General features: G+C 48.2%; 1 protein-coding gene across 2 annotated transcripts; it reads left to right on the top strand.

The window, feature by feature from the left end:
- The first annotated feature begins 32,472 nt into the window (after positions 1–32,472).
- On the top strand, positions 32,473–66,714 carry LOC137421923 (keratinocyte-associated protein 3). Of its 2 annotated transcripts, none has more exons than XM_078773070.1 (6): positions 32,473–32,934; positions 37,676–37,860; positions 43,420–43,479; positions 62,821–63,021; positions 63,141–63,281; positions 63,596–66,714. In XM_078773070.1, exons 1-6 carry the CDS (start codon positions 32,919–32,921, stop codon positions 63,749–63,751), a joined length of 759 nt encoding a protein of 252 aa, XP_078629196.1. In that variant the 5' UTR covers positions 32,473–32,918; the 3' UTR covers positions 63,752–66,714. The 2 variants fall into 2 exon arrangements, with proteins under 2 accessions (XP_078629196.1, XP_067964611.2); XM_068108510.2 differs by lacking the exon at positions 32,473–32,934 and adding an exon at positions 33,218–33,556.
- Positions 66,715–72,089: the final 5,375 nt, after the last annotated feature.

The following is a 72,089-nucleotide window of genomic DNA, read 5'->3' as shown; positions in this document are numbered from 1 at the left end:
GCGAAAACGCAAGCCCCAGGAGACCATCGGGGAACTTGCTCATGATATTCGCCGCGCGGTCGGGATTGCACACACGGACATGGCAGCTAGTTCCCAGGAAAGCCTGGCGCTGGATCACTTTATTCAGGCCCTTCCGGATCTGGAGCTCCGGCAACAGCTCGCCATGTGGCGCCCGCAAACCATGAGTCAGGCGGCCGACGCTGCAGCCCGTTGGGAAGCAGCGAGGCCCCTGGCCCGGGGAGGCGAGCGCCACGCAGTGGCGGTGCGTCAGATGGGGCCCGTGATGGGGGGCGGCCCCCCAAGGGGGCCCGCCCCCGACGGGGGCCCTGACCTGGAGAGCATGGTCCAGAGGTTAGTGGATCGGCGCCTGGCGGGACCTGGACCATGGCAGGCGGCCCCAGCGGTGGCACCCGGTAGTCCCCGACAGAGTACCCCAATTCGGACATACAGGGGGGGGAATTTGGAATACCGGAGGCAAGCACCTTACCAGGTGAGGTGCTATAATTGTGCTCGGATGGGTCACCGTGCATGGGAGTGTCGAGCTCCGTGCCGGGACGTTTCCCGCCAACCGATGCCCTCAACTCCGCCCCGTATAGATCGGCCTAGCCGACCTCAGACACCCCCCCGCCAGGGCCCGGGAAACTAGAACGTGCCGGGCATGCAGGGCAGTGTTCGGCAGTAGGGGATGGGGAGAAGCCCTCGTTGACGCGACAGGTCATTCATTGTGGCCGAATTGGGACGGGTAGTTTGACAATTCGGTGCAAAATTGCCGGCGTGGGGGTAGACGCCGTGGTGGACACGGGAGCCAGCGCCACGATCATCAGCCCCGTGGTCCTTAATTCGAGTGCAGACGGCTGGGGTAAATCTCCAGCGTCTGGAAAATCATAGTTTGCAGTTGGCTACCGGGGCAACGGCTCCGATCATAGGGCGTGGTTTTGTGACCCTCAAGTTGGGATCGGTAAAGCAAGAGATAGAGGTTTGGGTGGCGGAGGTGTGCGACCCATGCTTAATAGGGTTGGATTTGTTGACTGCCAGCGGTTGTAAAATCGACTTGAGTCGGGGGATCCTGCGATGGGGAGTGGTTAAGCTACCATTGGAGGGGGTGAGCACGGCCGAGAGGGTGGAGCTGGAGGCTCCTGAGGCCGTGACCCTCCCTCCGGGGGCCGAGGCCATCGTGCCGGCCCGATGGTCAGCTCGCCCGACATGGCAGGAATCCTGCGGCCTGGTCGAACCGGTGGCAGCGCTATCCATACCTGGTTTAATCGTGGGCCGTACCCTTGTAAAAACGGACGGGCCGGTGGTGGCCGTCCGAGTAATTAATATTAGCACAGAACCACGCACTATAGTGAGGGGCACGAAGGTAGCTGGCTGCACCCCAGTTAGAGAAGTCGCGTCAGTGAGGGGCGAGAACGTCCAGCCGAGCCGGCCCCAGGGGGAGCCTTCAATAAGTTCTAGGAATTGGCCCGATCCCATTTGCGAGATGGTAAATCGTAGTAGTGTACAGTTGGGAGGTACCCAGAGGGAGGCCTTACACAAACTGGTTGGGTCCCATTTGGACCTCTTCTCCTTGTCCACCGAGGATATTGGACGTACGGGCCTGGTGAAACATCAGATCCACACCGGTGAGGCCCGGCCTATTCGTCAGGCCGCCCGACGGCTCCCTTGGAGCAAGAGGGCGGAAGCTGACGAGCAGGTTGAAAAAATGCTCGACGCAGGTGTGATCGAGCCCTCGGGAAGTCCTTGGATGTCACCTGTTGTGCTGGTCAAAAAGAAGGATGGGACCACGCGGTTCTGCGTGGACTATCGCCAGCTAAACAACGTGACACTCAAGGACTCATATCCCCTGCCAAGGATTGATGACACCCTCGATGCCGTTGCGGGCTCAAATTGGTTCTCAACTTTGGACCTCAAGAGTGGGTATTGGCAGGTGGAGATGGATAGGGCAGGGAAGGAGAAAACGGCATTTTCCACAGGTAAGGGACTGTATCAGTTTACTGTGATGCCGTTTGGTTTGTGTAACGCCCCCGCCACCTTTGAAAGATTGATGGAACATGTACTAGGCGGCATGCCATGGCAATCATGCCTGGTGTACCTGGATGACGTCCTAGTACATGCCAAAACGTTCCCCCAGGCAGTAGCTAATTTGGACCAGGTGTTCGGGTGCCTCAGACAGGCAGGGTTGAAGCTGAACCCGAGTAAGTGCACTTTGTTTGCAAGAGAGGTGGCCTATCTAGGTCACGTGATCGGCCGCGAGGGGGTAAAAACGGACCCAGACAAATTTAAACGGTAGAGGAGTGGCCCGCACCACGTACCATCAAGGAGGTGCGGGGATTTTTGGGACTCTGCTCCTACTACCGGCGCTTTGTGGCGAAATTTGCAGAGTTGGTCCGTCCCCTCCACCGGCTTACGGAGAAGGGGACGCGATTTAATTGGACACGGGAGTGCCACGAGGCCTTCCAAAAATTGAAGGGGTTTCTAACATCCGCACCCCTTCTAGCTTACCCCACTAGTGACGGGACATTTACCCTGGACACGGATGCGAGCCAGGAAGGATTGGGCGCAGTTTTGTCTCAGACACAGGAGGGTGTGGAGAGGGTGATTGGTTACTATAGTCGGGCCTTAAGTAGGCCCGAGCGAAATTATTGTGTCACTCGCAAAGAGTTATTGGCTATGCTGGCTGCCATGAACCATTTCCACCCGTACCTGTACGGGCGGAAATTTTTGGTTAGAACTGACCATTCCTCCTTGCAATGGCTCCTTCGGTTCAAGGAACCGGAGGGCCAAATTGCAAGGTGGTTGGAAAAGTTGCAGCAGTACGATTTTGATGTGGCCCATAGGGCCGGGAAGGCCCATGGTAATGCGGACGCACTCTCTCGGCGTCCTTGTCTGGGGGAAAACTGCAAATTTTGTGCGAGACACGAGGAGAGGGAGCAATTGGGCGATTCTGCCCCGATTCTCGTCGTCCGGGCAACCCGGGTGAGAGGGCCAATTTTGCCACTAACCGCGGATGAGGAATTTGGAGATTTGGCATGGAGCACGGCCCAGCAGGAGGATCCTGTCCTGGGGCCGGTGTTCAATTGGGTCAAATTGGGGCAAAGACCAAAGGGGGAAGAGGTCACCCCCCTCGGGGCGCAAACAAAGGCGTATTGGGCTCAGTGGCAGACCCTGGAATTGAAAGGCAACATCTTGTATCGCAAGTGGGTGGAGGTTCCCTCTGATAGAACTTCCTGGCTGGTGATAGTCCCTGACAAATTCAAGAACGTCATATTGCAACAGGTGCATGGTACCCGCTCCGACGGCCATTTGGGCAGGACAAAGACAATATCTTGGGTCCGCCGGAGGTTCTATTGGGTGAATATGGGGCGCGACATACAGGACTGGTGTCGGAGATGCGACGCCTGTTCTGCCAAAAAGGGACCAGCACGGAGGATGAGGGCCCCCCTTCAATTACATCAGGTGGGGGCCCCCCTTGAGCGGGTGGCTATGGATATTCTAGGACCGCTGCCCCGCACCCGCCAAGGTAATAAGTATATCCTCGTTGTAATGGACTATTTCACCAAGTGGCCGGAGGCCTATGCCCTCCCCAACCAAGAAGCAGGGGTGGTAGCACAGGCCTTCGTAGAAGGATTTGTATGTCGGCACGGGATTCCACAGGAGCTGCACACCGATCAGGGTCGAAATTTTGAAAGTCAATTGCTAAAAGATGTGTGCAGACTCCTGTCAATTCGGAAAACCAGGACCACGCCCTTGCGGCCACAATCTGACGGGATGGTGGAAAGGTTCAATCGAACATTGATCCAACAACTGGCATTGTTCACCACCACCCGTCAGGATGACTGGGACGAACATCTCCCGTACCTGTTGATGGCCTACCGAACTAGCCAGCACGGGGCCACCGCATGCAGTCCAGCGTTGCTTATGTATGGGCGGGAGTTACGGGCTCCCGCCGACTTGCTATGCGGTCCCGTGCCAGACACCACGGACACACCGCCGAGGGAGGGTTACGCACGTCACCTGGAGGAAGGCATGGAGCGGGTCCATGCCTTCGCCCGCCGCCAGCTCCATCTGGCGGGGGCCAAGATGAAGCGCAGGTACGACGACCGGAGCCAGGGGAGTCAATACGCTCCGGGGATGAAGATTTGGTTCTTTAATCCCCGGAGGCGGAAGGGAAGGTGCCCAAAACTCACCTCCCCCTGGCAAGGCCCAGGATTCGTCCTGTCGCAAATCTGTGACGTGGTCATTAAGATCAAAATGGGGCCACGGACCCCCCCTCGGATCGTCCATGCCGACCGGATAAGACCTTATGCCGGCGAGCAGGCGCCCTCATGGATCGCCTCGGCTCTAGATGCCGAGGCAGGACCCAGTACCTCTTGCGACGGGGGCTCGTAGCGTCAGAGGACTGGGGGGATGGTAGTGAGAGATGCCCCGCTGTGGTGGGATGGCAACGCTGTCATCCCTCACAGAAGTGGGGCAAATGCGCTATAGTTTATGGGGTTGATGGCAGTGAAAACTAGCCCGGGTGGGTTAGGATATCGTGTGTAGGGCCCTAGCGAAGATGACATTAGGTGACGTTAAGGTTAGATAGTGACTGATACCTGTAGTGGGGACGCAGATAGTTTAGTGTGGATGATAATGACGTGGGAGCGCAATAGTTTAAAGAGACGACTGGGAAGCGCAAGTTTCAGAAGGGAGTATTTAGCTGAGATGATGCCGTGTGTTTGAGAACTGAACAGGTGTGTGGAGCAGTGTATGAAGGAGTAGTGGTGATTGCGTGTTGTGTTAACCAAATGGTCCAGGAAGAAAGGAGGGTGCAGGTGGCACCAGGTGTGAGGGCACAGGTGTGCAACAACAGGTGTATGTGGCTGTGTGGAATAAATGGTAGTGTGGAATATCTGGAGTATTGGAATGGATGGTCGTGGAGTGAGAATGGTGGAAATTGTGGAGTGGAGTGGATGGTGCGAAGGTGTGAATGGGGGAAGAGTGGACCCCCATCACGGATACCCGGGGCGGGTAGAGTAAGTGTTAGGTAGAGGGTACAGGTAAATTGTGGTTGGATATTGGCATCTGTGGTGCGGGTGAAAGAATGGTCTTTGGATGGGTGCATTAGTGTTGTGGAAATGGCTGGGCGTGTAGCCTGTTAGTGTGTGTAGTTGGTTGGGCACTCCACCACTGTGAGGATGTCGGCCAGGTGAGGCCGCAGGTGGGCTCTGGGAGCCGGTAGTAGTTGTTGTGGATGGGGCCCGAGGATCCGGAGGACGGACCCGGGTAGCCCAGTGCCAGAGGGCACCGAGTGGGGTGACAGAGCCAGGAGAGGGCCTTCCCCAGTTAGTTAGGTTAGGGTGAGGAGCTAGGTAAGCTCGGGTGGCAACTGCAGTGGTGGAGGTGTGCAGGTGGGTAGACCTGCTGGGAGAGCTACACGTCGCAGCCCAGAAATTGTGCGAGGGCACCGGGAGATGAATCGGGGGAGTGAGACCCCAAATTGAGAAGCACCACAGTTTGGTCAATGGGAATTGGTTTTTAGAACCCATAGTGTAAGTTGGCCAATGGATTGGCAGGGAGAGACCCCGGGTAGTGTAAAGTGTGTTAAAGTCATTTAGAGGATAGTTAGGATTGAAGTCTCCTCACACCATCTGCATCCACTCACCTGAGGTGACAGGTACTCCACACCATGCCATGTTTTGATTATTTTTTATGATGCAAATGTTTGGATTGTGAGACGCATCATGACGTGGGTGTGACATTGTGCGTAATTCCATCTCTCCCTCCTTATGAGGATTGATGATGAATTGGTGATGGCAAATTTTGAAGTCGAGGGATTGTGGAGACGAATTTGGTATAGGAGAAATATGGGGAAGACGTGACAGTAGTGACGAATTTGTAAATGGATAGATTTTGTAAATATGGGGTAAGGGCAAGGGTAGTGTAGGTGACAGGGGGGTGACGTACGGTAGGGACGAGCTTTCTCACTTCGCCCTCCGTACGCATTTCGCCTTGCATTGCCTTATTGATGTGTACCCTTGTGACCTTACCCCTCGCTCAATTGTCTTCCCCCCTTTTGTCTCCCACTTGAGGACCTGTGCGCCATTGGGTGCCGAGGGGAGCGTGCGTGAGGTGGCCATTGTGCGCACGAGATTCCCAGAACCAGCATGCATTGCGTTGATGTACCACTTTATGAACCGCTGTTCTGCGGCCAAGTACCACTTGATGGACCCCAGGTTCTGGGGCAGGGCACCTCTGTTGGAGACCGGCCATAGTGGCCAGGGAATCTTGCTTGCAGACCTCGGTAAGGTGGCACCTATGCCAAACAGGTGGACCACCCTTAGTTGGCCCCTGAGGCCCTAAATAAAAAACGAACACAAGTTGTGCTTTTTTATATTTCCAAGTAGGCCGCATGAAGCCAGAAGACGTCGGGAAGAACATCGGCCCAGCAGAGAAAGAGAAGACCACCACCAGTTGTTTTGTTGTGTTTATTATGAACCATGGTGACTGCGCACCGAGTGGTGCTTGTGGTGCTTGTGGTGCTTTTGGTGCTTTTGGGTGCTTTGGTGGTATTGGTACTGGTGCATCGATGCAATGCGTGCTGTCTCCTCCCTCCCAACAGGAATTTCGTTTTCTTGTTCCCTAAAAAGAAAAAAAAACACAGGTCCTGGGTTGCGTTGTAAATAAGAAATAACGTCATTGTAAATAATGCTCCCCACCGTAAATGTATAGTTTGAGAATAATTCCGTAATTCGGTTAGCTGTGGGCTTGAGTCTGTTAGACAGGGTGCAATGCAATAGGGGGACATACTTATTTGTGTTTTAAGATTGTCACACTCAGGGTCAGGGTAAAAGTAGAGGGAATTACACCTACGTGTCACACTAAGTTAAAGTTTTGTAGGCCCGAGGACGGGCCAGAAGAAAGGAGGGTGCAGTGTAACGGTTTTGAGAAGTGTAACGGTTTTTTTGAGAAGGTAACGGTTTTTGAGAAGTGTAACAATTTTGGAGGAAGTGTAACGAATGTAAAAAGTATGGTTTTGTTATGTGTAACATCCTCGTAATGTAAATAATGGTCGCAGCCGTCCTCCTAGTTAATTCCATGAAACTTACACGCAGGCCACGATATATCTTTTTAAATAGTTTATTTCCTTATTCTATGTAGGTTAAATATGTGTTTCCCACTAGATTGACTTTGCATTGTATCAAACAAAATAAGCGTAGGCCCTTCCAATTTCCCCAAATCATCTCCGCTCTCCAAAGTTCCTTTCAAAAGGGTGCGAGTTGTGTTCAATCCCGCAAGCCGCCATTGCCCATGTGCTAATCTCGGAGAAGAAAGGCGTGTCTCCACCTCGTCATAGAGGGGAGGAGTGAGCCAGAGGGTTGCATGGCCAATCAGCACCGCGGTGAGCGACCCGGTAGGCGTGCCCTCGCAGCCGGCGGCTTGATTCCGCCCCGAGTTATAAAAGCGACTGTAAGGGACTGCTTCACCAGATGACCTGGGAGATGAGCGAAGAGGCGACACCAAGAGGAGCGGTGAGACGCGAAACGCTCCAAGCCAAAGAGGAGAGGTATTCGGAAAGGGAACCAGCTTTGGAGAGACGCGCTGAAAGGAGGGAGACGGCTCCACCAGAAGGAGAGGAGCAGGTGTGCCGAGCCAGCGCGTGACGTCTACAGCAGCGGATACGCGACGGAGGGTTTTCCCGCCAAAAGCGCGAGGAATTGAGAGCTGCTGCCTCCGACCCTGCCTCCCCCCTCCAGCAATCCACCTCAAGCCCTACCTGCCTGCAATATCCCCCGTGTAAGTGTGAACGTCGTCTGTCCTACTCGTTGTCTTGGGATTAAGTAAATTGAATAGAATAAGCTAACGATGCACTGTGTGACTGCTTTTTCCATCCATTGCTTGTAAATAATTTTGGTCGCTCTTTCTTTTTGCTTGTGTGTGTATAATAAATCTGTTCTTCCTCCGTACTCTGTCTTCTTCTCTTTTCCTTCTCTTTCGGTCGCTTTAGAGGTTTCCCGATTGAATATCTGCGGTGCGATCTGGTCAACGTCGGGTGGAATCGGGTTCTAATCGGGGAGTAACTGTTCGGACGCGGTAATACCAACCGCTCGGTAAAATAACATCTAAAACCGCGTCTGTAACAATATAATGCCTGTACTATATGTGAAAGGTAGTATTAAATGATCCCCAACCCCATTCCTTTGTGGGAGCAGGGAAGTGTTTAACGCACCCTAAAAAAACATAGAAAAAAACAAAATTTGATTTCTTCGAAAAACAAAATTTGAAAATTTTGATTTCTTCAAAATACCAACAGGGTTATTATAGTACCAAACAACACCGCGTACCCCTGCTAGTATTTCATGTTATAATATTACACACACACACACACACACACACACACACAATAATCGGGGATCATATAATATTACCTTTCACGTAGCTAGAAAGGCTTAGGCACTACAGAGCAATATTTTAAAAATCCCAAAAAGTCGAACTCTTTTTTTTTCCCCAATTTTTAAAAAATCTAAAACACTCCCCGACATCACTGAACGAACATCTGAAAATTTGACAAAGAACAGTTTGGCCATCTCTTAGAAAAATGGCGACACACACACACAGACAGACAGACAAGCATCTCTCTTACAGTACTGCATATATGTATACAGTGCATTCATAAAGTATTCACATTTTCACATTTTCAGTAAAATTTCACATTTTGTTATGTTGCAGCCTTATGCTGAAATCGTTGAAATTCATTTTTTTCCCTCATCAATCTACACTCGATACCCCATAATGACAAAGATAAATCAGGATTTTAGAAAGTTTTGCAAATTTATTAAAAAGAAAAAACTGAAATATCACATTGACATACAGTTACGTGAAAAAGTAAGTGCAGCCCATGTAAAGTTTTGACTTTTTCACATTATTTTAACATACAGCTATTTGATCTTCATTTCACCAATATTGATAGATAAAGGTGATATAATATAATAAATATCATGAAACATTTACATTTTGTAGTCCATTGTATAATTTAAATAAACATAAATGCAAATTTCGCATGTGGAAAAAGTAAGTACACCCCTACATTTATCACTCCTTCAAATACCTAAAATTAGAATCAGGTGCACCAGCTCAGGTGCAAATGATTAGAACATCGTTAGAGAGGATCTTGGAGGAACCTGTCTTATTTAAACCTCAGACATTTAGTTTGGTTTGCTCTTTGTTGTTGAAGTGTGCGGCGTCACCATGCCTAGATCAAAAGAGCTCTGTGAAGCCTTCAGAAAGAAGGTTATAGATGCCTACGAGTCTGGGAAGGGATTTAAAAACATCTCCAAACAATTTGAAATCAATCATTCGACTGTCCGGAAGATCATCTACAAGTGGAGAAGATTCCAAACAACTGCCAACTTGTTCAGGCCAGGCCACCCCAGCAAGTTTCAGCCCGAGAGCAGACCGCAAAATGCTGAAAGAAGTCTCTAAGAACCCCAGAATGTCATCACGGGACCTACAGGTAGCTCTTGCCACTGTTGATGTCAGAGTGCACGAGTCTACCATTAGAAAGAGGCTGCACAAATTTGATCTACATGGGAGGTGTGCCAGGAGGAAACCTTTGCTGTCCAGAAAGAACATCAGGGCAAGGCTAAAGTTTGCCAATGAACACCTCGGCAAAGACCAGCACTTCTGGAACAATGTGCTCTGGACAGATGAGTCAAAGGTAGAGCTATTTGGCCACAGTACCAGAAGACATGTTTGGCGAAAACCAAAGACAGCATTTGACCACAAGAACCTGATACCAACTGCAAAGCATGGTGGTGGAAATATTATGGTTTGGGGCAGCTTTGCTGCATCAGGGCCTGGGCAGCTCACCATCATAGAATCCACTATGAATTCTTCATTGTACCAGAGGGTGCTTGAGGATAATGTGAGGCCATCTGTCGGAAAGTTGAAGCTCAACTGAAGGTGGACCTTGCAACATGACAATGACCCTAAACATACCAGTAAATCTACCAAGGAATGGCTGAAAAGAAAGAAATGGAGGGTTCTGGAATGACCAAGTCAAAGCCCAGATCTAAATCCCATCGAGATGTTGTGGGGGGATTTGAAACGAGCTGTGCATGCAAGAAACCCCTCAAACATCACACAGCTGAAAGAATTTTGCATGGAAGAGTGGGCAAAGATTTCTCCCAGACGATGTCAGAGACTGGTAGACAGTTAGAAGAAACGCCTACTTGAGGTTTTTTCTGCCAAAGGGGGCAATACCACCTATTAGAGCCAAGGATGTACTTACTTTTTCCACATGCGAAATTTGCATTTGTTTATTTAAATTATACAATGGACGACAAAATGTAAATGTTTCATGATATTTGTTATATTATATCACCTTTATCTCTCAGTATTGTTGAAATGAAGATCAAATAGCTGTATGTTGAAACATGTTGAAAAAGTCAAAACTTTACATGGGGTCTACTTACTTTTTCACGTGACTGTAAGTATTCAGACCCTTTGCTATGACACTTGAAATTTAGCTCAGGTGCCTTCCATTTCTCTTGATCATCTTTGAGATGTTTCTCCACCTTGATTGGAGTCCACCTGTGGTAAATTCAATTGATTGGACATGATTTGGAAAGGCACACACCTGTCTATATAAGGTCTCACAGCTGACAATGCATATCAGAGCAAAAACCAAGCCATGAGGTCGAAGGAACTGCCTGCAGAGCTCAGAGACAGGATTGTGTCGAGGCACAGATCTCAGGAAGCCTACAAAAAAATCTCTGCTGCATTGAAGGTTCCCAAGAGCACAGTGGCCTCCATAATTCTTAAATGGAGGAAGTTTGGAACAACCAGGACTCTTCCTAGAGCTGGCCGCCCGGCCAAACTGAGCAATTGAGGGAGAAGGGCCTTGGTAAGAGAGGTGACCAAGAACCAGATGGTCACTTTGGCTGAGCTCTAGAGATCCTGTGTGGAAATGGGAGAAATTTTCAGAAGGACAACCATCACTGCAACACTCCACCGATCTGGGCTTTATGGCAGAGTGGCCAGACGGAAGCCTCTCCTCAGTGAAAGACACATGAAAGCTCGCTTGGAGTTTGCAAGAAAGCACCTAAAGGACTCTCAGACTGTGAGAAACAAGATTCTGTGGTCTGATGAAACCAAGATTGAACTGTTTGGCTTCCGCGCCCACGGAGTGCAGCCTGCGGTTTTCCCACCAAGGCCTCGGACGATTTTTAACGATTCCTGACGAGATTCAAGAACAGCTTCGAGCTAAGTGCCACAAATCACACATATTTATTTTCCAGTTATTTTATCCTTTGTCTGTATTCGGGTCTGTATGGGAGCACTCCAATTAGGAATATAGTTTTATCGTGCATTGTCTTTGTGACCGGCATTTTCTTTAATAAATCCGGTATTTTGTACATTTTAATTTCGTGTCGATTTGAGTTGGTTTATGGCAGGGTCGAGGACGTCGGGCGGACTCGTGCAGGTAAGCGCTTACGGCTTCTCCCCCACTTGCTTCCCTCGCGTGTAACGAAGGTCCGCCATTGATTAAACGCCTCGGAGTTAAAAGCTCGTTTGGTCCTCCGTGTCACCCTGCGGTGTTCATGAGAGGGTAGTCACACGACAATATATATTCTTCTCCTTTCGTATGCAGCACAAGGCTATGGTCACGGGGTTGCACCATTGGCAGAGGGTCCTACATATTTTGTTTATAAAAAAAAAACTAGAACAACATTCAGTAGAGAGCATACCTCCACCAAGCTCCCAACTCATCCACCAAGTTTCGTCATAAGTGATCCACAACTTTTTGAAATATGTTATTTGTCGTTTTTGGTACTATCACTCAATGTCGAAGAATCACTTGACAATTAAAAAAAAACTGTCACATCCAGATTCGAATCTTCCCCAAAATTGAATCAATTCTTCATTGTCACACACCCAATCTGTCCACCACGTTTTGTCGAAATCCGTCCACAACTTTCTTTGAAATCCTGCTGTATAAAATTTTTACCCTGTCTCCCAATGGTGAAGAACCACTTTTTTAAATCTCGTATCCGGATTCGGTTCTTCACCAAAATCTAATTATTTTGTCCTTGTCATACACACAACATGTCCACCAAATTTAGTCTGAATCCATCCACAACCTTTTGAGATATCCTGTTCACAGACAGACAGACAGGGGTGAAAACAATCTCCGCCCACCTTTGGTGGCGGAAGTCATAAAATTCACCATGAGAATCGAATGAATTTTACCCAAGAATCATTTTATTCCTGCTTCATCCAGAAGCACGTGTCCCCCATGCAACATATAGCAAGCGTCATTTAAAACCAGGTGTTCTTGCTTTCCGACGCCTCGTCCTTTCTCTAATCTGATTGGTTGCCTGGCATATCAACGGTTCCCAAGGACTTACTCAACCTTGAGGAATTTCTTACTTGAGGATTTCCTGAGAGTTGTTTATGCAACAGCGCTGAAGGAAATCCTCCACTTAGAAATCACACTGTACTTTAAGGTAAATCTTTCCTTAAGGATAGGGGAATTTTATGCAACAGGACCAAAGTCCTCCTCTATTTTTACGACGTAGCCCATCGGGCAAAGCCGTCTAGAACAGTGGTTGTCCGTCCGTATGTGTGTATAGTATATATGTAGGTATGTGTTACGTGCTCCTCCCCAAACCCCGGTCACGTTGTACCTCCGAGCCCCGAGAGGAGTCACAGCAGAAAGATGTGTTATTCTGTGTGTCAAAGATCAATGGTGAAACCACACCAATTGTTACCAACAAACAAGTATTGTATTAAGGTCACACAAGAATAACAGTACAATAACAATATTAATCAATTGTACAACCAATATATCATTCCTATGATGGTACCATCAGTTTCGTACAATATAACTGACTGTGCTCCAAGTGAGCGAAAATAACATTTGCAATGTCTCTGTCCCGGCTTCAAGCCAAAGTCGATCCATGCTCCAATGATCGTCAGAACGATGTAGTATCGAGACCAGAATCCCGCTCGGTTGACAGTCACACTGCCAAAGATGGACAAAGGTGTCTTCAAGAGGCGACTGGGAAATCACACCTTCGGGTATGGATGTTCAACGGCTCCCCACACGGCGAACCGCAAATTCCCACTTGAAATCCACGTTAAACACACACACCACGTTAACGTCTGGATGCGGTGAAAATGGTTGAAGCGAGGTGAAGAGCCTAGAGCGATGCAAAATCGGTCGCGAGGCAAAATGGCCAACCGGCCCGTACTCGAGACGTAACGGCACTCCAACGATTCTCTTCGGAATCAACCGCAAAACCTGACACGCAGGTTTATCTGTCACAGCGATAACAACTCTGTCGCAGGAATCCCTTTCCCAGGAAACCCCAAAGTTCACTAGTGACCCCCGTTCGCCAGCATTTGCTCCAGACCTCCAAGCAGCGCGGCTCCTTCTCCGACCTCACTTGCTCCACCTCTTCTTCCTCTTTTTCCTTGTCCAGTTCCCGATCCGGTTTCCGGTTTCTTTTAAAACACTAACTTTTTTACCTTTTGAAAACAGCTATCTCCAATTCACTTAAACGATAACAATAATAGTACATGCAACCAAAAATGTTTACAGTGGATGAGAACCACAACAACGGAAGTGACGACTCCATAACACTTCCCCCCCTCAAGAAAGAAAGTTGGAACATCGTGAAAACTTTCTTTGTATGCAAAAACTCTTTTAACAAACAAAAGTAAAACTCACTCCCAAATGATCAATTCACATGAGCAACAATAATTAATATTCCCCAAAATAAAGCAACAAAACTTCCAAACAACCTACAGGAATTTCCAAAGTTAGTTCACTCTGGATAAAGCATCAGCAACGACATTGTCCCTGCCCTTTACATGCTCAATTTCCAAGTTGAACTCCTGTAAAGCCAAACTCCATCTCATCAACCTCTGATTTTTATTTTTCATTTTTAGCCGCGTCGCAGACGCTGCTCATAGAGTGCACTCTGCTGTTGTTGTTGTTACCACGTCTTCTTCTTCTTGTTCTTCTTGTTGTTGTTCTTGCAGAGAAGACAAAACCTCAAAGCTCCACCCATTCTGGGAGAGCCTTCATATAAACAAATATCCACCATTTTATTAACTCGCATAGCTTTGAGGCCTGTTTTGTAGGCCCGTGGTGTCTTCCTCTCACACAGTTTTCTTTCAAATCAAATTCGATATATCATTTCATTTTTCACAGTCGCCAACATAGTTTTAGACTCGGTTGAAAAAAAACGGGAAGAAAATGCGATGAAAGTTGCCCTTTATAGAACGAAATGAATTCTCAAAGGCCTGTAACTTCAAGTCCATTGCCATATATATTTTTTAAATCGCGGCATGGTCAGTCATACACCGCCCGAAATAAGAGACGGGAAAATGCCGAGATATATATATTTTGTTTAAATCGCGGCATGCTCAGTCATACACCGCCCGAAATAACAGACGGGAAAATGCCGAGATATATTAAAAATTCGTCCATTTGATGACAATCGTCACGATGAAATATTTAATTTATACGTCGTCACAATAATGTGGAGAGAGGAGCATAGCTTCGTTCACGTGTCGCCACACACGGGAAATTGCCGAGATATATATTTTTTTCAATCGCGGCATGGTCAGTCATACACCGCCTGAAATAACAGACGGGAAAATGCCGAGATATATTAAAAATTCGTCGCCACACACGGGAAATTGCCGAGATATATTTTCACTTTGCACAAAAATAACATCAAGTAATCGAATCAATAGGAATGTCCTGTGCTTATAACATCGACGTTATAGGCACAGCTGCATCTAGGCATTGTGTAACATCGACGCGGCTTTTGTTTTAATTAAAACTTTTTGTACTTGTTTGAATGAAGGTTGAGGGGTTGTGATCAGTGAAGACTTTTATAGGAAAGGTAGTAGTTCCTAGATACACCTCATAATGTTGAAGCGCTAGCAGGAGAGCAAGGGTCTCTTTTTCCACGGTGGCATAATTTGCCTGGTGTTTGTTAAACTTTCTCGAATAGTAGCACACCGGGTGATCCACTCCATCCTCATCTTCCTGTAATATAACTGCCCCAGCCCCCACATCACTTGCATCAATGGCCAACTTGAAAGGTGCTTGAAAATCCGGGGCTGCTAGGACAGGAGAGCTCATTAATATGGTTTGACGTGGGCAAAGGCAGCCTGACATTTGTCATCCCAAACAAATTTGGTCTCTTTCCTCAGCAAATTCGTTAAAGGGGCTACCACGTCAGAAAAATTCCTGCAGAACCGCCGGTACCAACCAGCCATACCCAAGAATCTCATAAGCTCCTTCTTCCCTTTTGGAACTTGGAAGCGATCAATGGCTTCTATCTTGGCTGTCACCGGTTGCACCTGACCCTGACCTACTACGTGGCCTAGGAACACCACCTGTGCTTTTACAAACTCACTCTTAGATAAGTTGATGGTCAACCCTGCCTTGGTCAATTTCTTGAAAAATGCATGAATTTGTTTAATGTGACCTTTCATGGTCATGGTGTGTATGATGGCATCATCCAGATAAGCCTCCACCCCCTCAAGGTCTGCAATGAGCTTATTAATCAGCCGTTTAAATGTAGCAGGCCCGTTTTTCAATCCAAAGGGAAGAACCTTGTACTGATACAACCCATTTGGTGCGACTAAAGCCGAGATTTCCTTGGCTCTATCAGTAAGAGGAATCTGCCAATACCCTTTCAGCAAGTCAAACTTAGTTACAAATTTAGCCGGGCCTATTCTATCAATACAGTCATCAATCCTCGGGATGGGATATGAGTCGGTCTTGGTCACTGCATTAACCCATTTTAAATCCGTATAACAGCGAAAACTGCAATCCGGTTTTGGAACCAACACACATGGTGAGCTCCATTCACTGCTGCTTGGTTAGATGATGTCATTCTCCAACATATACTGAACCTCCTTCCGAAGATACTCCATCTTCACAGGGTTCATCCGATAGGGGTGTTGCTTCACAGCAGTGGCTTCCCCCACCTCAATATCATGATATACCAAGTCAGTACGACCAGGTACATCTGTGAACAAATGTGCAAACTCAAAGATTAGGCTGGACAGTTGTCCTTGTTGTTCCCTCGTCAAATGACCTAATTTCTCATCTGAATGACTCAACACTTCTGTGTTCGTCAATCTGGGACAAGCCTGGTCATCAATGTTATCAAACTTCACACTGGCCTCAACCTCTGGATTCTCTTGCACCCCGACTACAGGGTGCAAGAGAAACAGGTGAGACAGGTGAGACAGGAACCATTTTCTCCACAGGCTTCCTCTCATGATATTTCTTCAGTCGGTTGACATGACACAGCTGCCGCTTTTTCCGTCGGTCGGGAGTTGTCACCACGTAATCTATTTCATTAACCCTCCTTTCGATTGCATAGGGACCAAAATATCTAGCCTGTCGTGGCTGACCTGGAACAGGAAGCAACACTAACACTCGGTCCTCAGGACTGAAATTTCTTATTTGAGATTTCTTGTCACGTCTCACTTTCATTTTATCCTGTGTCACTTTCAAGTTTCTTCTTGCAACTTCACAAGCCTTTGCCAATCTGTGCCTAACCGTTGCCACATACTCCACCACTGTTGACTGTGACTCCTCCTGTAGCCACTGTTCTTTCACCAATTTCAACGGTCCTCGCACTGCGTGTCCAAACACAAGTTCAAAAGGACTGAATCCCAATGACTCCTGAACAGATTCCCTCGTAGCAAACAACAATAAGGGTATTCCTTCATCCCAATCCTTGTCACATTCAAAACAATACGTTCTGATCATATTCTTCAATGTCTGGTGAAACCTTTCCAAGGCCCCTTGGCTCTCGGGATGGTAAGTACTTGATCTTACTTACTCCACTCCCAACAGGTGTACCACTTGCTGAAAAAGTGTTGACATGAAATTGGAACCCTGATCAGACTGGATGACCTTAGGTAGGCCAACCAAAGTGAAAAATTTAATCAAGGCCTTCGCAATAACTGCCGCAGTAATTTTTCTAAGAGGCACTGCCTCTGGGAACCTAGTGGAGAAGCGCACATGATGGTCAGCAGATACTGATGTCCAGCCTTAGTTTTAGGTAAAGGGCCTACACAGTCAATAATGACTCGGCTGAATGGCTCTTCAAAAGCTGGAATTGGTTTTAAAGGTGCGGATGGGACTTTCTGATTAGGTTTTCCCACCAGCTGGCAAGAATGGCAAGATTTACAGAACTCCGCCACATCACGTCGCAATCCTGGCCAGAAAAAATGTACCAATATTCTGTCACATGTCTTGTTCACTACAAGGTGCCCGGCCAAAGGTGTCTCATGCGCCAAACTCAATGTCTCCTTCCGGTACGGCGGTGGCACCACAATTTGGTAATGAACTTTCCACTCATCGTTTGCTGGCACCTCCGGTGGTCTCCATTTTCTCATGAGTATATCCCCTTTCATGAAGTAACCAACAGGTATCTTCATCGCCTCTGCCTCTAACGGCTTTATCAATCAAACTCCGGATCTCCGAATCTCCGTGTTGTTCTTCAACAAGTCTCTTTCGGACCAGCAATGTTTGTTCAACCTCGTTCCCAGATGTCTCCGACGGACACTCCATTTCCTCTTTTGAATTTTCCTCCAATACCTCTAAGGAACCCAAATCCACATCGCCTTCCTTCTCCTTCTCTTCAGAGCGCTTCCTACCCATAGCACGAGTCACTGCACAGGATGGAAAGATACACGGAATCTCCTGCTCTAACTGTGCGATGTTATTTTCCATACTGGGCTTTTCAAACAACATCGGATTACGAGAAACTCGACCACCGGCCAAATCATTCCCGATAATAAAAGATATTCCCTCGACAGGAAAAGTGGCTTGTAAACCTACGGTGACCGGTCCTGACACCAAATCAGACTTCAAATGGATGACATGAAGAGGAGCTTTAACATAGCCACCAACCCCCTGTAAAAGAACACTAACACCAGTTGCCATCTTCTCTGACAATGGCAAAATGCCCTCAAGCATCAAAGATTGATGTGCTCCTGTGTCCCTCAATACCCTAACAGGTCTCTGGTTCGTTAAGTCCCCATCCAGTGACACAAACCCCTCTGAAATAAAAGGTTTGTAACCCTCTTGAACAAGGTCGTTCTGTGATGCCGTAACTTTGGCATGGGAACCTTCATAAGGCACTGTCCTCCAAGGACGATTTCTCGCATTGGCCAATGCATTCGGAGTTGCACTAGTTTGACTCCGCTTCTGATTTTTCCTTTTCAGGGCATAACATTGGGACATCAAATGCCCAGGTTTCTTGCAAAAAGCACAAGTAGGCCCGGAGGAAAAACTCGTGGTCTGACTCGGGCCCCCCAGAAGATAGGTATGTCTTGGAACTGTAGTCTTCTGATCCCTAAAAGTCGCGGTATCAGATTTGTCTCCATAGTCCTCTCTAGGCCGCCTCCATGAAAATCTGTTCTCCGAACCTGATTTACCATAACTCCCCTGGCTAACTCGAGGCGGGAAGTTAGGTTTGTGGAACCCCATCCTGTGTGTCAAGGCATAGTCATCTGCCACGGTTGCTGCCTCATACAACTCTGGTACTTTCTTCTCATCCAGATGTACTTTAATGTCCACGTGGACACACTGTTTGAATTCCTCCACCAAGATCAATTGTCGTAACAGGTTGAAGTCTTTCCCAATCTCCTTCGAGTCACACCACCTATCAAACATGGTTTCCTTCATTCTGGGAAACTCCACATGGGTCTCACTCTCCCTCTTCCTGGCATTCCTGAATTTTTGCCGGTAAGCTTCAGGGACCAATTCATAGGCTTTGTGAATGGCTTTCTTCACTATCTTATAATCTGCACATTGGTCAATCGGTAAAGCCGAATAGATATCTTGAGCTTTACCCACCAGAACACTTTGCACTAACATAGTCCAGGACCCCACAGGCCATTTTAGCATTTGAGCCACCTTCTCAAAATGTAAAAAGAACTTGGCTACCTCCTTTTCAGTGAAGGCTGGAACCAGCCTCACATGCCTACCAACATCCCAAGAGTTCTCACTAGTTGTCGAACTAGCCGGCATGGATACTACTTCTCTCCGTTCTCTCAGTAATTCCAGCTCCTTGAGTTTAAGTTCCTTCTGATACTCCATGTCAGGTTCCTTTAACTCCCTTTCGGCTCTCCTTTCCTCGGCTTTTTCCTCGACTCTTCTCTCCTCGAGTTTCTTTTCAGCTCTCCTTTCCTCTGCTCTTTCCTCTGCTCTTCTTTCCTCGAGTTCTCGTTCCTGTTTTGCTCTTTCCTTTGCTCTTCTTTCCTCGGCTTCCTTTTCAGCTCTCCTTTCCTCTGCTCTTCTTTCCTCTAACCTTTCCTGGCTCTGCAGTTGCATCTCCATTTTCCGGAGCTCCACATTTCCTTTTTCCTCTGGTAACCAATCCAAGGCTACCTCTTCCCATGTTCCTTGTCCCACTAAAGACTCCACCACCAATGTCTGCATCTCTGCTTTCTTCATACTAACTCGGACCTCCAAGTTAAAATATTTGGCCAATATCATGAGTTCCGATCTTTTTAACGCCTGGAACTGTGCCTCATTAGGGGACGCCGCAAACATTTCTGCGTCAAACACCATGGTGACTATCAGTTAGCACCTGTTAACCTTCACACAAAAAAAATTCAATTTTTTGGAAAAATTTGGGAATGGTAGAAAATTCCAAATTTGGGAATTTTGGGAATGTTAGGGAATTCTATCCCGGACGAGGCCCCAATTTCTGTTATGTGCTCCTCCCCAAACCCCGGTCACGTTGTACCTCCGAGCCCTGAGAGGGGTCACGGCAGAAAGATGTGTTATTCTGTGTGTCAAAGATCAATGGTGAAACCACACAAATTGTTACCAACAAACAAGTATTGTATTAAGGTCACACAAGAATAACAGTACAATAACAATATTAATCAATTGTACAACCAATATATCATTCATATGATGGTACGTACCATCAGTTTCGTACAATATAACTCACTGTGCTCCAAGTGAGCGAAAATAACATTCCCAATGGCTCTGTCCCGGCTTCAAGCCAAAGTCGATCCACACTCCAATGATCGTCAGAACGATGTCGTATCGAGACCATAATCCTGCTCGGTTGACAGTTACACTGCCAAAGATGGGCAAAGGTGTCTTCAAGAGGTGACTGGGAAATCACACCTTCGGGTATGGATGTTCAACGGCTCCCCACACGGCGAACCACAAATTCCCACTTGAAATCCACGTTACACACACACACACACCAGGTTAACGTCTGGATGCGGTGAAAATGGTTGAAGCGAGGTGAAGAGCCTAGAACAATGCGAAATCGGTCGCGAGGCAAAATGGCCAACCGGCCCGTACTCGAGACGTAATGGCACTCCAACGATTCTCTTCCGAATCAACCACAAAACCTGACACGCAGGTTTATCTGTCACAGCGATAACAACTCTGTCGCAGGAATCCCTTTCCCAGGAAACCCCAAAGTTCGCTAGTGACCCCCGTTCGCCAGCGTTTGCTCCAGACCTCCAAGCAGCTCGGCTCCTTCTCCGACCTCACTTGCTCCGCCTCTTCTTCCTCTTTTTCCTTGTCCGGTTCCCGATCCGGTTTCCGGTTTCTTTTAAAACACTAACTTTTTTTACCTTTTGAAAACAGCTATCTCCAATTCACTTAAACGATAACAATAATAGTACATGCAACCAAAAATGTATACAGTGGATGAGAACCACAACAACGGAAGTGACTAATCCGTAACAGTATGTATGTATGTATGTATATGTATGTATGTATGTATGCAGGTAGCTCTGCATAGGTAGGTACTCGACTGTCGTGATAGGGAACTACATGTAATAAGTTCTATGTTTAGCCGGATGTTGGAATAAGTTGTAGCTGTGTCCTGCCACGAGGGGGGCGGGGCATGCTAATTAGTGCAGGGATTATGGGTAAAATTCCCTCGTTTGTCATTCCCTCTGTGAGCAACCCAGTGTCCCTTATGGCAATACATCCTATAGACACTTAGATAGGCCCTTAGTGCACCACCTTAATTAAATCCCTTCCCTTACAGTAAAACAAACCGGAAAGACAAGCAGGAAGCGTCCGCGTACAATGCCGGCATGGACATCAAACACCGTGCAAGGCAGGCAATAGCCACGCCCAGGGAACGTGTGATTGGAAGGGACAAAAAGCTTCCCCGTGATTGGTGAAAGGAAGGTAAAGGAGCGGCACACTGATTGGCCACCGACCGGTGACACCTCAGCCAATCAGTGCAGAGGGCGCGAACATTCGGCCAATCAGTGCGGAAGGTGCGAAACGACTACTAAGAAGCAGGTCGCTGATTAGAGAAAAAGGGCCGGTGACATCAGAAAGCGGGAAAGACCACAAAGAAGCAAGGCTCTGGTTGGTAGAGGGAGAGAGCGGAAGTCACTCCGCAAGTAACAAAATGACTGGCTCGCGGGCATTTTGGTCTCTCTGCGCTGGACTCTTGAAGATCTCTTGGCGCTCGGAGCTCTTGGCTGGCTTCTTCCCTAGTTTTCCTTCGCGCTCGCTTCCCTGGGTTCTTCTTGGTGCTCTTGGTCTTGGCGCTCTTGAGGCTTGGTGCTTGGAGCGAGGCTGGTGCCTGTGTGCGAGTGGGGCCTACCTGGCGGCGTGCGCTGGACTAGCGGAGCGCGTGAACAAGGCGGACTGAGGCCTCCTTCCCGCCAAGCACGGAGCCGTGTCCGGACGCGAGCTTGGGGCCTGGAAGGCAGAGACAGATAAGACGCATTCACTAATACACAACGAACGTTTTATTTTATTGATTCCTCCTTTGTCCTGTTGTTAAGTCTGGTGTGGGGACGTTCCAACTTAGGATTTAGTTTCTTCCATCGCGTCCATTGTTCTTGGGCTCCGTAAAATAAACCTGTTTATTTTTGTACATTTTACCCCGGATACCCGTTTGAGTTCATTTCCTCCAGGATCGGAGCTGCCGTCGGATTGCTCCAGGTAAGGGATCGCCGCTTCTTCCTCTTCCTTCTTCCCCCCGTGCTTGCAGTCAAATCCGCAATTGAGCGCCACCTCGGAGTTAAAGCCCGTTTGGTCATCCACGAGCCCACGGTATTAACCGAGGGTATTCGCGCGAGAGTATGTATGTCCATCCCCTCAAACATATACCAATCAGAGCTGAGAATCTGGTCAAATGACAGGGTGATGTGATTACGTCTGATGTCATTACGTCATACGGCGGCTGACTCTCCACACTACGCCATTTTGATTTATATGTCGTCCAAGCCAAACATATCGTCTAACGTGTCATATATCGCAATCGCCATGCTCTACCTTAACGTTTTTCATTCTGTGTGAAACACAAACAAACCGATTGTTAAAATGACCATCAAATATCGAAAGCATCGGCCTTACGGGTCTTCCAACAATACGGTACGGTACGTATAGGCCTTAGGCATTATGCCTCACTTTCGGACCGCTTTGGACAAATTAAGCCCAGGTTTCTTAATACAGTAGTGTATCATTTCAGTAGTATCGTTTTCGTAATAATAATATCGTAAATATCACCATTACACTTTAATCCCAATGTCGTGAATGGAGAGCTAATAGATTGAAGCGGTGTATGGTTCATGATCAATGTTTTAAGCGGTGTTCGGCACTAATATTATTATTAATAACCGCGAAAGTAAGGAATTGGCCTCGGTTTTTTTTATAGTAATATCATTTTTGAAATAATGATAACATAACGTTAATATTGTAGTGTGGCGGGCACAAGGGGCAATAATTCCGTGCACCAGTGGGTGGCGCGAGCGCCCAGGCGGGGATCGAAGGCACATGCCCCGCCCTTCGACCGATCGGCCACGCCCGGGGACAAGGCTTGGCCTCGGCACCTATATGCGGGCTCTAAGCTCGAGCCCGCCCAGTGCTGCAGTACGAGCTTTGGAATGAAGACTCTTTGTTATACAAACGCGTTGTGGCCTACCTCTCTGGCAATCGAGTCGTGTGTGCGCAGCACCCACACTGGTGACCCCGATTGGTTCAGCCGTTGCTCACCACCGAACGCGCCATGGCTACCAACGCCGTCGCAGTCAACCTCCCCGAGTTTTGGGAAGCGCACGCCGACATTTGGTTTTTGCAAGCCGAAGCTCAATTCCACCTCCGAGGCATAACGGCGGACGAGACCCGGTACTACCACGTGGTCGCCGCCCTCAGGCCCGGCACTGCCGCCCGAGTCGTGTCCATCCTTCGGCGCCCGCCGGGCGACAACAAGTACGAGGCGCTCAAACGTCTCCTCATCGCCACGTTCGGCCTCACAGCGATCGAACAGGCCGACCGCCTCCTGGACCTTCCCACCCTCGGCGACACACAACCATCCGTCCGGATGGATTCCATGCTCTCACTGCTCGGAGACCAGCCCCCGCATTTCTTATTCCGGGCGCTTTTCCTACGCCAGCTACCTGCACGGGTACGCCTCGCGCTGGCCGGTTCCAAAATAAAGGAACCCCGCGCCCTGGCCGTAGAGGCCGACAAGTATTTCGCGGCCTGCGACACGCGGTCGGTGTACGGTGCTGCCGTAGTGGATCCTGGCGCGGAGGCTCCAGCGCTCCCGACTTCCCTCGTGGCCGCTGCTACGCCCCGTCCACTACTGCCGCCGCCACCACCACCGCCGCCGGCACGGCCGCCGTGGCCGCCACCGCCGCAAACCTGTTGCTACTACCATGCCAGGTTCGGCCGCCAGGCTAAAACGTGTCGCCCGCCGTGCTCTTTTGACGGGTCGGGAAACGACTGGCGCTCACTTGCGGCCATGAGCGTCGGCCATTCCGGCAGCATCCTTTTAATCACGGACACCTTGTCCGGGCGCCGTTTCCTTTGCGATACAGGAGCGCAGGTAAGCGTCCTCCCCGCCTCCACGTCCGACAAGCAAACCGTGGGCCGGGGCCCCGCTTTGCTTGCCGCCAACGGTACACCCATCCGCACATTCGGGAAGCGTTGCCTCTCCCTGCAGTTCGGAGGGCAGCGCTTTCAATGGTCGTTCGTGAGCGCCAGCGTGCCAATGGCACTGCTTGGTGCGGACTTCCTTTGTGCGATTGGGTTGTTGGTCGACGTGAAGCGCAGACGGCTCGTCCAGGCCGAAACCTTTAGCTCGCTCGCTTGTTCGCTGAGCGGCTCGTTGAGCGGCTCACCGAGCGGCTTGCCAAGCGGCTTGCTGGAAGGTTCCGTCCCGGCGAGTTTAGTTTGCACGCTTCCGGCAGCGGACGACTTTACCCACCTCCTCGCCAGTTTCCCGGCCCTCACGCGGCCCACCTTCTCAGCGGTGGCCGTTATACACGGGGTGGAGCACCATATCCCCACGGTCGGGCCGCCAGTCTATGCCAGGGCACGCCGACTCGAGCCTACGAAGCTCGCCGTGGCAAAAGTGGCGTTCGCCACGCTGGAGCGGCTGGGGATCGTACGGCGCTCCAACAGCGCTTGGGCTTCTCCTCTGCACATTGTGCCGAAGCCCGGCGTGGGATGGCGGCCGTGCGGGGACTACCGCCGGCTCAATGATACCACCACCCCCGACCGCTAGCCGGTCCCACATATTCAGGACTTTTCCGCCCGGTTGGCAAACATGACCGTGTTTTCTAAGGTGGACCTCATCTGGGGCTACCACCAGGTCCCCATCCAACCGGATGACGTCCCGAAGACGGCCATCATCACCCCTTTCGGCCTCTTTGAGTTCCTAAGAATGCCTTTCGGGTTGAAGAATGTGGCCCAGGCGTTCCAGCGGCTTATGGACAGCGTCTTACACGACTTACCTTTCCTGTTTGTCTACCTGGACGACATCCTAGTCGCGAGCACGTCCCAGGAGGAGCACCTGCTCCACCTCCGCACGCTTTTCGAATGCCTGGGCCAGCATGGCCTAATCATCAACCCCGCCAAGTGCCATTTCGGTGTCGCCACCATCGACTTCTTGGGGCACCGCATCACCAGGCACGGGGCCGTCCCTTTACCAGCCAAGGTGGAGGCGGTCAGGGATTACCCGCGGCCCCGCACGATCAAGGGGCTCCAGGAGTTCCTGGGCATGGTAAATTTTTACCACCGCTTCGTGCCCCACGTCGCCCAGCTCCTCCGCCCCTTGCACGAGGCCCTCCGGGGCAAGCCGGGAAAAGGTGACATCGCCTGGTCGGAGCCGATGGCCGCGGCATTTGTGGGCGCAAAGCTGGCCCTGGCCGACGCCACCATGCTGGCACACCCGGCGCCCGATGCACCGATCGCCCTCACCACCGACGCGTCGGACTACGCGGTGGGCACGGTGCACGAGAAATGGGTGCGTGGTGTTTGGCAACCGCTGGCGTTTTTTAGCCGGCAGCTTCACCCGCACGAATGCCGCTATAGCACCTTCGACCGCGAGCTGCTCGGGCTCCACCTGGCGGTCCGACACTTCCACCATCTGCTGGAGGGCCGCCCGTTCACGGCTTCCGTCGACCACAAGCCCCTTGTGTTCGCAATGGCCGAGGTCGCCGAGCCATGGTCGGCATGGCAGCAGCGTCACCTCTCTGTCGTGTCCGAGTACACGACGGACATCCGTCACATGGCGGGTAAGGACAACCCGGTGGCGGATTGCCTTTCCCGGTCCGTCGTGCATGCGGTCCACCTTGGGGTCGACTACGCCCGGATGGCGGAGGACCAGACCACCGACCCCGGCGTCCAGGCCTTGCAGACCGCAGTCACGGGCCTCCGCGTCACCGAGGTGCCGTTCGATGACGTGGGCGCTGCCCTCCTATGTGACGTCTCCCTCGGCCGGCCTCGCCCCATTGTGCCCGCTGGCTGGCGGCGCCCCGTTTTCGATGCCATCCACGGCCTGTCCCACCCGGGCACGAAGGCATCCCAGAAGCTCGTCGCGGCGAAGTTCGTCTGGCATGGCCTCCGGAAGGACGTCCGCGACTGGGCCAGGATGTGCCTCGCGTGCCAGCGCGCAAAGGTCCACTGCCACATCCAGGCCCCATTGGCCCCGTTTGCGGTGCCCGAGCGTCGGTTCGACCATGTGCACGTCGACTTGGTGGGACCTCTGCCCCCCTCGCGGGGGTTCACCCACCTCCTCACCATGGTCGACCGCACCACACGGTGGCCGGAGGCCGTCCCATTGGTGGCGACGTCTGCGGCTGAGGTGGCGCAAGCCTTTATCGCCACTTGGGTTGCCCGGTTCGGTGCCCCCTCGGACATCTCGTCCGACCGCGACCCCCAGTTCACCTCGGAGCTCTGGGCCATGGTGGCGCAAGGGCTCGGGGTGAAACTACACTGCACCACGGCCTACCACCCCCAGGCCAATGGCCTGTGCGAGCGCTTTCATCGCTCAATGAAGGCCGCGCTCCGGGCCAGCCTCCGCGACGGCAGCTGGGCCGACAGGCTCCCCTGGGTCCTGCTGGGCCTCAGGACGGCGCCCAAGGATGACTTGCGTGCGTCCTCGGCGGAGCTGGTCTTCGGGCAACCACTGCGGGTACCGGTGAATTTATCCCCGACTCCACGGCTCCTTGGGCCGCGGCGCAACAGCGCTCCGCCCTTCAGGAGACCGCCCGGAGGTTCGCCCCGGTGCCAACGGCACACCACGGTTACCCGCCTTCCCACGTCACCCCGGAGCTTTGCATGGCAAAGTACGTCTTCATCCGGCACGACGCCCACCGGGCACCGCTACGGCCCCCGTACCACGGGCCCTTCCGCGTGCTGGAGACCAGGGACAAAGTTTTCACAGTCGACATCGGCGGTGCCCCGGATCGCATTTCCGTGGACCTCCTCAAGCCGGCCCACCTCGATCTGGACCACCCCCCGCCAGCAGCTCTGCCTCCGCTTTGAGGCCGCCCCCCGGCGGTCGGATCCCCGGCACCCCCCAGCCCCGCCGGCCCGCTACCCCCCAGCCCTGCACCCATCGCCAGGGGGCGTTTCGGCGGGGTCATCCGGCTTCCCCGCAAACTCAACCTTCAGGTGCGTGGGAATTCTGGGGGGGCGCATGTGGCGGGCACAAGGGGCAATAATTCCGCGCACCAGTGGGTGGCGCGAGCGCCCAGGCGGGGATCGAAGGCACATGCCCCGCCCTTCGACCGATCGGCCACGCCTGGGGGGCCTCGGCACATATATGCGGGCTCTTAGCTCGAGCCCGCCCAGTGCTGCAGTACGAGCTTTGGAATAAAGACTCTTTGTTATACAAACGCGTTGTGGCCTACATCTCTGGCAATCGAGTCGTGTGTGCGCAGCACCCACAGTAGTAAATCTAATCGTAACACTAATCCCTTCGTAGTGACTGCAAACTTACTGGAAGTTAAAATATATCATATTCCACATATTAAAGTGGCGGCAGTTTTGTGTCCGTTACGTCATTACGTCTATGATGTCATTACGATGGCTGATTCGAACAACCGACATTTTAATTTACAAGTGTACCCGCTCACTACGGGAGCTGCAGGAAGTGTCATTCGTTAGTGCGGTGCTATGCGCACGACTTGTCTTGCCAATAAAGGAAGCAACACGTATGTAACCACAAGCGTCTTTATTCCACGGATCAAACTATAGCACTGCCGTGCTCGGGGCTGTGAGCCCCGTGTATATCCCGAGGCCACACCTACCCCTCGGGCGTGGCCGACACCCTCCTGGTGCGCGGAATGATGTCATCGCACCAGCGAGCCATCGTGTCCGCCACACATGCCCCCCCAGAATTCCCACACACCTGAAGGGTCAGTTTGCGGGACAAACGGATGACCCGGCCGAAGCGCCCTATGGCGGCTGGCGGCGTCTGGGATGCCGGGATGCCACCGGCTGCCCCTGGGATGGGTGCGGGGCCGGGGGGCGGCATGCCGGTGGGGTTGGGCGGTGCCGGGGGTCCGCCCACTGGGGGGCGGCCCCGACACGGCGGCTGAGCCACTGGCGGGGGGTGGTCCACGTCGAGGTGGGCCGGCTTGAGGCGGTCCACGGAAACGCGGTCAGGAGTACCGCCGATGTCCAGGGTGAAGTGCTTCGCCCCGGCCTCCAGCATGCGGAAGGGCCCGTCATACGGGGGCCGCAGCGGTGTCCGGTGGGCATCGTGTCGGACGAACACGTACTCCGCCGTGCGAAGCTCCAGGGCGACGTGCGTTGGCGGGCACCCGTGGTTCGCCGTCGGCACCGGGGCGAACCTCTGGGCGGTCTCCTGCAGCGCGGAGCGCTGCTGCGCCGCGGACCATGGTGCCGTGGAGTCAGGGAGGAACTCGCCCGGCACCCGCAGCGCCTGTCCGAAGGCCAACTCCGCCGCGGATGCGCGCAGGTTGTCCTTGGGCACCGTCCGGAGGCCCAGCAGGACCCAGGGGAGCCTGTCGACCCAGCCGCCGTCGCGGAGGGTGGACCGGAGCGTGGCCTTTAAGGAGCGGTGGAAACGCTCGCACAGGCCATTGGCCTGGGGGTGATAGGCTGTGGTACGGTGCAGCTGGACACCGAGCCCCCGCGTGACCGCCCCCCAGAGCTCTGAGGTGAACTGGGGGCCGCGGTCGGACAAGATGTCCGAGGGGGCGCCGAACCGGGCAACCCAGGTGGCGATGAACGCATGCGCGACGTCCGCCGCCGTCGTCGCCGCCAAAGGCACGGCCTCCGGCCACCGGGTGGTGCGGTCCACCATGGTGAGGACGTGGGTGAAACCCCGCGAGGGGGGCAGAGGTCCCACCAAGTCCATGTGAACGTGGTCGAACCGACGTTCGGGCATTGTAAACAGGGCCAACGGGGCCTGGGTGTGGCGGTGCACCTTCGCGCGCTGGCACGCGAGGCACGTCCTGGTCCAATCGCGGACGACCTTCCGGAGGCCATGCCAGACGAACTTGTCGGCGACCATCCTCTGGGAGGCCTTCGTGCCCGGGTGGGACAGGCCGTGGATGGCGTCAAAAACCCGGCGCTGCCAGCCCGCGGGCACGATGGGGCGAGGCCGCCCAAGGGAGACGTCGCACAAGAGGGCCGTGCCCGCGCCGTCGAACGGCACCTCGGTGATGCGGAGGCCCATGACGGCGGTCCGCAAGGCCTGGACGTCGGGGTTGGTGGTCTGGTCCGCCGCCATCCGGGCATAGTCGATGCCGTGGAAGACGGACCGGGAAAGGCAATCCGCCACCGGGTTGTCCTTCCCCGTGACGTGCCGGATGTCCGTCGTGTACTCGGACACGGCCGAGAGGTGACGCTGCTGCCGGGCCGACCACGGCTCGGCAACCTTGGCCATCGCGAAGACCAGGGGCTTGTGGTCGACGAAGGCCATGAACGAACGGCCCTCGAGCAGATGGCGAAAGTGCCTGACCGCCAGGTGAAGCCCGAGCAACTCGCGATCGAAGGTACTGTACCGGCGTTCGTGCGGCCGAAGCTGCCGGCTGAAAAACGCCAGCGGTTGCCAAGCTCCACGCACCCATTGCTCGTGCACCGCGCCCACCGCGTAGTCCGACGCGTCGGTGGTGAGGGCGATCGGTGCATCGGGCGCCGGGTGCGCGAGCATGGTGGCGTTAACCAGGGCGAGCTTTGCGCCCGCGAACGCCGCGTCCATCTGCTCGGTCCAAACAACGTCACCTTTGCCCGGCTTCCCCCGGAGGTCCTCGTGCAGGGGGCACAGGAGCTGGGCGATGCGGGGCAGGAAACGGTGGTAAAAGTTCACCATGCCCAGGAACTCCTGGAGCCCCCCTGATCGTGCGTGGGCGCGGAAACCCCTTGACCGCCTCCACCTTTGCCGGTAAGGGGATGGCCCCGTGCCTGGTGACGCGGTGCCCCAAAAAGTCGATCTCGGCGACGCCGAACCGGCACTTGGCGGGGTTCATGATCAGGCTATGCTGGACCCGGCGTTCAAAGAGCGTGCGGAGATGGCGGAGGTGCTCTTCACGGGACGCGCTTGCGACGAGGATGTCGTCCAGGTCGACATAGACGAAATCCAGGTCGCGCAAGACGCTGTCCATCAGACGTTGGAACACCTGAGCCGCATTCTTCAAACCGAAGGGCATCCGAAGGAACTCGAAAAGGCCGAATGGCGTAATGACGGCCGTCTTCGGGATGTGCTCCGGCCGGACGGGGACCTGGTGGTAGCCGCGTATGAGGTCCACCTTAGAAAAGCAGGACATTTTCGCCAACCGGGCGGAAAAGTCCTGGATGTGAGGGACCGGGTAACGGTCGGGGGTGGTGGCATCGTTGAGGCGGCGGTAGTCTCCGCACGGCCACCATCCCCCGCCAGGCTTCGGCATGATGTGTAGCGGCGACGCCCAAGCACTCTTGGAGCACCGCACGATGCCCAGCCGCTCCAGCGTAGCGAACTCCGCTCTCGCCACCGCGAGCTTCGTCGGTTCGAGGCGGCGGGCCCGGGCGTAGACCGGTGGCCCGGCGGTGGGTATGTGATGTTCCACACTGTGCTTTATGGCCACCGCCGCGAAGGTGGGCCACGTGAGGGCCGGGAAGCTGGCGAGGAGGCGGGTGAACTCGTCTGCTGCCGGGAGCATACAAACCAACCTCGCCGGGATCGGACCGCTCAGCAAGCCGCTTGGCAAGCCGCTCGGTGAGCCGCTCAGGGAGCTGCCCAACGAACTGCTCAGCGTGCAAGAAAGTGAGCTGAACGTTTCCGCCTCGACGAGGCGCCTGTTCTTTACATCCACCAAGAGCCCATTTGCACACAGGAAATCCGCACCGAGCAATGCCATGGGCACGCTGGCGGTTATGAAAGTCCATTGAAAGCGTTGCACTCCGAACCGCAGGGAGAGGCAGCGCTTCCCAAAGGTGCGTATGGGCGTACCGTTGGCTGCAAGCAGCGTGGGGCCCCGGCCCGCGGCTCGCTTGTCGGATGTGGAGGCGGGGATAACGCTCACCTGTGCGCCCGTGTCGCAGAGGAAGCGACGCCCAGGCAAGGTGTCCGTGACAAACAGGAGGCTGCTGGAATGGCCGACGCTCAGGGCCACTACCGAGCGCCGGCTTTGTAGTTTCCCGACTTGCCGAACGAGCACGGCGGGCAACAATTCCTCGCCTTGTGGCCAAACCTGGCGTGGAAATGGCACCAGGTTTGCGGCGAAGGCGGAGGCCGCGGTTTTCGCGGTGGTGGTGGGCGGGGCCTGGCGGCAGCCACGCGGTGTGCATCAGCCTCGAGATCCACGAGGTGTGGTGCATCAGCATCAGCGTGTAGCCCCGGGATCCACGACGGCCGCACCCAAGCTCGCCCGCGTGTCACACGCCGCGAAAAACTTGTCGCCTCGACGGCCAGCGCACGGGGCTCCTTTATCTTGGAACCGGCCAACGCGAGGCGTACCTGGGCTGGTAGCTGGCGTAAAAAGAGCGCCCAGAATAAAAAAAATCTGGTGCTTTGTCCCCCAGTAGCGACAGCATGTGGTCCATTCGGACCGATGGTCGCGTGTCGCCGAGGTCGGGAAGGTCCAGGAGACGGTCGGCCCGTTCGTCCTCTGTGAGGCCGAACGTGGCGATGAGGCGACGCTTGAGCGTCTCGTACCTGTGGTCGGCCGGTGGGTTCCGCAGGACGGACACGACTCGGGCGGCTGTGCCGGGCCCGAGGGCGGCGATGACATGGAAATAGCGCGTCTCGTCCGCCGTTATGCCACGAAGCTGAAACTGGGCTTTGGCCTGCATAAACCATATCTCCGCCTGAGCTTCCCAAAACTCAGGGAGTTTCACCGCTACCGCGTTGCTGCTTGTCATGGCGCATTATGTAGGTCAGCGTCGGCTGAACTAGTCGAGGTCACCAATGTAGTGCGGTGCTATGCGCACGACTTGTCTTGCCAATAAAGGAAGCAACACGTATGTAACCACAAGCTTCTTTATTCCACGAATCAAACTATAGCACTGCCATGCTCGGGGCTGTGAGCCCCGTGTATATCCCGAGGCCACGTCTACCCCTCGGGCGTGGCCGACACCCTCCTGGTGCGCGGAATGATGTCATCGCGCCAGCGAGCCATCGTGTCCGCCACAATGCCTCGTTGGGGTATATAAATTACAGTCTCTCTATGATTGGATCTCAATAACATTGGATGTGTGTTCATTTACCAAGTTTATTGTGTAGAGATCGCCAAGTGGTTTAAGCATTCGAGTAAGCACTCCATTCAAAACCGTTAAGTAATGGCTGGCTTGGCAAGCGCTAGCTAGCTGCTTGGTAAATGAGCACACCTCCAACCCTTGTGGGGTATATAGATTACAGTAGATCTTCCCTCAGTTCTGTAAGTAAAACTTACCTCACGCATGTCGGGATCCCTCCAAATTTCTTTGTTTAACGTTATAAGCAGCATTAGTAACGGTTTAAAAAGCTGATCATATGTTTGTGGTTTATAATATTTTACAAGCTCGGCTCCGCCGCTGTGATAGACTTTTGGTCTCGTTATGGTCTATTTCCATGACAAGCTCTTTGTTTAAAGCTCCTCCCTCTTGTACCAGGCACGCCCCTTCCTGACTCGTGTTGGAAAGGGGAGGGACGAATCGCTGGCTTTGACCTTTCGCCTTTTTTCGTATTGGTGATCACGTTCATGACGGATTGAACGCGTGTTCAAGAATTTATATGATGACGTCATATATCGATAGTGGATTCTGCGCACTACTGTTCATGTAGTTGCATCCAATTTGGTTTATGGAGGTGTTGCACGAGTATGAAGCAATCGACAGGTCGTTCGTTTATATATTACATCCTACGGTTTAAATTATGAAAATGAACAGTTAACTTTTTACCTCTTAACGATGATCACTTCATTTGTTTTCTTATGTGGCGGAAGAAGAACACTCGAAACAATTATTCATTCTCACTTCATTTTGTTTCGTTCACGTCATTCTCCCTCCATTGGCGGATCGCGTTGTGACTCGTGTGAGTCGTTCCACGAGCGACGTCATGCAAGTTCGGACGTGTTTTCGTCTCCGAGTTCGAAGTTTGTACTTGATTCGGTGAGAACAGTTCGGCTGTTCGGGCCGCACCTTCGACTTCCGGCACAGCTCGGCCGACATGGTGTGCGGCTTCGGTGAGTTACCTGCTTACGTACATATAGGTCTCCACCTTTGTCCGTGCATGCCGCTCGACGCCGTTTGTCTCTGTCCGAAGGCGTAACGGACCTTCAGTCACTTTCACGTATTTTTACGTCCGTCGTTCTGGGTTTGGGGAACTCGGTGTGTTGTTATTAATATTATTTCAGGTTTCGTGAATCAAATCAACAACGAAAGGTGCAAAGTGATTACTATTAGTATTAGGAAGTGAAGTAAGTCGCCCAAGGCAAGTGACGTGTTAATTGTTATGTTTTGGTAAATTACTAAATACCTTCGACGTTGGGTCATTGGAACGCGGTGTGGATTATCAAGTCTACACTAGAGTTGTTAACACACTTTGACTTTTAATAGATCGTCCGCTTTCTTTGTAATTAATGTATTCTCGAACTGACTTTTGCCCTCTTGCTATTCGTTTTGTCCTGAGCAGTGAACATAGTCGGTGTAGTACGTAGTAGCGGCGGCGTCACGGGCGGTGAATGAGTACCGTTCGCTGGTTTGTTGGTTCTTTTTTAAGTACAGATCATCGAAATCTGATATAGACGAGCCGTGGAATACCATAGACGAGACTCTTTCAGCTTGTGTGCGAGGACTACGTTCCAGGTGAGCTAAAAAATAAAAAAAATAGGTGAAGTGTACGACAGTCGTTTGAGGCCTTGAAGCAGCCGAATTTGAAAATAAAGCCGTAGCGGGTTTGTCGTGGGATAGTTTGTGCAGAACAACAACATTTATATGGTAGACTGCGAGGTACAGGCTTCACGAAGTCAACAGCACGTCATCTAAAATGTGAGGGATCTCTGGGCTCTGGCTCGCTCCTGGCCCTGGGAGATCGATCGGCTATCTTATGAGAATGCAAACTGCCCTCGGGGCATATAACAAACAAGCCATACTGATCCACCGGCCTATATCGACCTTGCGGGCACTTCAATAAATTGAAGATCTATTCCCATATGCTGGTCGAGTTATAGTGATCTCTGGACTAATTGTTGTTGACTTACACACTCGATACAGAGGCAGTGAAACATTATGGCATTTTTTGGCAAACAGGATGACTAATTGGTCCGCCAGCGATGCGACAGGTAAGCTATGCTGGTATTCTAGTGATATAGATGATAGAAAACTACTTGAGGGCAAGCTCTGAACTTGCATCACATGGGACTGGCTTCAAATAAACACGTAACTCTCGCCCGTGTCTTGATTGGAAGAGTTAAAAGCTTGGCACATCGGCATCTTGAACGCTAGAATAACATGTGATGATTCTGATGACACGTACACGTCTGTCAATGAGTTGTGCTAAAAATCTCTGCAAAAAAATTCATGATTGTGTCCCCTTAATAAAATTTCCCTCCTTGCATACATCGAAAAAGTCAGTGTGTACAAATTTATACAGTGGGATATATGAAATCTGGCTTAAATCTTAGGTCAAAGAGGTGAATCTCCAGTTCCAATTGCAACAAATAAACATGAAATAACAAGAATGCCATACATTGAGAAGGTCGGATACAATCTTCTCTGGTTGGCATCTAAGTGGTAACAAACTGACTTGCTATAAGGGATATGTCATTATCGGTGTTGCCATCTGGCAGGGAGCCAGGAAGACAGGCTTACATATTTTTGACCACAACAAAGTAATTAATTAAATACACCACAGTTTCTAATTTGTTTGTGCGACGAATGTGTGCGATTATAATTTGTTTTTCGGGAGATACTTCAAATTACAATATTATATATTTCATTTTCCATGGACCCTCCACGAAATCCTGGACTAGGCTTGGGCGATTCTTAAAATTTGAGAATCCATTCTGATTCTGAACTGCTTCAAGCAACTCACCCCCATCACATCACACCTCTCTTTCGCTATGTGCTTTGCAATCCTGAATACCGCTCTCTGACCCTGTTCCGAATCCAAGCGTTCTCCGAACATTTTCCTACATGCCTCCTGCGCCTTTGCTACCTCTTTCTTTGCAGCCTTCCTGGCTGCCTTATAACTTTCATGCTCTGCTGTTTCTGCTCCCGTACCCTTCGCTTTCTGCCACTCCTTGAACTTCTTCCTCTTCTCATCAATCCTCTTTCCAACTTCATCATCCCACCACCATGTTTCCGAGTGCCTCGGTGGTCCTTTTGTCCATCCACATACCTCACCAACGGCTCCCAACAGACTAGCTTTCATTGACATCCAACCACTTTCAAGCTCAACCACATCATCCTCTACCCTACTCAGCCTCTCTTTTAATGCCTCCCTTACTGTCACCTCTTTCAACCTCCACACCTTCATTCTCGGTTGGTACTTCACCCGCCGAGCTCTCCTCGCACCTTTCACCCTTATGTCGCAGACAACCAAGTGGTGCTGTGAAACAGCCTCCTCCCCCGGGATCACCTTTGTGTCCCGGAGGTGCCCCCTATCTCGCCATCAGGCGTCTCTAAGTGACAATCTCAGGTCGCCTAAGTCTCTGTTTGTTCAATTAGTTTAAGGCAGTCCGAGGCCACTCAAGGGCCAATATCATAATCATTGAGGTTTGAAGGGAAATCATTGAGGTTTGAAGGGAAATCATTGAGGGTTGAAGGGAAAGAAGGAGATAAGGAGTAAAGTACCATCAGGTAGTCAACGGTTGTCGTCGACCCACCTGACGTGTATGTAACAAGCTTATTACTGGTACTCATTTGGCCGACCTTGGTAGGATGACAGGGTGAGTCAACCCCACCTGGTGTTGATTCAAAGACCGACCGGGATTTGAACTCAGGACTCTAGAATCCCAAGCCAGCACCCTAACCGTTAAGCCAACACCAGGCTTTTGTGGTAAAAATGCTTGGGGTGAATAGAACAAAGAAATATAATAACTTTATAAAACACTAGTTTGTTGTGTGTCCCAAAAACCTGCTGTTATGTGTCCTAAACATCTGCTCTGTTGCTATTGCACATCCTCTTGCTGTTCTATTCAACCTATCATTTGCCGTAAGTCATATTCCATCGGCTTGGAGGTCAGATGGCATCACCGCATTACATAAACATGGTGCAAAAGATGATCTCCTTAAATACAGACTTATCGGCTTACTTCCAATCATCAGCAAGGTCATGGAATCGATCATCGCAGTCAACATCAAATCATTCCTTTTCTCCAATGACCTGATCTCAGATGATCAGTTTGGATTCAGACCTGGTCACTCTACTCTGGACATACTGCTTCTACTCTCCCAACAATGGGTGGAGGCTCTCAATGCCAAGCAGGAAATCAGAGCTGTCTCTCTTGACATATCTCGTGCCCTCTTTATGGTCTGGCACCCCGCTCTGCTCACCAAACTCTCCTCTTGTGGTATCCATGGAAATCTCTACGCATGGCTTGTGGAATTCCTCTCCGGTCGCAGTCAACGTGTGGCCCCGAATGAAATTCTCTCATCTCCCCTTCCTGTTTCGGCTGGAGTTCCTCAAGGCAATGTGTTTTTTTTTGTGCTTTTTTGTGCTTTTTTTTTGGTCTTCATTAATGATCTCTCCAACTCTCTGGAAAATCCTCTCATTCTCATTGCTGATGACTCCACTCTATGCCGCTCCATATCTCACCTCTCAGATCGGCAGTCTGCAGCCTCTGCATTCTCTGCAGACCTTGACAAAATCACAAACTGGTCAAACAAGTGGAACATGTCTTTCAATTCTGACAAATCTCACACTCTCACTATGTTTCTCTGAAAAGACTGTCTGGACAACCCTCCCATCTACTTTCTCAACAATCCTCTCAAATAAGTTCTGTCACTCAAGCTTTTGGGTCTCGCTATCTGCCATTATCTTTCCTGGGAAAATCGCATTTCCAAGCTGGCCTCCAAAGGCAGTTGCTGACTGGGCATCCTCCGTCGTGCGAAGTCCTTCCTTGGCACTTCTGAGCTCCTCATCACATACAAAGCTTTCATCCGCAGCTTGATGGAATACTGCTCTCCCCTCTGGGCTGGTGCTCCTGCCTTACACCTAGCTCGGCTTCCCGCTGTAGAAACCAAAGCTTTCAGAATAATTGGTATCTTCCGAGATGAATCTGATTCTGAGGGCCTTTCTCTCTCTCGCCGCAGGCAGGTTGGTGGTCTTTCTGTCTTCTACCGACTCCTCTCTGGCCGTGCTCCCCCTGCTCTGTATGTGCTCTGTCCCTCAAATGTTCGTTCAGGTTGCACAATAACTTCCAGCAAGCCTCTTCTGGTGAAACTGCCAAAATCAAGACTTTCTGCTCACATTCACTCTTTCATTCCTCTTTTGTCCCACCTTTGGAACAAACTCCCACACTCTCTTAAATCCCCCTCCTCCCTCCAGGTATTTAAAACAGCTGTTCACCACCATCTCTTATCTTCCCCCATTCAAAACCTTGATATTTTCTACCCCCGTTAATACACCCCAAATCCGCCTCTTTCAAATACACATTGCATTGAATTTCCCTGGGCAACGCCGGTTACTTCAGAGTGTGTGTGTGCGGGCACGCTTGCATGAAAGGGGTCGTGTTCCATCGAGGTGAACCCATACCAATTGCTGAGGCTGTGACGACATGACACATACTTTTCATGTAGGTGCTCTTTGCAAGCTGATTAATTCAAAATACTGATTTATAAACTATTTCACAGTCTTCGTCTACATGATGAACCTTCTTCTATTCAGCTGAAAAAAGTTTCCGGAACTTAAATTTTTGCAGGAAAACGGTTATTGCACTTTTTTTTTCAAACCTCTCCTTTCTTCCCGCATATTGCATTCAGATGCTGTACGTGGCCGACGCCGACTGATGCGTGTGGGTATCCTGCTGATCGTCCTCGGAAACATAAGTTTCATCTGTGGGGCCATTGTGCATGGCACAGTGCTACGGCATGTGGCACATCCCAAGACGACGATCAATGTGACTTACAAGCTCGGGAATTTTTCTTCCGTGTTGTCCGGACTCATGGTACGTAAGTTCGAGTCTCCGTTGCACTTTGTGTTCCTTATTAGCGAATGCATATTGGATGGGAAATAGGTTATGGATTCAGATCACTGTTTGCATCATCACTGAGGAGAATCCAACTCGGAGTACATAAATTAATGGCAAGTGTTATATTTCTGCACTATCCTGCACTTTGTTATATTTCTGCGGCTAACCCCCGCCGCGCTCTAGCAGGGAAAATGGCCTTAAAATGCCTGTTGTTTGTGTTGTTGCTATCCTGCACTTTTATATTATTGCATGCTATTATTATATTATTGCTATTGTTTATTGCAACTTATTGTTGTTTTATATTGTTATTATTGTTTGTATTTATTAACTCAACTGGACTATGTCCAGCTGAGGTTTTGTCGACACCCTGTGTCCGTCGTCCGTCTGTCTGTCGTCTGTCTGTCGTCTGTAAACATTTCGACGTCTACACTCTAAAAGTCACAAATATTGATCGAATTTGATGAAACTTGTTATGCAGCATCTTTAAGACATAAACTAGTTTGGGATTGCATTTGGACGTTGCACGCCCACAAATGGGCGCGGCAGGGCGGCCATATTGAAAAATCAATTTTTGTCATATTTTTAGCACATATAAACTATATAGTTTGTGGTTCTATTATGCATATTCTAACCATATTGATATAGACCAGTTGAGTTCAGGTTCCCTGGAACCTCTCTAGTTTTTATATTGCTATTTGTATTTGCATTGAGGTTCCATAAGTTCCATTCCACATACTATTGTACCGAAGATAGAAAAAAAGCTGAATTTGTCGTTAACTGACGATCATTCATTGTCAGTTTGTCGTCAGTTAAACATAACAAGTTTCATCAGCTGACGATCATTCATCATTATTACCTCCGCCACCGAAGGTGGGTGGAGGTTGTTTTCACCCTTGTCTGTCTGTCTGTCTGTGAACAAGATATCACAAAAAATTGTGGACGGATTTGGACGAAATTTGGCAGAAAAGGTCGTGTTTGTGGCGAGGACAAAATGATTCGATTTTGGTGAAGATCCGGATTTGGATCCGGGTAGTATAAAAATTTTTTTAAAGTGATTCTTCACCATTGGGAGATAGGGCCCAAAACTATATACACTACATGACCAAAAGTATGTGGACACCCCTTCTAATTTGTGGATTTGGCTGTTTCAGCCGCACCCATTGCTGACAGGTATACTGGTATATATATTCAAGCACACAACCAGGCAATCTCCATAGACAAACATTGGCAGTAGAATGGGCCGTACTGAAGAGCTCAGTGACTTCCAATGTGGCACCGTCATAGGATGCCACCTTTCCTTCATTCAAGTCAGTTAATCAAATTTCTGCCCTGCTAGAGCTGCCCAGGTCAACTGTAAGTGCTGTTATTGTGAAGTGGAAACGTCTAGGAGCACCAACAGCTCAGCTGCTAAGTGGTAGGCCACACAAGTTCACGGAACGGGAGCGGCGAGTGCTGAAGCGCGTAGCGCGTAAAAATCGTCTGTCCTCGGTTGCAACACTCACTACCAAGTTCGAAACTACCTCTGGAAGCAATGTCAGTACAACAACTGTTCGTCGGGAGCTTCATGAAATGGGTTTCCATGGCTGAGCAGCCACACACGAGCCTCAGATCACCATGCGCAATGCCAAGCGTCGGCTGGAGTGGTGTAAAGCTCGCCACCATTGGACTGGAGCAGTGGAAACGCGTTCTCTGGAGTGATGAATCACGCTTCACCATCTGGCAATCCAACGGACGAATCTGAGTTTCGTGGATGCCAGGAGAACGCTACCTGCCTGAATCCATAGTGCCAACTGTAAAGTTTGGTGGAGGAGGAATAATAATGGTCTGGAGCTGTTTTTCATGGTCCGGGCTAGGCCCCTTAGTTCCAGTGAAGGGAAATCTTAACACTGCAGCATACAATGATATTCTAGACGATTATGTGCTTCCAACTTTGTGGCAACAGTTTGGAGAAGGCTCTTTCCTGTTTCAGGATGAAAATGCCCCCATGCACAAAGCGAGGTCCATACTGAAATGGTTTCTTGAGATTGGTGTGGAAGAACTTGACTGGCCTGCACAGAGCCCTGACCTCAACCCCATCGAACACCTTTGGGATGAATTGGAACGCCAACTGCGAGCCAGGCCTAATCACCCAACATCAGTGCCCCACCTCACTAATGCTCTTTTGGCTGAATGGAAGCAAATCTCTGCAGCAATGTTCCAACATCTAGTGGAAAACCTTCCCAGAAGAGTGGAGGATGTTTTCATTTCGTGCCCTGCAAAGGGGGGACCAACTCGATGTTAATGCCCATGATTTTCGAATGAGATGTGTGATGTTCGGGTGTCCACGTACTTTTGGTCATGTCGTGTATAAGCAAGATATCTCAAAAAGTTATGGACACGGTTTTGGATGAAACTTGGTGGAGAGGTTGGGTGTGTGACACTGACTAATAGATTCGATTTTGGTGAAGATCTGAAAATGGATTCGAATACGAGAATTATTTTATTTCATAAGTGATTCTTCACCATTGAGTGATGGGGAAAAAAGTGATAAATAGCATGATATCTCAAAAAGTATGGACGGATTTGGATGAAGCTTGGTGGACAAGTTGGGTGTGCGACAAGACCAAATCGATTAGATTTTGGTGAAGATCTGAATATGGATTCGGATACGAGAATTATTTGGTTTTCAAGCGATTCTTCACCATTGAGAAAAAAACCACCGTTTAGAGGCCATTTTTCCCCGCAAGGCGGGGGTTGGCCTTTTCGGGGACCGTGGTAGTTGTTGTTTTTTGGTTCCCTTTTTGAAGCAATGTTTTACGGCCGGATGCCCTTCCTGACGCCAACCCTTTTTGCCGCTTCAACTCGAGCTTTTTGCCGCTTTTGCAAGCTTCACCATTGAGAGATCGGGCGAAAAGCGATATATAACATGATATTTAAAAATTATGGATGAGTTATGACAAAACTAGGTGGATGGGTTGGTTCGGTAACAAGAACAAGCCGATTAGATTTTGTTTCAGGTCCCAATCCAGATCCAGCCTATCATTGGCATACAGACCAAACTGTTCAGTCTGGCGGAGGTATGCGCTCTACCGAGTGCTGTTCTAGTTTACAAAGGGAAGGCCATTGTGGATTGGGGTTTTTGGTAAACTTCCCTTTTGTTTTGATGTTCGCTGTATTATTATTGTTGATTGTTTGCGAGTGCCTCCTGTGCCACATCTGTGCCACATATTTCGGGTGACACCGTCACAATTTCGGTCTTCGAGGCCGGCCGATAGGCAAAGTGTGACCGGAAGGGACGAGGTTCTCCTGACCACGTGGCCCTTGACTTGGTTTGTCCGCACAATGTGGGCGCTTTCAGGATGAACTTTAGCCGGGGAGCGTTTGGGCGCCCCGGTCTGATACTGCCGCCCATGCGCAGAACAACTTGTGAGTGCACGTGGGTCCCGGCGGTCCCACTGGCCTAGCGCTACCATGTTTAGACAGCGAACTCCGTCCCCGGGCACCACGTCTGACTCTCTTATTCAGGGAGCATGGCGACGTGGGCACGGTAGGACACCCGCGGAGCCCCGGCGGACCAGGGACGCGCGAGCCTACGCGTTAGCGTGCTACGGCGGAATCAACGACTTCGGCCACGGCCGAGCCGATACTCGGCCCGGTCGCCCGGAAATGAACTGGTTCGACGCCCGCGCTAGAGAGGTCGCGGGCGACTGAGATGTATTAACAAATTAGTGAATTAATTTGAGACGTCCGATTTCTAGTGTTTGGAAATTTGGAAGAGCTTGACCCTAGCCTTTCCCTTGCGAGGGCAAGGAGGAACTTAACACTTGACACTTAAGCTTAGTTTGAAGTACACCCTGCCAGCGCTCCCGGTGGGACGGCAGGGCAACCAGAAGGGACGAGGTTCTCCTGACCACGTGGCCCTCGATCTGGGAAGCGAGAGGCGTTCCATTAGTGGACGCGCCCCTCACGCCCGACTTTTGGGCGGCCCCGGCAGGCCGTTTGTTTTGACGTTCCGTGACAGGCCCCGCACCCCCACCTCCGGGCCGACCGGGCGACCGGAATGAATCCCGGTGTCCCGATCCGAACCTTCAGAGCGGGCCGGCTGGGGAGTGCCAAGCACCCCGTACCTGCACTTTCCGTCCCTGCGGTCCCAAATACCGGAACCACCCGAATACCACTTTATTCGACAAAATGAGGTGTGGCCTACAGCCTTAGAAAACCAACCCTATATAAGTCAATGCCTCCGACGACACCGGCGCGCATTCGTGCCGCGTGACGTGGTGACGTCATCGCGCTTTCACCTTAAAAGACTTATTTGATATAAGTTAATATTTTGATATAAGCCTTAGAAAACCAACCCTATAGAAGTCAATACCTCCGACGACACAGGCGTGCATTCGTGCCGCGTGACGTGTTGACGTTATCGCGCTTTCACCTTAAAAGATTTATTTGATATAAGTTAATATTTTGATATAAGCCTTAGAAAACCAACCCTATAGAAGTCAAATGGTCCAATAAAGGGTGATGGGAGGGTGATGGCAGGGTGATGGCAGGGTGATGGCAGGGTGATGGGAGGGTGATGGGAGGGTGTTGGGAGGGTGTTGGGAGGGTGTTGGGAGGGTGTTGGGAGGGTGTTGGGAGGGTGTTGGGAGGGTGATGGGGGAGGGTGATGGGGGAGGGTGATGGGGGGGTAATGGGAGGGTGCAATAATCTGGTGCCATAATCGAAAACCGATTCAAAATGGCCCCTCGCTACGATTTTCCACGATCACATTTTATTTTCACCACTTCAAATCGACCGAATTTCACCAAATAAGATACCACACTCGATGCACTGATGTCCTTTTTACGGCAAAAGTGAAAACAGATTTTAATTTGGAAATAAAACGAAAGCGTGCACAATGGAACCATTCGTGCCGCGTGACGCGGTGACGTCATCGCGCTTCCACCTTAAAAGACTTATTTGATATAAGTTAATATTTTGATATAAGCCTTAGAAAACCAACCCTATAGATGTAAGAAAACAAAGTGAGAGGATGGTGCCTTTGGGTTATATTCTTTTTCACACTAAGTGGAATAATTGGGGGGCCGTGGGTATAGGGTGGATGCTCAGTGTGCAGTAAAGGTTAATTATTATTTTATTTTGAAATCTGTATTGTTTCCCCGCATGACATGATTAAACCTGCAGACCATCGACAAGTTGACAATTCTGTTCTGCATAAAGTTATTACTGCCATTGTCTTGCTCCTTGATGTCTTTCCAACTCTGCCAAGATATCGCAGTCATTCTTGACGATCAAAGCTGATGATTAAAACACAACAAAGTCAAACCTGTCTCTGCTGGCTTTGTGTGATTGAAGAACTAAAGTATTTGTTGTGTTTGTAATTCTGTGCCAGAAATGGCATTGTAACTGTAATTATTACATAACTTGACAATGCTACTTCATACTGGAGAAAGTTGGTGCCAAAAATGACAAAAGTCCCACTGTTTTACTCTTTTTTTTTTGTGACTGTATTTACTCGAACAGGTTATAAATGATGTTTTTCTTCTTTCTCAGTGCATTGCGGCTGGAATTGTGGCCGTACTTCTGTCCCGGAATGTGCAACATGGCAGGCTGGTAGGCATTATGTCTGGCCTTTGTTTTATTTGACAAGTCGTCTTCAAGTGTGCCAGTCTTCCGCCAATTGGTGAATTGTTGCTTGTTATCCGTTGTTGTTTTTGAACAGGCGCAAATGAAGCGAAAAGCGGGGTTAAGCTGTTTGTTCACTTTGTCTCTGTCTACAGACATCAGTTTATGATTGAGAAACTAGTTAATTTGCAGTTTATCAGTACATTGGCTTGGATTTGGAAAATTGTACGAAGTCTCGTCCCAATTGTGCATTTGCACTGAGGAGTGAGGTAATTTTTTTAAAGTCTGTCTGCCAGTCAGGCAATCAAACAAATTTGAAAATCATTCCAAACAGGAAACTTAGTGTTTTGCGTACATCGTAAAAGACACATACAACAGACACAAAGAACGAATGTAATGTGTCAAATAAGGTGATGTAAAAGACGGTACATCAATGGTGGTAAACTTCTGGGGAGAAAAAAAAAAGTTTTTGCTTTTTTCTACATCCCTTAAAATTTTATTTCAATTCAATTATATAATTAAACACAAGAATGCAAAACGCCTTTTTGGCAATTTTCAAAAACCTGTGTAGCAGTACTTGGACAAATTGTTGTGCCATTTTACATCATCTTGACCAATCAAATTTACTGCTCAGTATTACTTCTCTCAGCGTTGGGGAATATCGAGATTCAGTCAAAATTGCAGCTCCGAGGAAATATAAGTCGTGCTGGGAAACGCAATAAGCAAGAGTTTTTAAAAGACCTTTAAAAGTCTTTTTTTCTCAAGACTGTGTGGGGTAACGTGTTCTATGAACTCTCTAGTTTGATGTCGAGGTGAATGCAAATCTGTAAAATAAAAATAAAAAGTAGAGAGTGGGTGGTACATACAATCGATGCCAAGTGATATCCACATTACTCACTGGTTTTCCTTGTCAGTAAAATCATTATCAAACTTTTCATCACTTTTATTCAGTTTACATATCAATGTTATAACAAACAAAGCTGCTTTCATATTTCTGTTTATTTTTTCAGATCATCCCCCATCCAAAACCATGATATTTTCTATCCCTGTTAACGTAAGACCAAGCCGGCCCACATCTTTCCAAATTTCCAGTTTTTCTTTACTAAGAGTTTGCTTCAGTATTCATCTTGTCCACCCCATATGCATCTCCCCCTCCCACCCTTCATTCCTCCGACATCCACACACCCACGAGCCTTGACTGTGTACAGAGAAAAAGTGAGGCCCATAGGCATTCAGTGTGTGCTCCTGTAACAAGTGAAGGGAATAACAGGGGTATAAAATATCATGGTTTTGGATAGTGGATGATCTTAAAAAGAAACAGAAATATGAATGGACCGCAATGAGCGGACTAACGTCACATGAAGTTCAGACCAGGTGGGGCAAGCAGGTTTTCCCCACCTAGAAGATTATTGATGGTCCAGCTGGGTTTTTGATGACACTCCAAAGGTGGTGTGGCAGTTCTACTAAATCGAACTCTATCTACTTCCTTAAGATTTGAATCTAAATCCTTAATAGTGCTGCTTACAGTTGGATTTGAACCCACTAGCTCTGGGATGCCAGTCTAGTGTCCTTACGAACCACTGTACTTGTGTATTGCAAGCAACGTGAGCTTGGAAGCATGCAACCATTGGGCTTCACTGAACATGTCAGAGTTGTACATTGCATAGACGGACATGATTGATGTCATCATGCATGCATCGGCTTTTGATTAATTATTGGAGTTCAGTTTATCAACTTTTTATTTGATGGTAAAACACTGTTCCAATAATCTTCCCATGTTACATGAAAGCTCCACTTGCAATGTAGAATTATCTGAATTTCTGCAGCTTTGCTGCTCGAATCGATATTTTTGAGATGCGTGACATAGCAAGATGCATTTCAAAAGCAAAAAAACAAGACTCTTGGAAGAGTAAATTGGTAAACTAGAGGGTGACATAATGACAGTGCACCAATAGAGAACAGCTAAACATGGGATGTACAGGCAATGCTTGCGAGTGGAGAAAATACATGTTTATTGCTCTCAAAAGTATGGTTTGTGAAGCTCCAACCTAATCCAAAAGTATGGTTAGGCCTAATCTGTGTATTATCTTTGTAGGATTATGCAAAATGCATTAATCGTGGCAGCGCCCCATATAAGGAATTGAGATACTTTTGTGGCTTATGTATCTACCACCATTTTGGAATTGAGGCCTTGGAACTATCCATGATGGGTGGTGGTTTGAAGTTTATTTTCGGGTCATCGCGCTGTTAATGCTAATTTGTACAGTACGTGTCATGCTCATCAACAAATCATGTAGTGTTGGAGGGGGTAGTCCATCTTTGCTACCTTTTTCTTGTATAAAATGTAATTAATTTGTCTTTTTTTTCCCCATTCCCCTTAAATTCCAACTGGATTATCTGGCAGTTACAAAAAAACCTGTCGAAGGATTGATTAATTTGGCCTTACACGAGCGAAAATGGCAATTTGTGCCCACTCCCACATATCATCTCATTCTCAAGTCCTCTTGCTGTCATCTCCTCTCAACCTTTTCTTCCTTCTTTTCCCTCTTTTCCCCAACTTGCCTATCGTCACATCTCTTCTGTTCTCTCCCTGTTTTTCATTTTCTCAATTTGCTCTTTACATTTCCTTTTTATATACAACAGTTTTCTGGCTGTCGTATTGGGAGGTGAAGGAGGGAGGGGGCAGGCTGTCAGGGACTTTAGAAATGAAACAGTGGACAGGAGTGCAAAAAAGGAAGAGTGGAATTTATTGTAAAGGAAATAGGGTGGTTCAAAAATTAACCAGAATTGTTTTGATGTGTGACAAGGGTAATCAAGAAATATTGAAGCATTATGTTAAAAAAAATTGTATGCATGATCGAGCTTCGTGGAAGAGCTCCAGCAGAATGGACGGGATCAAAATGAAAAGGGGGAAACGCCAACAGCAGAGCATAAGTGAGCATGGGATCATGGGGGAGTGTGAGAAGGATACATGGGGAGTCACAAAAGCTGAATGAAACAAAGCAAGAAGAGGAAATGGGGATGAAACAGAAAAGCAACAAACCAACCGACAACAAAGAAATGAAAAGAGGTGCTGGGGGGGGGGGGGGGTGAGAGGGGGGTCACAATTATCTGGAAAAGGGGAGTGTTTGGGAATGGGGTCATTTGGGGTAGAAGATATCATGAATATGGATAGGGAATGACCTGAGGTAGTGGTGAACAGGTGCAGTGGAGCTCTGGAGAGAAGAAAGGGACTGAACAGACTGGGTAAATTGTTTCCTTTGGTGAGAGAAAAGAGGAACAAATGAGTGGAGGTGAGCAGTGAGCCTGGATTTTGGGAGTGTAACAATAGGGTTTTTTTGGAAGAACGTGTGTTCCCTACATAAACTTGGAAAGCACATAATCTAGAGGGGGCGGGGCTCTGGGGGGTGATGTTGGGGAAGGGGGAGAGGTGCATGATGCTTGAGGGGGTGGGGGGTGGAGGGGTGGGTGGGAGAATGTGCCAGACGCAGGAGGGGGGGGGGGGGGGGGGGAGGAAGAAGAGGTATAGAGACGGGTATGTTTTACATACATACTCTTCCATTGCAAGTCTGGATTACAATTTCTGGGCTTTTTATATAATTACAATTTAATTGTGCATATGTATTTCTCCCGATGCGCCGACATGAAAAGTTAAATTACTTTTTAATTTTCAAATTTAAAATCAACATTTCTGTCATTTGTCAAGATGGTTTTAAGGCAATCTTGTTATAATAATCGGAATTTATATAGCGTAAATTGCAGGAGCCTCTAAGTGCTTCGAAAAGAGAAGAAAGCCAACGAGATGAATATACAAATACAAATTATACAACAAGAAAACCTAAGATATAATCAGATGTAGGCATTTTCAAATAAATGAGTCTTTAACAGAGATTTGAAAATGTTCACATTGTCGGCTTTGTGTGCATGCATGCTGGTCAAGAAAGTAAGATGCAAGAGAGCTAGGTAGTCCAGAAAATGATAGGCACTTCCTGTCGCCTCTTTCCCTTTTCTTCCTTTTCCCCGTCTCCTCCCTCACCTCCCCACATAAAACTATATTTCTGAACAAAGATTATTGCAATAAACAAAATCCGATTCTTTTCTTGGACTAAGAGAAAATCATATCAAAAGCGAGGGGCACGGTGCAAATCACAAACTACACAATGTAGGCACTCAAATGTTGTACTAGGTTACGCACAATGTATACGCACTAGCGGGCAGTGCACCAGTGCGTGGCGCAAACAATGGAAACAAAATGGCTTCTAATTCCGGGTTGTCGTAACTCTCTCAATACAGGGACTCTAAGAAGAGGGTGTGCGATACTGGGAGGGGGGGGGGGGGAGAGTAGAAGGGCTGGGATGCAGGGGAAGTAGAAGGGCTGGGATGTAGGGGGAGAGGAGAAAGCAAGGAGGAGGGAGAATCTTGGGGTGGATGACACATAATTTGGGGAGGCTGAGCAGGTGTAGGGAAGCTTAGATAGTGTTGGGAAACCTGGGTGTGAAGATGACATTGGGGAGGGTCCATGTTGTGAGGGACTTTGTCATCGCAGTCCCATGCACATTACAAAAAGGGTTTGATTTAAGGATTCCAAGGGTGGAGAGATGAAGAAGCACATCATGTATGGGATGGCAATGATAAATTGAAGGTACAAAGAAAGACAGAACTGTATGATCACAATGGGGGTTGATGGAGAAAGACTCAACCACCTGTTGTTTGCAGGTGACATTGTTTTGATTTCAGACAAGGCTGATGAAATAAAAATTGTAATGGAAAAGATCAGATGGAAAATGATCATAACAAAGATAAAATTGATGTTCAACCACAATGCCAAAAGGAAGACATTCAAATTGATCATTGCAAAATTTAAGAAACTACAAGTTACATTTATTAAGAAAAATTCATACAAACTTCCCTGAAACTTCCCTGAAAATGTCTGCTGCTCTTCTTCTGCTCCGATCGGATCATCTGATCATGTCCTTGTTAAAGTGGACATCTCTCTGACCATCCTCAGGGAGCCTGCTCAGCGTCGACGAGTCTGGCATTTCACTCAGGCCAACTGGCACGGTCTTCAAGCAGCCATCAATCATCTGGACTGGTCTCCCATCTCTACCACCTCTGACATCAACTCATCCTGGGAATTCTTCCAAAGTAAATTGCTCTCTCTCTCATGCACAGATTTATCCCATCTCGTCTTCAGTTGTCATACCCTTCCTCCCATCCATGGTACACGGAATCTTGTGGTGAGGCTGTTGCCCAGAAACAACTTGCCTTCGTCTCCTGGAAAGCAAATCCAACGGAAGGAAATCTCATTTCCTTTCACAAAGCCCGAAACAAGTGTGTGTCCACCCTCAGGAGAGCCAGGAAACAATATCTCTCCGTTCTCAAGACCGAACTCTCTTATCTGTCTCCCTCTTCCAAATCCTGGTGGCGTCTGGTCAAATCCGTTTCTGGTGTTTGTTCCCCCTCCATCCCCTCCCTTACCTCAAACGGCTACACAGCTGACTCCGCACGTGAAAAAGCTGAATGCCTCAACTCTGTGTTTGCCTCTAAATCTTGTGTCCCAAACCCATCCCTCTCTGTACCCACCATACCCAGTCGTACCCTGCTGCTCCTGGACTCCGTGTCCTTTCCTCCTGACAAGGTGGAAAAGTTTCTGTCAACCCTCGACTCTGATTCTGCAACTGGACCCGACGGCATCAGCCCACGGGTCCTAAAATCCTGCTCTGCTGCTCTATCTCACCCTCTCTCTGTTCTCTTCACCCTCTCTTTTGCTCAAGGTCAACTGCCATCTGCTTGGAAATCAGCCAACATCACCGCTTTGCACAAAAAAGGTGCAAAAACAGATCCTAGCAACTACAGACCAATCAGCCTTCTCCCAATTATCAGCAAAGTCATGGAATCCATCATTGCTTCGGATATGAAATCTTTCCTCTTCTCCAATGGCTTGATCTCTGATCATCAATTTGGTTTCAGACCAGGTCACTCTACTCTGGACATGCTGCTTCTGCTGTCTCAACAATGGATGGAGGTCCTCAATGCCAAACAGGAAATTAGAGCTGTCCCCCTCGACATATCACGTGCCTTCGACACGGTCTGGCACCCCGCTCTGCTCACCAAACTCTCCTCCTTTGGTATCCATGGAAATCTCCACGCATGGCTGGCGGACTTCCTCTCTAGTCGTCGTCAACGTGTGGCCCTGAATGGGTTTCTCTCATCTCCTCTTCCTGTTCAGGCTGGAGTTCCCCAAGGCAGTGTTCTGGGCCCCGTGCTTTTTCTGGTCTTCATCAATGATCTCTCTGACTCTCTCGAAAATCCTCTCTATCTCTTTGCTGATGACTCCACTCTCTGTCGCTCCATTCCTCATCCCTCAGATCGGCAGTCTGCTGCCTCCTCACTCTCTGAAGACCTGGACAAAATCACAGACTGGTCAAACAAGTGGAACATGTCTTTCAATCCTGACAAATCTCACACTCTTACTATGTCTCTCCGAAAAGATCGACTGGACAACCCTCCCATCTACTTTCTCAACAATCCTCTCCAAGAAGTTCTGTCGCTCAAGATTTTGGGTCTCACTATCTGCCATGATCTTTCTTGGGAAAACCACATTTCCAAGCTGGCCTCCAAAGCCAGTCGCCGACTGGGCATCCTCCGTCGTGCGAAGTCCTTCCTCGGCACACCTGAGCTCCTCACCACATACAAGGCTTTCATCCGCAGCTCAATGGAATACTGTTCTCCCCTATGGGCCGGTGCTCCTGCCTCACACCTAGCTCGGCTTCACGCTGTTGAAACCAAAGCTTTCAGAATTATTGGAATCTCCCGCGATGAAGCTATCTCTGAGGGCCTTTCACTCACTCACCGCAGGCAGGTAGGTGGTCTTTCTGTCTTCTACCGACTCCTCTCCGGCCTTGCACCCCCAGCTCTCTCTGTGCTCTGTCCCCCAAATATTCCTACAGGTCGCACAAGATCTGCCAGCAACCCTCTGATGGTTAAACTGCCGAAATCTCGGCTCTCTGCTCACCTTCACTCTTTCATTCCTCTTTTCTCCCGCCTCTGGAACAAACTCCCTCACTCCCTTCAATCCCACTCCTCCCTCCAGGTCTTTAAAACAGCTGTTCACCACCATCTCTTATCTTCCCCCATCCAAAACCTTGATCTTTTCTACCCCCGCTAATTCACCCCAGATCCACCTTGTTTGAAATTCCAACTTCTTTCCTGGAAGTCCTGGCAGTGTCCATATGTTTTATACCTCTCCCACCGCCCCCTTCCCATGCCCCCCCCCCCCCCCCCCAAAGCCCTCGCCCTCTCTCAGATCTCTCGATGTCTCCATGTCTCTCGGTCCCTGCTCTCAAATGTTGTGTTTGTGTCCTTCCCTCTCTCTCCCCATCTTGTCTACCGCTCCCGATGTTATATGTTTTATGCGTCGGTTTGTCTTTCTGTGTGATTAATGTTCGCTCTTTCACGAGCCTCGATGTTGTATACAAAAAAAAAAAAAAAAAAAAATGGATGCAGTTCAATTTTAAAAAGTAAAGAGACATATTTGAGTACGATGGGCAACATTAATTTTTTTTCGCACACAAAGTCCGAGGCTCATAAGGGAGCTATAAATTGAGGAAATAAAATTTGAGAGGTTAATAAATGTAATGAAAAGCAAATTGCTTTGCTCGGAAAAGGAAAGCTTCCAGTGTATTCTCCCAGAAGTGAAACATGGTCTCTACGATGAAGCAATTCATCACACGAAGCCACGGAAAGATTCTGTCTTGGCATAACCAAAAGGGGCAAGGAGAGAAACGATTGGACCAGATAAAAATTAAATTCCTTGACATTCTGTTCACAATTTTGGGCAACAGGAATCACAAATTGGCAACACAGACACTGTATTTATTTGAAGAAGCAGATGTAGAACAAAAATCAGATGGAGAGATTAGATTGACTAGAACGATACTCTTCGACGTCACGACATCGACTGATATGCCTCCACCCACATTATTACATCTTTTTAATACTTGTACCAAGTGTAGAAGAAGAAAATTAATTTGTGTAAATCAAGTGGATTTCCCTGAGCCTCGACCTTGCCATTGAAAATACTGTTGCAGTTTTGTGTTTTTACAATAAAGGTTAATTTCCCCTCATAGTTTAGTTACACTACAACACGTAGCCTCCTTTAAGCTCAGTTATTTCTTAGTAAATGTAAGCGTAGACCTTTCCTGTGTTTAGTTTTGCGTTGAGTAGAATAATGAGAGTTAGGTCCTTTACGATGCTTATGATGCCTCGATGCTTTGGGTTTTGGTGCAAAATACCACGAGGCCGGCCTGAACAAGTCGATCAAGGCCGAAGGAAGGCGGGGCAGAATGAGTGGGAGTGACCGGTAAGCACGAGCCGCCAATCAGGGCTCGAGGGGAGTGGCTTACCACTGCGGCAAACGGCGGGGTTTAGAACATTCGATGCGGACTAGGGCGGGGGGCAATATAACCCTGTGCCCAGAGCCCTCACCTCAGTTATGAGGAGGACATGCGCTGAGTTATGAGCTCGGGTGAGATGCGCCAAGTTATGGGAAGGGATGCGCTGTATTCGGTCCTCCATTGAGTTATGAGTGGAGTTGAGCTGGAGTCAGATCCCTGAGGAGTTGGAGGGCAAGTTGCACTGAGTTCAGTTACGAGAGTGAAAGCGCGCAGTTGTATCAATCGCGCTGTGAAAGATAGCCGTGCCGGGCCACAGACGCGCATATTTTCCTGCCTGCCTACCTTTGCCGAGATTCGCGCCGCGAGGATTTTCCCGCCTGCCTGCCTGTCTTTGGGGGATACGTGCGGTGACCGCCAGAGGGCCACGCCGGGTGAGCTGTTCCTGGACGACCAAAGCCGGCGCGTTCAGCGCATGAACAATTCTTCCTTCATCCCCCTGTGAGTGTGAGTGGGCCCATTGTCTGGGTGAATAGGTAAGACTGCTTGAGACTGCCCTGTCTCTTCTTCTTCTTCTACCCGTGTACATTGTGTAAATAATAATAACTAGCCGAAACCCATGGAACATCCACGGAAGGGAGGATGTGGTGTATGGATAGAGTGTACCATTATGGATGGCATAGGGGAGCGCTCATGGGATCTTCTTCCGTTAAGCTCCAATTTTTTCTCTTTAAGTCAAGTCCAATCAGCCCTCTCTGCTCGAAGTGCTCAGGCCATGCCTTCCCGCTCTCATACTTTTATTTCCGTTCGGTGTAGAAAGAGATTGACATATCGTTCGTCTGTTTTAAGCTCGTTATCTTTAAGCTTCCTTACGTCTCGCCACCTGCTACACCTCTCTGAGTTACGAGGATTTATGCAACGCACCCCGAGTATCGCAACGTCACTCCATTTAACTTTATTAAAATGACAATAAAGACGTTTCCTTATATATCCTAATTTAAAATGTTCAAGGGAATAAAAAGACCATTTGGTTCACACCACCCATGTTCACACCACTCGACTGTCCAATCAGCGGACGGCTCGCTTCGCCTTCGCCCAGCAGACGCCAATACGATGGCGTCGTAAGATGGCGTCGTATCAGCAGTTAATCGGGTGCTTTTGGGCCCCAACGTCGACTAATTCAGATTTTTCGAGTATGGCTGTACGTGATAAACAAAGAGCGCGGTTCGTAGATCGTGAATCCATTAGTGCCGTGGGCATCGGGTCACTGGGTGCGGCGTAAAAGGGATAACAAAGTCGAGTCCTTACGGTATTATTATATAGATTAAATCTGTTATTCCTTTGATTCGACCGCTTTTGTCTCTCCATCATTGACTTAGCATGGTACGAATTATATCGCTCTGATCGGGTTCCAATAGCAAGGTAACAACACGGACCACGTGGTACGCCATCCACTCGGATGTACTCAATTACGCGTGGTTCGTGCGAGACTCGATCCCCGCTGCCGCGGCGGCGTGGGTGCTTCGGTACGTGCGAAAATTGTCCCGAAACCCTTTTCCATGTCTGACCGGAAGTGGCGACTCAGTCTCGCAATTCGAAGACCCAAGGAGAACAAGGGGCTTAATCTCCCCTTGGTAAGGGAACGGGCTTCGCCAAAACCGCAACAATACGTAAACTTAATGAATACATATATTAATCAGTGTTAAAGTCCCTTGTTAGCCTGATATTGTATAAATAGTATATTTATATATGATACGACTTTTCATACACCTATATACACATATGTATTAAAAAGATTTAATACATAGAACTTATAAGAATGATGTATAACCCTCACTGATTCGAACTTTCTCCGACCCTGGTTTTCTCTTAACCGATGTCTCCATGCACGCTATCAGAAAGAGCAGGAGGCTTTGTTTATTTTGTAAGATATTAGAAATCTCTGTTTTCTCGATGACTTGACATTTTATGAAGAAAGAAAACAGCTGACCCGAGGAGTTGTAGATTCATGCAATGCTTGCTATCTTTTTGAACCTTACCTGACCCCCCTCTTTGTTCTTTGACCATAAATAGCCATGCTGCTGGCGATCGAGGAGTTCTTGGTTCAGTTGTAATGTATTAAATGTAGTGTGTTGATCTGTGTTGAATGTAGCGTAGTGATTTCATTTTATTCGTGTATGTGTAACTCAAATGGAAGTGCTTTTTGTAAATACCTTTGGTGAAAGTGAAACAAGTATTACCATGTGTCATTAAATCATTAATTGTCTTTTGAGACGAGTGAATGAATGAATGATCGTTTTAAGGCCATTTTTCCCCGCTAGAGCGGGGGTTAGCCTTGTGGGCCCCATGACAATCATGGTTCCCTGTTTGAGGCAATGTTTTTATGGCCGGATGCCCTTCCTGACGCCAACCCATGGTCACACTCTTACTATGCGCAGGGATACAGTGTGCCTATTCTGAATTGGGGTACACACCGTGATCATTCATCCCAGAAAGCTGGTACTCAATTTGCCGACCTCGGAAGGATGACAGGCTGAGTCAACCCCCCTGGCGTTAATTCAGCGATCGACCGGGATTCGAACCCAGGATCCGAGGATCCCAAGCCGGCACCCTAACCGCTAAGCCAACGCCAGGCTCACTCTTCTGAGTCACTCTTCACTATCACTCACTCACTCTTCACTGACAATCACTCTCTTCTGAGACGAGTGTGGACATTTAATTATCTTGAGTCTTGTCAAATCGTTTAGAGGCTAATATTAAATTAATTAAAAATCCACCTCACAAGTTTCCTTTAAATCCATACAGCTGTTTTTTTGTTTTTTTTAAGCTGTTCTCAGGTTATCACATTTTTACCTGACGACCTCTGACCTTTGACCTTGAGACCTTAAAATCTAATCAGTTGATCTTTACATCATTATATATACTAGGGCATTGCCCGTACTATATCTATATCTAAAATTATATCCCCCCCCCTCTATTTACATGAAATGGTTTGGTCCAAAGCGAACGGCTTCCGGAGTTTGGTAAAGAAATCGCCATCGCGTGCACAAACGCGCAGGAAAGCGAATGAATCGCAAATTCGTTTTTATTAGTTTTAAAACATAGTTTAACGCCAACATAGTTTGCAAACGTGAAATAAATGAATACGCTCTCAAATGTGCCATCCGAGGCAGAGTGTGTCCGCCACGTTCGGCACACGCGATAGTTCGCTGCTCTCTGATTGGTTGAATCGTTTTTTGGACATAGCTCGGTAAGTAATTGTCCGATTAATATGAAACCTTCAAAAGGCACATCCTCGGGTCCCCAGCAATATACCTGGCAAGTTAAAAGTATATCGGACCCGTGGTTGTCGAGAAACAGCGGTCACAGACAAACAAACGTACAAACGTACAAACAGAGATTACTGGAATTATAGATAGATATCTGTATCAAATGGAGAAGATTGGCTAGGGTGCCGGTGTTGGGCTAGCGGCTAGGGTGCCGGCTTAGGATCCTAGGATCCTGGGTTCGAATCCCGGTCGATCGCTGAATTAACGCCAGGGGGGTTGACTCAGCCTGTCATCCTTCCGAGGTCGGCTAATTGAGTACCAGTTCACTGGTAATTCCCTGTTTGTCGTTAAAGGCGGCAAAAAGGGTTGGCGTCAGGAAGGGCATCCGGCCGTAAAACATTGCTTCAAAAAGGGGACCAAAAAAAAAAACAACAACCACGGTTCCCGAAAAAGGCCAACCCCCGCTTTGCGGGGAAAAATGGCCTCTAAAGGTGGTTATAAATGGAGAAGATTGTCATGGGGACCGCAAGGCTAACCCCCGCTCTAGCAGGGAAAATGGCCTTAAAATGCATGTTGTGTTTGTTGTATTATATATATATCTGTACCAAGTTCGAAATGGATCACTTAAGCCGTTCTCAAGTTATATACCGATTACAGACTTTGACCTCTTGGCCTCAAAATGTAATCAGTTAATCTGTACATCATTATACATATGTGTACTAAGTTTGAATTGGATCAATTCAGCTGTTCTCAAGTTATAGACCGATTACAGATTTTGACCTTTCACCCCAAATTATAATGAGTTAATATTTGCATCATTATACATACCTGAACCAAGTTTGAACTAGATCACTTCAGCCGTTCTCAAGTTATAGACCTATTAGGACTTTGATCTTTGAACTTTGCCCCTAAAATCTAATCAGTTCATCTTTACATCATTAATACCCGTACTAAGTTTAATACCTGTACCAAGTTTGAATTAAATAACTTCAGCCGCTCTCAGGTTATAGTCATATTACAGACTTTGACCTTTGCCACCAAAATCGAATCTGTTCATCTTTACATCATTCTACATAATTGTACCAAATTTTGCAGGATCCCGTCACTGGTTCACAAGTTATCGTGGTAACAGGATTTTCACCTAACATGACCTCTGACCTTTGACATTTGACCTTGTGAGCCCAAAATCGAATCGGTTCATCTTTACCTCATTATACATACCTGCACAAAGTTTGGCTAAGATCCCTTCAGCCGTTCTCAAGTTATCGCTGTAACGAAAACCTATCATGGGCGGACGGACAACCTGAAAACATAATACCTCCGGCGACTTTGCCAACAGAGGCATAAACATTTTACTGGAGTACTATGACCTGAAGTTGCATTAAATAAAACGATGAACCATGTTGAGGGAGGTCTTCCTCCTGCCGTGGGCTAAATAGGCTGGCCAAGGTCATCATTTATTTCATCGTTCTCATATTTATTTATTTATTTTTTTATTTATTTTATTTTTTTAATACAGGATCGAGACTCGTGAAAGAACTAACATTTATCACACAAAAAAAATCAAACGGACAAACAAAACATATAATAAGGGGAGCGGTAGACAAGATGGGGAGAGAAGGGGATGCACACAATCAACATTTGAGAGCAGGGACATTGGGAGATCTGTGGGAGGGAGAGGGTTTGGGAGGAGGAGGCGTGGGAAAGGGAGGGGGGGGGGTGAGAGAAGTATAAAACACAAGGACACTGCAAGGACTTCCAGGAAAGAAGTTGGTATTTCCAAAAAAAAAACTGGATCTGGGATGAAATTAACGGGGGTAGAAAAGATCAAGGTTTTGGATGGGGGAAGATAAGAGATGGTGGTGAACAGCTGTTTTAAAGACCTGGAGGGAGGTGTGGGATTGAAGAGAGAGAGAGAGAGGGAGTTTGTTCCAAGTCAAACGTACGACACACTTCCACCTGATTGGCTCAGAGCATGTGCATACAATCATTGCTGGTGAGTGTGTTTATTCCTCGAGCACTGTTGGATGGATTTTATTAATTTTTACGGCGTAGCCCATCGGGCAGAGCCGTCTAGAACAATGTTTGTCCGTCTGTATGTATGTATGTCCCCTCAAACGTATACCAATCAGAGGTGAGAATCTGGTCACATGACAGTGATGTGATTACGGTGATGTGATCTGGTCACATGTGATTACGTCTGATGTTATTACGGCGGTGCTGCGGCTGACTCTCCACACTCCGCCATTTTGATGTATATGCCGAACATATTGTCGAACCTGTCATACATCACAATCGCCATGCTCTCTACCTTTACGTTTTTCATTCAATGTGAAACACAAACAAACCGATTGTTAAAATGATCATCAAATATCGAAAGCATTGGGTTATGTCTCTTCCAACAATACAGTACGTATAGGCCTCAGGCGTTATGACTCACCGTCCACTTCGGACAAATTGAACCCAGGTTTCTTGATACAGTGGTATTGTTTTCGTAGTAATAATAATATTATAGTAAATATAACCATAACACTTTAATCCCAATGTCGTGAATGGAAAGTTGATGGATTGAAGTGGTGTAACCGCGGAAGTAAGGAATTCACCTCGGTTTTTTTTTTAAATAATGTAATTTTCGTAATAATAACGTAACGTTATTATTATAGTAAATCTAATCGTAACACTAATCACTTTGTAGTGACTGCTACGTTACTGGAGGTTAAATATATATCTTATATATATTAAAGTATCCCGGTGTGTACCCTGGTTAGAATAGGTACACCGTATCCCTGCATGTCGTAAGAGGCGACTAAGAGGGTTGGCGTCAGGAAGGGCATCCGGCCATAAAAACATTGCCTCAAAAAGAGAACCATGACAATTACAACTACATATGGGCAGGGTACAGCACGAAGTGGAGATCGGTTTCTGAGGTTTGGGACGTGGAATGTAGGGACAATGACAGGGAGATCAGGAGAAGTGGTGGAAGTATTGGTCAGAAGAAGAGTAGACATATGTTGTGTGCAAGAGATGAGATGGAAGGGAAGTGGTGTGAGAATGGTGAAGGGTAGGCAGGGACAGAAATACAAGTTTGTGTGGCAAGGGTGCCCGGAGGGCGTGAATGGTGTTGGTGTCCTGTTTTCTGAGGAGTTTGTAGACAGTGTGGTGAGTGTGACTAGAGTGAGTGATAGGTTGCTGATGGTGAAAATGATGATTGGAAAGCTCTTGGTGAACGTCATCTCGGAATATGCTCCGCAGGTTGGTCGGAACGATGAAGAGAAGGGCAAGTTCTGGTGTGCGATAAAGAAGCTGATGGAAAACGTGAAAGATGAGGAAGTTGTTGTGGTAGGAGGAGACCTAAATGGACATGTGGGAAGGAGAATGGACGGTTTTGAGGGAGTTCATGGAGGTTACGGATATGGTGTGAGAAATGGAGAAGGTGAAAGGATTTTGGAGTTTGCTGATGGAGCTGATTTGTTGATTTGTAACACTCGGTTCCAGAAAGGGGATAATAAGCTTGTTACATGCACGTCAGGTGGGTCGACGACAACCGTTGACGACCTGATGGTGCGTAGGCGAGATAGGGGGCACCTCCGGGACACAAAGGTGATCCCGGGGGAGGAGGCTGTTTCACAGCACCACTTGGTTGTCTGCGACATAAGGGTGAAAGGTGCAAGGAGAGCTCGGCGGGTGAAGTACCAACCGAGAATGAAGGTGTGGAGGTTGAAACAGGTGACAGTAAGGGGGGCATTAAAAGAGAGGCTGAGTAGGGTAGAGGATGATGTGGTTGAGCTTGAACGTGGTTGGATGTCAATGAAAGATAGTCTGTTGGGAGCCATTGGTGAGGTATGTGGATGGACAAAAATGACCACGGAGGCACTCGGAAACATGGTGGTGGGATGATGAAGTTGGAAAGAAGATTGACGAGAAGAGGAAGAAGTTCAAGGAGTGTCAGAAGGCGAAGGGTACGGGAGCAGAAAAAGCAGAGCATGAAAGTTATAAGGCAACCAAGAAGGCTGCAAAGAAAGAGGTAGCAAAGGCACAGGAGGCATATAGGAAAATGTTCGGAGAACGCTTGGATTCGGAAGAGGGTCAGAGAGCGGTATTCAGGATTGCAAAGCAGATAGCGAAAGAGAGGTGTGATGTGATGGGGGTGAGTTGCTTGAAGGATGAAGTGGGACAAATCGTTGTGGACCCAGATGGAATTAACGGAAGATGAAAAAGATATATGGAAATGCTGTTGAATACAGAGAATGAATGGGATGGCAACATAGAGAGTAACCCAGTTTTAGGACCGGCAGACAAGATAACTGAGAAGGAAGTTGAGGAAGCGATAAAAGCAATGAAGAGTGGAAAAGCGGGAGGGCCGGCGGGAGTTGTGGGAGATATGTTGAAGGCAGCAGGAAGTTGGGGTGTGAAGAGAATGACAGAGATCTGTAATCTGGTGGTGAAAGAAGGCCGCATTCCAGTGGATTGGGAACTGAGTACCCTCGGCCCTTCATACAAGGGGAAAGGTGACCCTCTGGAGTGTGGCTTGTACCGAGCGATAAAGTTATTGGAGCATGGAATGAAGGTATTGGAAAGGGTGTTGGAGAGTAGGATAATGAAGAAGGTGAAGATCGACGAAATGCAGTTTGGATTTATGCCAGGAAGAGGAACGACAGACGTGCTCTTTATTGTGAGGCAGTTGCAGGAGAAGTACATGGAGAAGAGGAAGAAGTTGTTTCTTGGGTTTGTTGATCTGGAGAAAGCATTCGATAAGGTTACGCGCGAAGTATTGACATGGGCATTGAGGAAGTTAGGAGTGGAGGAATGGTTGATCAGAGTAGTGATGGCAATGTACAAAAGAGCGCGCACAGCTGTAAGGACGAAGGACGGGAACAGTGGTGAGTTTGAGGTGAAGGTGGGAGTGCATCAGGGGTCGGTACTAAGTCAACTCCTATTTGTAGCTGTGATGGAGGTGCTGGCTCAGAACGTAAAGGAGGGTTTACCGTGGGAGTTGTTGTATGCAGATGATCTGGTGTTGATTGTGGAAAGTATGGATGGACTGAAGGAAAAGATGAACAAGTGGAAGGAATGTATGGAGACAAAAGGTCTGAAGGTGAATATAGGAAAGACGAAGGTGATGGCAAGTGGTAAAGCATGTGGTGAGGTCGAAAGAACTGGGAAGTGGCCATGTGCTGTGTGCAGGAAGGGTGTTGGAGTGAACTCCATACAATGTACAATGTCCGCTGAGTGGGTTCATCAAAAATGTAGTGGTCTGAGAGGGTCATTAACCAGTGTGGCAGCTACATTCAAATGTAAGGTGTGCACAGAGGGAGCTGCAGATGGAGGAAATGTTGAGTTGGATCTTGGAGATGGCGTGAAGCTGGAAGGTGTGAAAACATTTTGCTGCCTCGGAGACATGCTGAATGGAGAAGGTGGATCAGACACGGCAACGGTTGCTTGAGTGAGATGTGCATGGAAGAAGTTTCGGGAACTGAGTGGCGTGCTGATGAGGAGGGGTGTGTCGTTGAAGCTGGAGGGAAAGGTGTATGCTGCATGTGTGAGAAGTGTTATGATTTATGGGAGCGAGACATGGGTCATGAATGTAGAGCAGCAACAAAGGCTGGAAAGGCTGGAAATGCGAATGGTTCGACGGATGTGCTGAGTATCGTTGAGAGAGAGGAAGACAAATGATGAATTGCGAAAGATGATGGGAATAGAGCCTGTGATTGATACTGTGAAGAGGAACAGGTTGAGATGGTTTGGTCATGTGTTGAGGAAGGATGAAAGTGACTGGTTGAGAAGAGTGATGGAAATGAATGTAGAAGGAAGTCGAGGACGGGGAAGACCGAGAAAGACTTGGCTAACGATGGTGGAAGAAGAAATGCGGGCAAGGGGGTTAACAAGGAGAGATGCAGAAAATAGGGCAAGATGGAGAAGATTGTCATGGGGACCGCAAGGCTAATCCCCGCTCTAGCAGGGAAAATGGCCTTAAAATGCATGTTGTTGTTGTTGTATATATAATCTATAATTCCAGTAATCTCTGTACGTCTGTACGTTTGTACGTCTGTTTGTCTGTGACCGCTGTTTCTCGACAACCACGGGTCCGATATACTTTTAACTTGCCAGGTATATTGCTGGGGACCCGAGGATGTGCCTTTTCAAGGTTTCATATTAATCGGACAATTACTTACCGAGCTATGTCCAAAAAACGATTCAACCAATCAGAGAGCAGCGAACGATCGCGTGTGCCGAACGTGGAGGACACACTCTGCCTCGGATGGCACATTTGAGAGCGTATTCATTTATTTCACGTTTGCAAACTATGTTGGCGTTAAACTATGTTTTAAAACTAATAAAACCGAATTTGCGATTCATTCGCTTTCCTGCGCGTTTGTGCACGCGATGGCGATTTCTTTACCAAACTCCGGAAGCCGTTCGCTTTGGACCAAACCATTGCATGTAAATAGAGGGGGGGGATTGTCACCGTACTCGCAAGCCGTTCGCTTTGGACCAAACCATTTCATGTAAATAGAGGGGGGGGATATAATTTTAGATATAGATATAGTACGGGCAATGCCCTAGTATATTAAAGCAGCGGAAGTTTTGTGTCCGGCCGTCATGCTACGTCATTACGTATATGATGTCATTACGGCGTAAACACCCGCTCACTTCGAGAGCGGCAGGAAAGGTCATTCCTCTTTGGGGTACATAGATTACAGTCGATATATGGTTAGGTCTCAAGAACATTGGGTGTGTGTTAATTTACCAAGTTTCTTGTGGAGAGATCGCCAAGTGGTTAAAGCATTCAAGCAAGCACTCTATTCGAAACCCTCAAGGAACAGCTGGCTTGGCAAGCGCTAGCTAGGAGCTTGGTAAATGAGCAAACCTCCAACCCTTGTGGGGTATATAGATTACAGTAGATCTTCGCTCAGTTCTGTAAATGAAACGTACCTCATGGATGTCGGGATTCCTCCAAATTTATTTGTTTAATGTTATAAGCAGCATTAGCGACTGCTTAAAAAGCTAATCATGTGTGTTTGTGGTTTATGATATTTTACAAGCCCGGTTATGCTGCTGTTAGACTTTTGGTCTTGTTTTATTTAATCGTAAAAAATTCTTCAAGCTCGCCGGCCATCAAAACATTGCCTCAAACAGGGAACCATGATTGTCATGGGACCCGCAAGGCTAACCCCTGCTCTAGCGGGGAAAATGGCCTTAAAACGATCATTCATTCATCCATTCACAGTGAGCTTTAAAACAAATTGCCGTTCTGATGTGGTAGTAAGCGAGTTATTACTGTATCTGCACTTTTTGCATTGCAAAAACGACAAAAGTAGATACAAAATGTGACTGATATGGAATATGAAATGTGGCTATGGTATGGAAATGTATTATGGAAATATGGCTACAAAGATATGAAAAAGCCTGTTCAGCCATGTCAAATGCAACTTCAGTGAATTTATTCAGAATTTCTGTCGATGCAGCTATGTCTTCCTTTGGGGGTGGGTGCGGGGAGGTTCCTGATTGGCTTAGAAATGCATGTGACGTAATAAATAGAATACTGTTTGTGAATAGCAATGAGAATGCTGTTTCAGAATCTTACTGTATTCCATTCTGTTATAATGGAGGAAGTGTTATAATGGAAAAACACAATTATTGTAATGTGTGTGTGTGTGTGTATACAGCAAATGGCCATGCTCATCACAGCTGTGTTGGGCTGCTTGCTGACCTTTGTATGCCTTGTGGTTCTACTGGTTGACATGTCCTTGACTGTGCATGACGAAGGGCATGCTCTTTCTCGTGCTTGCTCAGAGCGTCAGGGCCCTTTTGTGCGTCATTCTGACATCCTGTTCATTCCCTGCACCACCGACCCAGGTCGCATTTATGTATGTGCACCCTGACAATACTCTCTATTTTGACAGTCGACCCTGGATTGTCTACGATTGATTTTGATTGAGTGTCAGAAGGCCGATCTCTTTCTTAACCATCCTCATGCCTCTGCTAGGACACGACCATGGCTTTGTGGATCACCAATATTATCCTGGCGGCTGTTGAGCTCGGGTTCTGCTTCCGCTGCCTGTTTATCTCCCTCAACCTACGTGGCTGCTCTTCCTGCCAGCCCACTTATCATAGTCAAGACACTAAGGTTGGCTGCATGCATTGCGCACTCCTTTGATTATGATACCTTTGTGGTACGGCAAATGGAAAGTGCTGAAGGGCCTTTGGCATGGTAAATATTCGTTGGAGCATTCTCATGTTTACTTGGATTTTTCTAGTCAAACATTTGTCGTAACCTTTTTTTTGTTTGAACTTGCGTAGTTTGTCCGTAACTTTCTTTCTGTGCAAGGCATTCCAAACAAACAAATTAACGACAATGCCTTTGTTATTTATTTATTTGTTGTAATTATTTGCATTTATATACTGAGGGTTTGTTTCTACCATCTTGTTATCTTCCCCTAGGCTGCAGAGCCTGTAAGCTCAATGATATCCCTTGGGGAAGATGCAGGCAATGTTGACTACTGTGACGGAGGGAGAAAACCACGTGTCAAGTTTGCACTCTCCCCAGAGACTGCTGGGACTGTCACCGAAGACCGGCAGCCTTTACAGGCCATTTGACCTCGGAATTTAGAAGGAACACGGCTGAAGATGGACTTGAAGACAGTGGGTGGTTGAGCTTGAATGGTGCCAACTTTCTTATGATTCAAGACATTTATGGGACCAAATGTAGGGTTTTTCTATCTCGCCCTCAACGATTTCAACGCTCATGTCTCGAATGCCTTTCTCGGATAATAATCATGGCTTTTTTCACCATTGCTCCCAATCTTCTCAGTTGTTTTTAAGATTCTGTGTATTTATTACCTCCGCCACCAAAGGTGGATGGAGGTTATGTTTTTACCTCTGTCTGTTTGTGAAGAAGATAGCTCAAAAAGTTGTGGACGGATTCGGACGAAAATTGGCAGAGAGGTCGAGTATGTGACTAGGACGAAATGATTAGATTTTGGTGAAGATCTGGATTCAGATCCGGCTACTAGAATTTTTAAAGTGATTCTTCACCATTGGGAGATTGGGCCAAAAACTATACATTGTGGGATATCTCAAAAAGTTATGGATGGATTTGGACAAAACTTGTTGGACAGGTTGTGTGTGTGACAAGGAAGATTCGATTCAATTTTGGTGACGATCCCGATCTGGATCCGGGTAGTAGCATTTTTTAAAGTGATTTTTCACCATTGGGCGATATGGCCAAAAACGATACATCGCAGGATATCTCAAAAAGTGGTGGACGGATGATTTTGATTAAATGTGATTCTGTATTGTGATTTTTCTGGTCTACTCTGGGAAACAAAACGTAAACTGTTCACCTGACGAAGGTATACTCTCTACCGAGTGCCATTCTAGTGATGTATGGACCAGGAAGAATGGGGTTTATAAATAGTTAAATTGAGAAAAGGGATGGTAGGGTAGCATTGGAAGAGTAGGGAGATGCGGTAAACTAAGTTGGGATGGGAGCGATAAGACCCGCATGTGACTCTGTGAAGGGAGAGGGTGGGGGAATCTCAATGTATTCATTTTTTTTTGTATATCATAATCTACAAGCACTAATTCTGAATCGAGCTGCCTTTCTGTGCTCGTTTCAACATGATTTATACTATGCTTCCATTATGGACTAGTAAGTAACGTTTGTTCAATTCACATCTCCTGGTGCTTGACGTGTTAGCCCTGCCAAAAGCCTCCGAGTTCAGCGTATCTGTGCTTCCATCTTCCATTTTCTCAGCTTCACGTCCTTATACGCCATCTTGCAGGGCTAAATTTGACGTACATTGATTGCTACAGGATATGCCGCTAATTTATGGGTTGGAACATCGTCCCTATGGAAGTGCTGCCAGGTCTTTATAGCAAAGGTGTTTTTACCTCTGCCACCTAAGGTGGATGGAGGTTATGTTTTCACCCATGCCTGTTTGTTTGTCTGTCTGTCTGTCTGTGAACAAGATATCTCAAAGTTGTGGATGGATTCGGCCGAAATTTGGCAAAGAGTTAGTGTATGTGAAAAGGGCTAATTCATTTGATTTTGGTGAGGATTCGGATCCAGCTAGTATAATTTTTAAAAGTGATTCTTCACCATTGGGAGTTAGGGCCAAAAACGATACATAGCAGGATATCTCAAAAAGCTGTGGACGGATTTGGACGAAACTTGGTGGACCGGTTGGGTGTCTGACGAGGACGATTTGTTTCAATTTTGGTGGATCTGAATATGGATTCGGATATGAGAATTATTTAATTTTTTAACTGATTCTTCACCATTGGGAGATAGGGCCAAAAACAATACATTGTGGGATATCTTCAAAAGTTGTGGACAGATTTGGATGAAACTTGGTGGACCGGTTGGGTGTCTGACATGGATGATTCGATTCAATTTTAGTGAAGATCGGAATCTAGACAGAATTTAATTGATTCTTCACCATTGAGAGATAGAGTCAAAAACTATATATAGCAGGATGTCTCAAAAAGTTATGGATGAGTTATGACAAAACTAGACCGTGCATAAATTGGTAAGGTGACAAGAACGAGCTGATTAGATTTTGGTTCAGATCTGGATCCAGATACGACCTATCGGTGGGATACAAAATGTAAACTGTTCACCTGGCGGACGTATGCTATCTACTGAGTGCCGTTCTAGTTATTTTTTGTTTTACTTTTTTTGGTGGAAAGAACTCAGGATATCCTCTGCACGTATGTTTGCCTGTGGAGCAGGCAGCGAAGACACTAGGTTATTCGAACGTGTATTGAAACTCCATTTTATATAGCATTGCTGTCCTTCATTCCAGATTTTCTTTCTCAGCCATTGGCACTATTTACTAGCTGGGCCGCGGTCTGCATTATGATGGGTTTTTATGAATTGATCTTTCGTCGCCAGACGATAAGTGATGTAGAATTTCTTACTTGACATCCTATAGTCCCTGGTTAATGCAGATGTGCTTTTAATGTGTATGAATTTACTCACTTGAAACATAATGCACATAAAGACAACTTTAATTTATTGACAAACTCATTTTAATTCAATTTGTACTTGGATACACTTACTTTTTAATTGATTACATTTTATGGATTGATATATCTATGCTGAACAAGGTGTGAAAGGCTCAGTATAGGATGGAGCAAGGGACGAAGTGCTGTTATGACACTGAATGCCTTAGAGGCGATGACATCACAGAATGGCTGGCTATTGATGATGCAACAATTTTGTTTTTCATTTTGCAGGTGATGGTTCATTTATTGTTTTTTTTGTTTTTTTTACTTCTAATCTGTAGTACTTATTTGTAGGATTGCCATCATTATGAAGTGGCTTTTCTTTACTGAGGTAGACTTTTTGTAGGAAGAACTATGGAATGATATTTGGAACTCCGGCTTGTTTCGGGAGTGTTAAGCCGGAGTGGCGTTTGGGAGTTAATTGCGTTAGTGTTTCATGAAAATACGTGGGAATAGCAAATTTTCGTCGTGATATGATTTAACATTTTAATTTTAGTGTAATTTAATGATGCAATATCTTGTGGGCATTAAAATAAAAATGAGATTTTTGATGTGGGGTTTATGGATGGTGTTTTTAAAATCTGCTTGTAATATGATGTACCGCAGATGTTCATACTCATACTGACTCGACCACAACTGGAGACTTTAAGAGTGAAGGTACTATCAAACCATTTCTGGTAATATTCTTCGGATCTAGCAGGATCTATAAATGTCACCCACTTGAGTCCTCTAATCCCTCAACCCATCTATGCCCAACTCGATACGATGTACACATAGAGGGGGAAGGGGTTGGGTTATTTGTACTAATTGTTACGTGCTCCTCCCCAAACCCCGGTCACGGTGTACCTCCGAGCCCCGAAGTCACGTCACGTCAAAGTCACGGCAGAAAGATGTGTTATTCTGTATGTCAAAGATCAATGGTGAAACCACACCAATTGTTACCAACAAACAAGTATTGTATTAAGATCACACAAGAATAACAGTACAAAAAACAATAGTAATCAATTGTACAACCAATATATATTTCCTATGATGGTACCATCAGTTTCGTACAATGTAACTCACTGTACTCTAAGTGAGCGAAAAAAGAACATTCCCAATGTCTCTATCCCGGCGTCAAGCCAAAGTCGATCCACGCTCCGTGATCGTCAGAACGAGGTCGTATCGACCAGAATCCCATTGGGTTGACAGTCACACTGCCAAAGATGGGCGAAAGTGTCCTCAAGAGGCGACTGGGAAAACACACCTTCGGGTATGGATTTTCAACGGCTCCCAATCGACAAACCACAAATTAATCTTCGGGTATGGACGTCCAACGGCTCACAGACGGCGAACCGCAAATTCCCACTCGAAATCCATGTTACACACACACACCAGATTAACGCCTGGATGGTTGTGAAAATGGTTGAAGCGAGGTGAAGAGCCTGGAGCGATCCGAAATCGGCGTGAGGCAAAATGGCCAACGGCCCGTACTCGAGATGTAACGGCACTCAAATGATTCTCTTCGGAATCGACCGCAAAACCTGACACGCAGGTTTATCTGTCACAGCGATAACAACTCTGTCGCAGGAATCCCTTTCCCAGGAAACCCCAAAGTTCGCTAGTGACCCCCGTTCGCTAGCGTTTGCTCAAAACCTCAACGCAGCTCGGTTTCTTGTCCACCTCACTCGCTCCGCCTCTTTCCTCTTCTTCCTCTTCGTCTTCGTCCGGTTCCGGTTTCTTTTAAAACATTAACTTTTTTTACCTTTTGAAAATAGTAATCTCTATTTCACTTGAACAATAATAGTACATGCAACCAAAAATGTTTACAGTGGATGAGAACCACAACAATGGAAGTGACGAATCCGTAACAAAAGGCAAAGAGAGGTCTTCCGTTAGGTCAACTTGCACATCTTCAGTTTGATTTGAAGCTGTGAATTTTGTTTCCCCAATGGCACTTTTGTCTTAAAGAATCCAAACCAGTAAGTGGGGTTGAGGAATAGTTGATGGAAGACAGTTTTAGTTTTGCAATTTTTGGGGTTTGGGCCGATTTTAAAGCTTTTTGGTGCAGATGTTATGGTAACATGGTATTATTTATCAGTGGTGAAATATTAAATCTTAGCGAGATTTCCATGCATACTTAGCACTGGGGTGGGGGGAAATTGTTAATTGTGCCATGTTGGCACACGAATGCATGGACTCCCCGTAATGCAGCATCATGTGACATCGCTTTTTTGAGTGACTTTGATGACTGATTTCTTAATTGTTGGGCAGCAGCAGAGAGTGGGTGGTCGCTCAAGTCGATCCACCACATATGCAGTGATGCTATTTACAGTGCCTTTAGGAAGTGTTCATTCTTCTTGACTTTTCCACATTTTGTTGCGTTAGATTGAATTTAAAATGGATTACATAGAGATTTATTTTGTCACTGATCTACACATAATACCCCATGTCAATGTGGATTTATTTTTTTTACAAAATAATAAAAAATGAAATACAGGAATATCTAATAGACATGAGTATTCAACCCAAAACTCCCCCTCCTCCCCCCCACCCCCAACACGCCCCCCAGCCCCTCCCCCCCCCCCCCTTTGAGTCTTTACTTCATAGGAGCACGTTTGGCAGCGATTACAGCTTCGAGTCTTCTTGGGTATCAGCTTTGTCAGTTTGGATTTTGGGAGTTTCTCCCATTCTTCCTTACAGATTTGCTCAAGCTCTGTCAATTTGGATGGGGAACGTCGGTGAAGAGCAATCTTCAAGTCTTTCCACCAATTCTCAATGGGCTTTGGCTGTACTACTCAAGGACTTTCACATTCTTGTGCTGAAGCCACCCCAGTGTTGCTTTGACTTTATGCTTGGGGCCATTATCCTGTTGGAACGCAAATCTTCACCGCAGTCTGAGGTTTTTTACATTCTGAAACGTGTTCTCCGCTCCAATCAGTGTTCCCTCGTATTTCTGTGTTCCCTATCCTTACAAGTCTCCCAGTCCCTGCCACTGAAAATCATGCCCATAGCATGATGCTGCCACCACCATACTTCACGGTAGGGATGGTGTTAGATGAGTGATGAACTGTGCTCAGTTTCTGCCAGATGCAGGCCAGGCCACTTTACATTCAGGCCAGAGTTCAATTTTTGTCTCATCAGACCACAGAATATTTTGTCTCATGCTCTGAGTCTCCTTCACATGCCTTTTTGCAAATGCCAGGCATGCTGCCATGTGCCTTTTTCTCAGGAGTAGCTTCTGTCTGGCCACTCTCCCGTCTCCCATAAAGGCTAGATTTGTGAAGAGCTACAGAGACAGTTGTCCTTCCAGCAGGTTCTCCCATCTCAGCCAAGGAACTCTAGTTCTGTCGTTGGTTATTGGGTTCTTGGTCACCTCCCTGACCAAGGTCCTTCTTGCCTGGTTTCTTAGTTTGGTCAGACGACCAGCTCCAGGAAGAGTCTGGGTAGTTCCATATTCTTTCCATTTCCTGATGATGGAGCTCACTGTGCTCTTGGGAACTTTCAACACTCCAGAAATTGTTTTATACCCTTCCCCAGATCTATGCCTCCTCACAATTATATCTTGGAGTTCCATGGACAGTTCCTTGGACCTCATGGTAGAGTTTCTGCCTTGACATGCACTGTCAACTGTGGGACTGTGTATGGAAAGGTTGTGTTTCTTTCTATCCAAGTCATGTCCAATTAATTGAATTGGCCACAGGTGCACTCAAATCAAGTTGGAGAGACATCTCAAGGATGATCAAAGGAAATTGGATGCACCTGAGCTCAATTTGGAGTTTCATAGCCAAAGGGTTGAATACCTATTCACTCAAGATTTTTCAACTTTTAATTTTTAATTATTTTGTAAAAATGTCTGAAAACAAAATACCACTTTGACATTATGGGGTGTTGTGTGTAGATCAGTGACAAAATATCTCAATTTAATCCATTCAGGCTGTAGCACAACAAAATGTGAAAAAGGTCAAGGCATGTCGATACCTTCTGAAGGTACTGTACTTTGACAGTCAAATAAACTTTCAGCTAGATGTTATAGACCGAGCGGTTGGTGACCGCGACCTAACAAACTTACCCGATTCCACCCGAACGTTGACTAATCGCGCTACGCTAGATCAATTGAGGAAAGGACACACGGCTGGATTAAAATGACACGACACCAAGGGTTCAGTTCTCAAGACCTCCGGAGGAGGTTATATTAGGGCGGAAGGTCAGATTACAACTACAAGAGGGACAGCATAGAAAGGCAGGCACTTAGACACACTTATCTTATTCCTGACAGACCACAGATAAACAAGACAAAAACTGACTCACACGGGGATTGATGGCAAGGAAAGCGGGTATTCGATGGCCAGCACAAGGTCAGGGACAGGATAGCGCGGCCCAAAAGATGCAGGAGGTCTCTCAGCGCTCGGAGGTAGTGACTTCTCTTTCTCCAAGCTGGGGGCGCATCTCTCGTCACATCCGGTAAGTCGCTGCGTATATCCGGCGGGGAGTGACACGCCCTCGGCTCGTTAGCTCCGCCCCAGATGGAATCGGTCCGCCCTTCTTATTGGGTGCGGGGGGGTTACCAGGCTCCGCCCTTGACGAGGAGCTGACAGCCAGCCCCTTCGTGGTAACCCCGTGGAGCGCATGGGTAATGGCGGCTAACCGAGCCGGAGTGAGGACGCACACTCCCCGCGCGCGCCGTTGTTGTAGTTGTTGTTGTAGTTGTTGTTTGGGGAAGAAGATGGGAGGAGGTATGGGAAGGTCCTAAACTCACTACTGGTGCCATATAATCACATTCTGGTGCAACGAAGAGTCAGAATTAATGGAAACGAGTCCTTAACTGACATAGACTAAGAATAACTAGCAAGATGTCCGAAAGTTGTCTACGTGAGATGCGGTGGACCTGGGCACGACATTTAATGGGGGAAAGAGGGGAAGGTCTGTTCTACAGAGTGTTGTTTACAGACAATGGGACTAGGGAATGGGGGATTGGGGATAGTTGGGGAGTATTGGGGAAATAGGGGAATATTTACAAGCGGATATGGAGGCCAAATTCCATATTCGCAACATTGCACCCTTCTCTACCCTCGGGGCGTCCCGACCCGATAAATTTTTACCTATTTTAGTGTGGCACTCAGATGTAGTTCCCTCTACTATTAACTCTACCCTGAGTGCGACAGTTTTACAGATATTCACAAATGAGTAAATATGTCCCCCTGCGACGTTGCACCCTTCTCCTCTCAGAAACACACCCACAGGATAACCGAATCCGGAAAGAATTCGCAAACTAAACATACAGCCGGTAGGGAGCATTATTTACAAGACTACGCTGATATTTACACTACGATCCAGGACCTGTTTTTGGAGGAACACATGCAGATGTTATGCATAGAGAGAGAGCACGCATGCCAGCATCGATACACCAACCCACGAGTGCTCTGTGGCCTACGGCCTTTAATAATGTGCAGAGCACCCCTTCCCAGCACCAAAAGCACCACCCCATCACACAGTCAGCACCATCCGGTGCACCAATAAAATGTTTAGTGATCATGGTGTGGTGTCGCAGCCGGCCGATGTTCTGCCGCTGGTCTTGCCTTCGTGTGGTGCACTTGGCCTTCGTACTTCTTTCAAAAATAAAGAAAGGCGCCAACCGCGTCCATTTCTGTATTGTGGCCTTCAGTGGGCCAACTATAAGTGGTTCACCTGTATGGCATAGGTGCCACGTTGACCCATAGGTCCATCCACGGGTGGTGCTTGGCCGCATAAGAACTGCGGTCCATGGTGGGTGGCCACAAACATTGCGGTCCATATGGTGTATCGATCCAGGCAGCAAGCAGTGAAAGTGCAGGCCCACAACTGCGTAGCCAGCACCTCTCTCTCCTCTCTCTCTACCCCAAAGCCAGATCCTCGGAGGTGGGAGACAAAATAAAAGACAAGTGAGTAAGGTGGTAAGGGCGCAAAA

This window comes from Myxine glutinosa, chromosome 2 (assembly GCF_964187855.1).
Source record: "Myxine glutinosa chromosome 2, kmMyxGlut1.1, whole genome shotgun sequence".
NCBI classification, from domain to species: Eukaryota; Metazoa; Chordata; class Myxini; order Myxiniformes; family Myxinidae; genus Myxine; species Myxine glutinosa.
The sequence above is the reverse complement of the archived record's forward strand: the minus strand, read 5'-3'. Positions and strand labels throughout refer to the sequence as shown.

Excerpts from the sequence above, each read along its gene's own strand:
- LOC137421923 (XM_078773070.1), top strand. Across the intron at positions 37,861-43,419 it reads CCGTGTTGTCCGGACTCATG|TGCATTGCGGCTGGAATTGT; the intron begins GTACGTAAGTTC and ends CTTCTTTCTCAG. Across the intron at positions 63,282-63,595 it reads ATCATAGTCAAGACACTAAG|GCTGCAGAGCCTGTAAGCTC; the intron begins GTTGGCTGCATG and ends ATCTTCCCCTAG.